At 39.7% G+C, this 60948-nt stretch overlaps 1 protein-coding gene across 3 annotated transcripts; it reads left to right on the plus strand.

Annotated features, from left to right (window-relative positions):
- The first annotated feature begins 23444 nt into the window (after positions 1-23444).
- Positions 23445-60737, plus strand: LOC145481141 (uncharacterized). 3 transcript variants are annotated; one of them, XM_081459542.1, is made up of 13 exons: positions 23445-26121; positions 26204-26276; positions 26744-26905; positions 27941-27990; positions 29023-29076; positions 29903-29968; positions 31873-31947; positions 34507-34668; positions 35375-35452; positions 36043-36110; positions 41627-41737; positions 51436-55804; positions 56157-60737. In XM_081459542.1, exons 6-12 carry the CDS (start codon positions 29905-29907, stop codon positions 55780-55782), a joined length of 4905 nt encoding a protein of 1634 aa, XP_081315668.1. In that variant the 5' UTR covers positions 23445-26121; positions 26204-26276; positions 26744-26905; positions 27941-27990; positions 29023-29076; positions 29903-29904; the 3' UTR covers positions 55783-55804; positions 56157-60737. The 3 variants fall into 3 exon arrangements, with proteins under 3 accessions (XP_081315668.1, XP_081315667.1, XP_081315669.1); XM_081459541.1 differs by lacking the exons at positions 23445-26121; positions 26204-26276 and having other exon boundaries at positions 26285-26905; XM_081459543.1 differs by lacking the exons at positions 23445-26121; positions 26204-26276; positions 26744-26905; positions 27941-27990 and having other exon boundaries at positions 28493-29076.
- The last annotated feature ends 211 nt before the right edge of the window (positions 60738-60948 follow it).

The following is a 60948-nucleotide window of genomic DNA, read 5'->3' on the forward strand; positions in this document are numbered from 1 at the left end:
ATTAAATGCAGGCTGTGAGGGGATATTGGGGATATTTAGGGGGGTGGTTGAGGAGAACACTTGATTATATATCCGGGAGGTATTGTTTTAAGAGAGATTAAGAGAGATGTGTGAAGTGCCGCGGTATATTGGCCGCCCAACCATCCGGGTGGTGTAGCACTTATAAAGCGAAAGAACAAAAGGCTTCGCTGTGAGCCAGTAAGAAAGCACTGACGTCATATCCAAACTGGACAAACAAGTTTCTGACACCGGCTGGATTTGATTATTCAAAATGGCGGACATACCGTAGGTTAACGAAAGGTTATAATATGCTAATTTGCCAAACATTCTTTATATGCACGCTTATGTTCTGTAACGGCTTTTTAATTTGTGCTATACATACAGTATATTAAAATACGCGTTCACCTTGTGTATCTTGAGTTACAGTACTCAGATTAAGACTTGATTGATGACGTTCGTTTAAGGTTCTTTCTGCCATATAATATTACACGTTGTAGCGAAAGGGTAGTTCAAATTCGTCGACAACGTCTACCGTCTACGAATGCATACGAGCGAAAACAACCTCCGGTGTCTCGCCGCCTAAAGCATCACAATTTTCAATGTTATTCCACCAGATATCATTGCCCCAGCAACATTTAGATTTGAGGTCAATTAAGTAGCGAGATCCCCGAGAACTGCAAGCTATGGAAAGAGAAATACTGTGATAATTACTTGGTTTGGAGGGGGGAAGCCCCGAGTTTCAACCCGCCATGTTCCTGAGGACATTATTGAAGACGATGGCCTTTAAGTGTTCAAAGCCTACACTAAAGAAGAAGATGCAAACGATTGCCGTGTAGTAAGGGGAAAGATGAAAGGGTATTGCATCGGCGAAGTCAGACGTAAACGAGATTTTTTCAGGAGGAGGGAAAAACTTCCCACCGAAACGCTAGACAACTTAATGGCTGAATTGAAAGGAACCTTGGCAAAGAGCTGCAATTTGTGTGATTTTTTTACGGTTTTACCCGATACTCTCATCTGCGTTCGACTGGTCGTGGAATAAAACATGAGCAAAGCACAATGCAGCCACTTAGGATGACAGACCCCACGTTAAACAAATGTATCGGCTGTGTAAAATTGAATTTGTCCAGGATGCCTATGGCTCTAAAACCTCGCTCAGGCTAAATATGTAATGACAGCGTTCAATTCCACATGGAAATACGAAAAATTAGCAGTTCGACTCATCGTTCGCGTTCGCTGTCATTTTACGTTGTTGTTGTTTCGCCGAGGACGGCTATGAAATGTACAAAGGTTTACTGAACACACTTGTACAGCCTTTGTTTTGCTCATTAAACCTTTTGTTTGATGGTGCTCATTGCCGTCGTGGTTTGCTCCAGACTCCGTCCACACTACGCCGGAGGAATTTAAAAACGCATACAGCTTTATGTCTAAGGTTAGGCCGACGGTTTAGAGTAATTTCGCCACGAAAACGAAGCTTTTCGAAAACGCTCCTCAAACCGGAGGAATTGGAAAACGCCGGCTTCGAGTTTTCGTGTGGACGGAAAACATTTAAAAACGGACCTTTTCGAACACGACAGGATCAGGAGAACCACGTGATTTCCCTGGCCGAGATTTCCTCAAACAAAAATATAAAACGACCGGTGATTGTTGCGTTTTTAAATTCCTCCGGTGTAGTGTGGACGACCGGGCCTAAGCTTCGTAGGCTCCTTATGAAGTCAATAATCAGACGGCGTTCTTCAATGAGTCCATAAACAAGCACCGTAAACAAAATAACTATTTAGGAGTGGAACTCTTTAAAGACCTCGATCAAGTTTAACAGTCGTTGTATGTTACTAGCATTATCACGAAGGCTGAACCGGTGGCTAAATAAAGTTTTACTTACTTTTACCGTCGGATTTATCAGAAGGAGCCTGGAACACATTTAAGAAAATCTCGTTTTATTCATTAGTAAGAGACCATCTGGGTGGGATTCACCTTCCCAAAAGGAAATTCATGACATCCAGATCTTGGGTATACAATTTACTATCGAATACCAGGGTATGTCATTCGCATACCTAAAAGGAAATTCGTTACATCCAGATCTAAGGTGTACAACGACAAACCGCTCGTTTTGTTCAACGGCATTTTTATTATCAAATACCAGGGTATGTGATCAGTCTCTTGAATGAGCTAATAATGAAAACGTATCTCATTAAATCGGTTCTGCACCCATTTCTCATTAAATCAGTTGTTATCAGTTCATGTGGAACCAAGTGGGCTATTCCCCTGATACATACTACTTCCGCGACCGTCGCTACATGTAGCATGCAATATTCGTTAGATTTAGAACAATTACGATTACAGAAAATGGATATCGGAGGATGTGTTCTAGTGACGGTTAACTTATTTCTTCTGTAATCTTTGGAGATCAGGTGCTTTTCCCTTGTCTACTCTCAAAGGGTTCACACGTGTTTTAACGCGCTTCGCTATTTTGTATTTTAGTCGATTTTCAATTCGTTAAAAATGTCTCTTGCAAACGAGAATTCATCATCAATTGCATCTTTCGCTAGTCGACTCAACCACTTGGACATGAAGGATCAATTCAAGTGGTATGGGGATTGTAGAGATTTGATTTGTCTGGTCAAGCAAAACATTACTCGAGTTTACGGAAGATGGCGAAATCTCAGAAGATCTAGACCATAAAATGCTTTTATTCAAGGTGCGTGATATCATAGTGAAGTGGTATTCTTCAACTCATACCGTCCAAACTCAAGGGTTTGGTTACGCTTTCTTGCGAGAAAAACTAGGCAACCTCTTTGCATCGAAGGAAAACCTGCTTGCTCTTCAACCGAACTGTGACACTCAACAATGTCCGCTCGCGGCCTTAAACTAGTCAATTGCGGTGGATTGCTCATTCAACTCTTCGCAGAACCTGCAGTCTGTAACCCAGACTTTGTCAAGACCTTCCACATGCGAGGGTTGTTCAATGGTTAAGAGCAATCTACAGAAAGTTGACTAACAACTTAATGAACTTCAGCATCTTGTTCACTCAAAGGTAAATATGCAAATAACCAACAGTTTGTCACCTAGTCAAGAACGCCTACTTCAAGCAAATATTGCTCTTCAAAATGACGTCAAGAAATTAAAAGAGCAGCTCGAATATGAACGTTTATCGAATGCAAGAGCATCTAACACAGTTAAGACCCCTAGAACGGGACAGGACAGCCTTGTTGCAGGCATAAAACTATTAAATGATAACCAAATTCGGCCAACACCTACAAACACCGCGTCACCTCAGGTCGATAAATCGTCACCTCTTCATCGTGATGATAACACGGGTTGGTTAACTGTTGGCGAGCGGCGAGTAGAAGCTAAATCAACTTTTATTTTGCGCGATTCGACAATTAAATATGTCGACACCAGAAGAATGAAATCTAAAGGGAAAAATGTGTTTCGCAAATGCTTCCCTGGTAGTTCCACGGAAGACATGAAGCATTATATGGTTCCAAGTTTGGCGAAATATCCAGATCAAGTGGTAATCCACATCGGAACAAACGACCTTAATCATGATCCTCGCTCAGTAGCAAACAACATCATCGAACTAGCAAATGAAGCTGAAGGCCCAGCTAAAAGACGCAAGCTTTTCGTTTCCAACATCATTTGTCGTCGTGATCAGTCCACACTCAACAACAAAGTGAGACAATTAAACAACTTGTCGAGCTCGTCGTGTCGTCAATATTCTTGGTCTTTCATCGATAATTCAAACATTTTAGAAAACCATCTTAATAACGATGGTATTCACTTAAACAGGAAGGGTACAGCTCTGTTAGCTAAAAAGATTTTCTTTGCAATCCGTAATATCTCTAATTAGGATATTTTGGGGACTGAGTCTGCAAGCCCAAATGAGTTTTCTTCCAAATCCAATACAATGACATCAGGTTACTCTCTTCCCATTAAAAGAGGACTTAAATTTACTTCTCACAACATTGTGAGTCTTCCTAAGCATCTTGAAGAGCTTCAATCAAATTTAAGTAACCAATTAGTTGATTTCCTCGCTCTAAGGGCTAACACCTCAAAGGATGAATTATTTTCTATTGATGGGCATGATTTATTAAGAAAGGATAGAAACCGTCAGGGCGGTGGTGTTGCCATTTACATTATAAGTCTGCGATTAATTGTCTTATTCGTCAAGATTTATATTTAGAAGGTATTGAGGGTATCTGTCTTGAAATTCGCAGACCATGTAGCAAGCCGTTTGTTATGTTAGCATGCTGCAGGCCTCTTAATTCTGACTCTTCCTTCTTTGTTACAATTGATGAGACTATAGGTAAAATAGACTCTGTGGAAAAAGAAATAATCCTTGTTGGCGAACTAAATTGCAACTACCTTTCAAGTAATCAAAATAATGATAATAACTGCATTACTCTTAGGTCCATTACCGAGACATATCAATTGTCTCAACTTATCAAAACACCGACACGGGTATCTAATTCAAGAGCATCACTAATCGATGTTGTATTTACCTAACCGGCCCAGCAAAATTACCTGCTCTGGGGTTCTCCACTCTAGTTTCAGAGACCATTATCCTATTTATGCAGTACGCAAAATATCAATTACGGCCGGCAAATCTCATAAATACATTTCATACAGGGATTAATGGAAATTTGGTACTCTCAAATTCCGTAATGATTTAGCCAAGCTCCCTTGGGAAGCTCTGAAACATTACGATGATCCTGAAAATTTGTGGAATACCTGGAAAAATATGTTTCTTTATGTAGCTGACCAACACGTTCCCCCGAAAAACAAAGAGAGTTCGCCAGAAGGCTTCTCCTTGGCTCACTCGTAACATCACGGCACTAATACGTCAAGAGAGACAGAGCTAAATGAAACGCTCAAGACGTAATGATTCCAACGCTAAATTCTCTGAAAACTCCAGTAATCCTAAAGAAATTTGGAAAACAATTAATTCAATTACAGGTAGATCACAAAAGGACTCTATTATCAACGAAATTAATGTCGGTGGAACACATTGTATCAACAATCAAGACGAAATTGCTGATTTGCTAAATTAATACTTCACGAATATCGGGCCTCATCTAGCCTCAAACTTCCAAGCACCACCGAGGCTTTTAATCTTTTGATAACCCCAGTTTCATCCGTTTTTCAATTAACCTATATTAATCCGAGTGTTGTGCTGAATCTCATCAAAAACTTTGTCCCTAATAAATCTGCCGGTCTCGATCGCATCCCAAACAAATTACTCAAGGTGGCAGCGGATATCAGATTGCCCAACCTTCGTAATTCTATCGCAAGTGATTATATTCCTAGTGATTGGAAAATTGCGAAGGTTTTTCCACTCCACAAGGGCAACAATAAAACAAATCTTAACAATTATCGTCCAATTTCCAATCTATCAACTATTTCTAAAACTATGCAAAGGCTTGTTTACAACCAACTCTGTTTATACAGTTTCGTATAACAAATTGATCAATTAATATCAATTAGGCTTTCGATCGTTACATTCGACTGCCACAACTTCGCTTGACGCTACCAATCAATGGTACTTCAACATCGATAATGGCCTTGTCATATCAATTGTTTTTCTGGACTTAGCTAAAGCTCTTGACACCATTGATCATAATATTAATTCTTCCAATAATTTTCCTCCGAAAAAAAAAAGTGGTGACCCGTACGGGAGACCGGGAGATTCTCCAGGCACAACTGAGAGTAGAGAACTTTGGATTCCACGAAATACCCAGAGAACAAGATCAAATCGTGAGGTACTACATGGTGAACGTCCTCATGTTTGAAATCAACGATGTACAATACAGTACCGATTTGTATTTCGAGCGTACATTTGGTTTACCTTTTGTATCTCGGTTTACTCAGATTTTTTTTCGATTTCATTTCCAAGACATAATCCGAAATCTATATCATTTTTGCCATCAGTTGGATTTTAATAAATAGAGCGTGTAAATAAGCCAAAAATAAAAGTAAATATAGTGCTTAATTTCTCAGCGAGCTCTTGTGTGGCCTCTCCATCCTCTCCCCTTCACTCCTCTTTGTTTATACCTTTTTCTCTTCACCCCATCTCCCTTAATTCAACTGTGTTTGATGCCTCATCCAATGTTTACTTGCAATCCCCTTTCTCTATCTCTTCTTCGTCCTGGCGTCCACTCCTTCTAAGCAAAAGCAACTAAAACTATACCAAAAACAACAACGACTTTATTTACTTGATACGTTTCGATACAATAATGTTAATTCTTTGGCCGAGTCCAGCTCTTTCAGTATATAATCCTTTTCTCCTTTCCCTTAACCTCTTTCGCGGGATCCTCTGCGTCAGGCGGTATCAGAAAAGGGTGTGGCCTGATAATGAAACTAAATTGCCTCAATTTAAAACTGGCGGACCCAAAATCAATGTTTTGTAAATACACTACCGAGCCAGCTTGTTCACTGGGGAGAAACGTCGGGTTTTTTTATGGAAGGTATATGAACTTAACTGCAGGCGAGTTCCACGAACTTGAAACAACAAGAACGCCACAAAAATATTCCCCGATACTGACTGAACACTAAGCTAGTTTTATAATGTATAGCTATTAATAAAATTATGTAATGGCGCTTTCAAGCTCTATTCTCGGCAAAACCTCTGATGCGACAAAGCTATGAATTTATTTTAGCTTTTCAGGTCGGTGTCCTGAAATTGGCCGCCGACCGTGATGGAAAAACATTTCTTCTGAACGGCAAGCTTTTAATTTTGTGAAATCCTCTGAACAAGCAAAACACCGAATTTTATTCCTGAGCGTTCAATTGTGTTGGTCTACATCGCAAGGTCGGAACCGCTTAGGGAAATAATTTAAAAACTAATGGTAAAGAGATAAGAAAACGGTTTTTCTTAAATCCCGTTTTCCTTGCGAAAAAAAATTACTGATTCAAATGATCGATTATTATCGCAGCACCTGGGCCTTCCAGTTAACCGAACATTTTGAAAGGATCAATTCATTTTGAAAATGTTCCGGTGCAAGCTAAAGCATAATGCAGTGTCATTTGCATTTAATCTGCACCAAATATTTGAGGTAAATTGACAACGTACTTTGTTTGCGAGTTGTCTTCATCAAGCTTTAAGGACGGTGCTTACTTTTGTTAGTGCGCACACGTTCCGCGCATCACGCAAGGCATGGTTTAAGCGCCACGCGCGCGCTGGGTTGACATGACGCAATTAACTACGCTACCAAGTACACTCCTAAATTGAAAGCAAAATTTTCCTGCTCTGACCAAATCAAGTTTAATGAACCTGTACTTAAACCAGGAACACCAGAACAGCAGCATATCGCTAACCACTAGCTGTTAACGTCTTCCAGCTGAAAAACTAGGTGTATCTGTCGAAAATTATACTGAAATCCAACTGTAAGCATGTACCTGCAGATGGCGTAGTGCGCGCGCAAAACAATTGCGAGATACGCAAGTGTTTTACTTACTGGGGAGGTGACAGGAAAAAATGTAACAGGCACAGTAAAAAGTTTAAAAAAGGATCAATAACTTTAAAAAACGCGTGGTTACCGCTATATTTTATGTTATGAAATGGAAGTGGCAAGTCTATTCAGCAGGTGATTAGTTTCTGGTTGTGAGCGAAAGATATTTAGACTGTATTTTAGCTGAAACAGAGGAAGGCTGTCAGAGACGCTAAAGGTGCTGTTGCAATGATTTTGTTATTAAAAACATACCAAAAATGGTTTTTATATTACCATTTACCATGTAGTTTTCAGATCTTTATAAATGTGTTTGCTTTTCTGTATGTAAAGGCGAATTCTAAAGAAAGCTGTGAAGAAATATCCTCTCCCTCTATTTTCAGAAAAATGCTGTTGTCAGCATTTTTGTTGAGATTCAAGGCTAATTATCTCGAAAAAATGCGTGGCTACCCTCTTTTATCTTTATGGATTCCGATAGCCCTTGCAAAGATCTACTTTTTCCGCAAGGTCCGAACCTGGCGCAAAAACCTTTGTATTTAGTAGGCACCGTCCTTAAAACATATATCAGTTTCGTTACTGTCTCTCTTTAAACAGGAATACGATAAAACAAAATCATGGCTATTCACGTGCACGGCGGAGGAATCCAATAAACCAACAACCTGATTGTTGTATACCATGATAAATAACTTCACTTCTTGCCCATTAAGGAAGTCATCCTCAATTGTTTGGGATATATTCAATACTCTTAAAATGACTGTTTAACACATGAGTAATGATTTCAATAAAGCTGCATGGCTATTTTTTTTCATAAAGCGAACGCAACAAAATAAATTTCGAGTTTAGACCGCGCACCCAAATGAAGGAAAATTTTGCTTTTGGTCTTTTATACATGGAGATAAATTTACTACACCAGCTATAATCCTGCCTTAAACGTCACCTTGCACTTGAATTAAATTTTAGAACCACTTTAGATTGCATTGTCGTCTCAAATTGTTTGTAGTATAAATATTGCTCTCTTTCAGACCTCCATATCTCAACGCCTTCCCATAGATATCTTGAGGGCCAGGGATGAAGCTAAATATTTTAAATTTGAATTGTTTCGTGCGGCTGAAAATATGGGCAAAATGTAGCGTTTTAGTTCGACCAATTTAAAATCAAATTTATGGCCATTTCATGAACATCCACTAAAACACAAAAGCTATTTCTCTGTCTTGACCAAACTTAAAATCAATAAGAAATATCTAGCATCGATTGTTTTAAAGTGTAAGGAATGGGATCAGTGTTTTTTGGGTGGCTAAATGTCCTGAGTGTTTTCAAATAAAATCAATCTGCAATCTGTAGTCTGTACAACAGTTGTTCAGCTCAATGTAGTTCAATGTTTGTGCTAAACTGGCGTTTGTTTCCAACCAGGGATCACCCGAGCATTTTCTGCTAAGACTGCGATTTTGCTCATTAAGACAACGATTTAAGTCTAGAACTGTTGGATTGACCTGGAAAAAAGGCTTCTCAAACTCGTAATTGTCTTGTAAGCCGTCAGCCACTTTTAACCATCTAGCTCTTGAATCGTAAGGTTCTACACGTATGTAAACAGTACTCCAGCACACGTCGAAAAAATATTGAAGTCCCCAAACATTTATGGCCTTTTTGAGAACTTTATTGATTGCTCTCACTACCCATGTTAGAATAATGTGTATTGGTTTTGCCTATTGCAGATATTTGCCATCAATTAAAGGCTATTCACGACACTACAAAACATACCACTCACTTACGATGAAGCCACGGACAGATATCAAATTGCCCAGTTGAAATGAATATCTGTGCTTTTGGACTGATAGTTGTACAACATGATCCAGTGGATTTCATTTTTACATGGCCTTTCTTGTTGTAGAAGTACTAAACTAAAGTTGACTAATTGAATATGCATAGGTTAGTGTCAAATGGCCACTTTTGCAGGGGGTCCCCCTAACTTGATAAGAATAAAATATTCACTCAGCAAACCTAAGATTTGCGCCAAGTTTGAGCAAAATCGGTGACTTGAGCTGTATCACCCCCTGCCTGGTTTTCTCATGGACACACTCTTAACAGTCTTAATAAATTATAATTTAGAAGTTGATCTTTTAACTTAAATGAGAGAGACTGTGTGATTAGAAGGTCCGAGTCAGTCAGTCGATAATATTAAATAAAAACTAAACCAGAAAGGGCCGATGGAATATGAGGCAAGCTTTAAAATGAAGTCACAATATTAATAGTGCTTTAAAAGTAAATAGTGCTTTCGAGTCATTCCCGATGCTTTCAAATGATAGCGGACTCCACCGACGCCAATAATCTGGAACAGAACACACGCGAAGAAAGACTTGCGCAGGAAAAAAACGTGCGCGGACAAAACCGGGGAATGCCGATAAATCAAGTAATCCCGCAATGATGAACGAATTACACAACATGAACCTTCCTCTGCTTCTCCCCCGGAACCAAGTTCAGATCTACGAACTGAACTTAAAGATACCAAAGTGCCTACGAATGGATGTTGAACGCGGCGAGCAGACGTAAATGTCTTGTTAATCAACCTCCCCTTGCTTCTCTTAAAATAAGGACAGCAACAACTTTGTGTGGCTGAAAATGGGGAAGTTAATATTTTAGCCCCATGAACCCCTGGAGTGTCAAGAAAACAAAACCTACAGCCCAAGGAGATGTAGACAGTGGATGGAGAGAAGGGAGTAGGCCTTCACTCAGGGCCACTGTAAACATTCCATGGTAGAGAGGAGGGAGTGGGCCTCCTCTCTGACTGGAGGGAGTGGGCCTCCACTAACCTAACTCCAGGGGGTAAAATTGGAGGGAGTTGGCGTCCGAAAATCGAGTCTATGGGGGCAAGAGTGTGACGAGAGGAGCACTTCATCCCCATTCCTGTGTTTATTTGACCAACCTTAACAGAACGTGCAAAGAACGGTAACAATATAAAAAAGTATAAATTGTGAATTATGATCTCAAGTATGTATTACTGGACTGGCAGACTGTTCTAATCGACATAAACAAACCTAAGCGAGGTACTTAGTTTCTATAGTTCGTTCAGATAAGTAACATACTTAAGTGTTTCTGAGAATCGTAAAGATCCTTCAATAGATTGACATGTCTAAACCACCTCAAATGTGGTATGTAATTGCTCTAAAAGTTATAAATGTTCGTTTTGGTAATTTTAATTCAAGTGTACACAAAGAAACCTCAAAAGAGGTACTTATTCTAAGAGTCCCATTGCTTATCTTAACAATTAACGCATCTATTAAATACAACTAAAAGTGGTGCTTGAACCCTCAAGATTTACATGTTATGCCAGGAGTTTTTATTAATCGTGTACATTACAACTTATGCTGTGTTTACATTTGAGCTTTTACCAAGGTAAACAGTTACTAAGGTCCAGTTGCTTAACCCTGGTACATTCGTCTAGTGTTTATACCGGCTCAAATAACTCAAGTTTACCTGTCAACATTCCCGTGCGCTGCATTATCAACGTCATGAAATCGAACTTGGACGAGGATCCCACCGCAGCGGAACAGGAGCAAATTGAGGTGCCACCATTTTGATAGGCGAGGACCTCATTCCATAATATCGCGGCGAAAATTCAGCTGCTTGATCATACCCATAGTATGCACGGTTATACGCGCAGAAACGTGGATACGTTGTAACTGCAGCCTCCTCCCTGGTAGCAAAGTATATCGACAATAATTACAAAACAAAGGATCGAAGTTTGTCTAGTGAAAGTTGTAAATATTACTGAGAATGAAAAATACAATGCTTTCTTTTTCGTGACGGATTGTTCGCCGCAAGAAGATCGATCCAATCTTTCCACGTTATCTGCCATGATAGCCTAGTCAAAACTGGAAAAGAAACGCTTTCCTTTGTCGACAATCGCACAATCTGCTCACCGCGGGAAGTGAAATATTATGCCGCCACAAGCGGATATATCTGTCATCTTGGCCTTGGTTACCACCTGTAACCATGCCTGATCACAGGGTACTTACAACTTTTACCTCGCTTAAATTTCTTTTGTCTTTTGCGGCATTTACCAAAGTATCAGTTGGCGTTTACACACGGAAAATGTTTACCTAGGTAAGTCAACTCTGGTACCTCGGTAAACCGTTCAAGTCTAAACACAGCATTAGGTGTCAAACTGATGTCGCCCTACAATTTAAGTTGTATTATAAAATATCCTAGATGATTGGAAAAGCCCTTAGGCAAACTATATTACTACGAAGACCTATTAGCGGGCAAGTGCTTTGGGTGGGTGGGAGGGAATAAAAAATATTCTGGACAAAATGTCGCACTGTAGTCTATCTCGTGTGAGAGCAAAAGACACTGGCCAAATTTAGCAAGCACGTATCAAGATGCTAAAGTTCACTCTGATTGGCTGGTTTTCAGGATTCTCACGTGAGGTCATCCAAGGTCGATGAACGGATGATTAGCAAAGCACATAGCTCAAAATAGAAACAAGAGTTGTTGATTAACCGAAATTTATTTGAAATGTTCAACAAATAGTGATTTTACCCAATGAAAGCCATCAAAATAAACTCTGAGCTTGCATCGAGATGCATATCCGGGCGTAAAGAAGCGTTTGATTAATCAATCTAAAACAGATCTTAAGAAATAACAACTCAGATGATCGGGAATACTTGTCTAAGTATGTCGTTGGCAGTGGGAGCCACGTGCAGTATTATCATGCTCGGCAATTAAAATTATTGTGAAGAAAATATCGCACAATTACACAGCCGAGGGCAAAAAAAAAAAGCACGAGGAGAAACTTAGTACATGGAGCTGAGATAGATTGTCAGTGCTTTAGGTCACCATGTACGGCTACCAATGGCTTGGCCAATGGCTTGGCCAATGGCTCGTACACGCAACGAATCGTAAAAGTCCGTAAGTAACGACCTCCGAAAGAAGTAAGCCCACACCCCATCCCCTGAAAATAGAGGAACTAAGGTTCAAAAGCATAATTATTTTTCCAATCAATAACCTGAATAGCGTACGATAAACTGCTGACGATTCAACTAGGGAAGGTATAGCTTAATCCGGGAGGCGTCATGAAGCGCCCTGGTAAAACAAACACCGCAAAATTTTCATCAAGTAACAATAAGGTACTAACAGGAACTTTTCTTCAAATTGAAATTACTAAAATTGACAACTTTGCATCATTTTTAACAGGAACGCATAAAAACAACGTTTAATCATATTGAAATTAAAAACTCGACCAAAGCAATTGAATATTTATAAAGCAGACTAACGTAGCAGTACATCATGAAAAGTAAAAATAGTTTAAGGTATCTTACATCACGGTCTACATATAAAGTGCCCACCAATGTGCCAGAAGCCTGCGAATGCAGACGTATTTTCGGCTGTCACTTTGTTCTGTCCAAAATAACGTCTGCGAACCCGAGCCAGAAAACGATTTCTGTGACGCAATGACTTTTGTTTCTCCTTGGCCAATCAGATTCCATAATAGAATGAAACTCGAGTGCTCCTCACAGCAAAAACCTCGCGCAGTAGTTCGGGGCTACTTGAGCTAAACTGTGATTGGCTTAAAATTCCTACGTCACAGAAATAGTTTCCTGCCTCGGGTTCGCAGACGTTATTTTTCGGCGGAACCAAGTGACACCCGGAAATACCTCTGCGTTCGCAGGCTAATGTACCAGTGCATAAATTTGAACCGGAACGAAGAATTTCTAAACGATTTATAAGAACTCAGTGTTTTTACGAATTACACCCAGAGTCTTAGAGAAATACAGCCCTGTTCTCATAGCATTAAAAAAAAAACACAGGAAGAGATACTTACAGTAGAATTCAATTCCGTCCCCTCATGGGGTAAGAGATTCTAGGCCATATCAACTTTCTTTTCTCTCGTAAGTTCTCGCGCGTTTAGAGATGCGCCACCCTAGCGTTTTAGGAACAGGGTCCCAACCAATACTAACCTAACTTTTTAAAGATGCTACTTTTAGCCTTACCCCAAATCTACACACGTGTATTTCACTTGTGGAAAGCTATCGATTTGCACAGTGTTTGGGTTGAAGATTCTCGCCCATATCAACTCTCTATTCTCTCGTAAGTTTTCGCACGTTTAGAGATGTGCCACACTCGCGTTTTAGGTGCAGGGATCCCAAGCAATGCCTACCTAACTTTTTAAACATGCTACTTTTAGCCCTCCCCCAAATCTGCACACGTGTATTTCACTAGTGGAAGTATATCGCTTTGCACAGTGCTTGGGCAAGAGATTCTCGCCCATATCAACTTTCTTTTCTCTCGTAAATTCTCGCACGTTTAGAGATGCGCCACACTCGCGTTTTAGGTGCAGGATTCCGAAACAATGCTTACTTAGCTTTTTAAAGATCCTACTTTTGCCCCTCCCAAAAATCTACACAGGTGTATTTCACTTGTAAAAAACAATCGATTTGCACAATGCTTGGGTTAGAGATTCTCACCCATATCAACTTTCTTTTCTCTCTTAAGTTCTCGCGCGTTAAGAGATGCGCCACACTCGCGTTTTAGGTGCGGGATCTCAACCAATGATTCCCTGACTTTTAAGATGCTACTTTCAGCCCTCCCCCAAATCTACACACGTGTATTTCACTTGCGGAAAACTATCGATTTGCACAGTGTTTGGGTACCAGATTCTCGCCCATGTCAACTTTCTTTTCTCTCGTAAGCTCTCGCGCGTTTAGAGATGCGCCACCCTAGCGTTTTAGGAGCAGGGTCCTAGCCAATGCTTACCTAACTTTTTTAAAGATGCTACTTTTAGCCCTCCCTCAAATCTACACAGATGTATTTCACTTGTGGAAGTCTGTCGCTTTGGCCAATACTTGGGATGGAGATTCTCGCCCATTTATATTTTTTTTCTCTTGCGTGTTTTCGTGCGTTTAGAGATGCGCCACATTCCCAATTTTGGTGTCGTGATCTCACTATGCCTACTGGACTTGTTTTTTGGCCCTTTCCCAAATCTACACACGTATTTCACTTGTGGAAGTCTGTCGCTTTGGACTATGCCTGGGTCAAAGATTCTCGTCCATTAATATCTTCTTTTTACTCCCGTGTTTTCGCGCGTTTAGCGATGCGGCACACTCGCGTTTTGGGTGTGGGGATCCCAAACTATGCTTACAGGGCTCTTTGAAAATGCTAGTTTTGGTCCTCCATTAAATCTAAACAAAGGTAATTCACTTGTGGAAGTCTATCGATTTGGACAGTGCTTAAGTTGGATATTCTCGCCCAAAACAAGTTTCTCTTCCCTCATAAGTTCTCGCGCGTTTAGAGATGCTCCACACTCGCAGTTTTAGGTACGGGGATCCCAACAAGTGCCTACCTAACTTTTAAAGATGCCACCTTTAGCCCTCCCCAAAATCTACACACGTGTATTTCACTTGTGGAAAAATATTGATTTGCACAGTGTTTGGGTTAAAGATTCTCGCCCATATCAACTTTCTGTTCTCTCGTAAGTTCTTGGGCGTTTAGAGAAGCGTCACACTCGCGTTTTAGGTGCAGGGATCCCAACTAATGCTTACCTAACTTTTAAAAGATGCTACTTTTTGTCCTCCTCCAAATATACACACGTGTATTTCACTTCTAGAAAACTATCGATTTGCAGAGTGTTTGGGCTGGAGATTCTTGCCCATATCAGCTTTCTTTGCTCTCGTAAGTTCTCGTGCAATTAGAGATGCGCCAGAATCGCGTTTTAGTGGCGAAGACCCCAACCAATGTTACCTAACTTTTTAAAGATGCTACTTTTAGCCCTACCCCAAATCTACACACGAGTATTTCACTTGTGGAAGTCTATCGATTTGGACAGTGCTTGGGTAAGATATTTTCGCCCATATCAACTTTCTTTTATCTCGTAAGTTCTCGCACGTTGAGAAATGCGCAACATTCGCATTTAGGTCCAGGGGACCCAACCAATGCTTACTTAACCTTTTAAAGATGCTACTTTTAGCCCTCCCCCAAATCTACACACTTGCATTTCACTTCTGTAAAACTATCGATTTGCAAAGTGTTTGGGTTGGAGATTCTCGCCCGTATCAACTTTTGTTTTCTCTCTTAAGTTCTTGCGCGTTTAGAGATGCACCACACTCGCATGTTAGGGGCGGGGATCCCAACCATTCCTTACCTAACATTTTAAAGATGCTACTTTTAGCCCTCCCCAAAATCTACACACGTGTATTTCACTTGTGGTAGTCTATTCATTTGGATAGTGCTTGGGTGAGATATTCTCGCCCATATCAACTTTCTTTTCTCTTGTAAGTTCCCGAGCGTTTAGAGATGCGCCACACTCGCGTTTTAGGTGCAGGGATCCCAAGCAATGCCTACCTCACTTTTTAAACACGTTACTTTAAGCCCTCCCCCAAATCTACGCACGTGTATTTCACTTGTGTAAGTCTACCGATTTCGACAGTGCCTGGGTAAGAGATTCTCGCCCATATCAATTTTCTTTTCTCTCGTAAGTTCTCGCACGTTTAGAGACGTGCCACACTCGCGTTTTAGGTGCAGGGATACCAAGCAATGCCTACCTAACTTTTTCAACATGCTACTTTAAGCCTTCTGCCAAATCTACATACGTGTATTTTACTAGTGGAAAACAATCGATTTGGACAGTGCTTGGCTAAGAGATTGTCGCCCATATCAACTTTCTTTTCTTTCGAAAGTTCTCGGACAGTTAGAGATGCGCCACACTCGCGTTTTAGGTGCATTGATCCCAACCAGTCCTTACCTAACTTTCTAAAGATGCTGCTTTTAGCCCTCCCCCAAATCTACACACGTGTATTTCACTTGTGTAGGTCTACCGATTTCGACAGTGCCTGGGTAAGAGATTCTCGCCCATATCAACTTTCTTTTCTCTCGTAAGTTGTCGCACGTTTAGAGATGCGCCACACTCGCGTTTTAGGTGCAGAGATCCCAAGCAATGCCTACCTAACTTTTTCAACATGCTACTTTAAGCCCTCGGCCAAATCTACACACGTGTATTTTACTAGTGGAAAACTATCGATTTGGACAGTGCTTGTGTAAGAGATTTTCGCCCATATCAAGTTTCTTTTCTCTCGAAAGTTATTGCACAGTTAGAGATGCACCACACTCGCGTTTTTAGTGCAGGGATCCCAACCAATGCTTACCTAACTTTTTAGAGATGCTGCTTTTAGCCCTCCCCCAAATCTACACACGTGTATTTCACTTGTAGAATGCTACCGATTTGGACAGTGCTTGGGTAAGAGATTCTCGCCCAAATCAACTTTCTATTTTCTCGTAAGTTCTCGCGCGTTTAGAGATGCGTCACGCTCGCGTTTTAGGTACGGGGATCTCAACCAATGCTTGCCTAACTTTTCAAAGATGCTACTTTTAGCCCTCCTCCAAATCTACACACGTGTATTTCAATTGTGGAAAACTATCGCTTTGCACAGTGTTTGGGTTAAAGATTCCCGCCCATATCAACTTTTTCTGCTCTCGTAAGTTCTCGCGCGTTTAGAGATGCGCCACACTCGCGTTTTAGGTGCGGGGATCCCAACCACTGCTTACCAAACTTTTCAAACATGCTACTTTTAGCCCTCCCCCAAATCTACACTCGTGTGTTTCACTTGTGGAAGTTGGTCGCTTTGGACAATGCTTGGGTTAAAGATTCTAGCCAATTTATATCTTTTTTTTACTCGCGTGTTTTCGAGCTTTCAGCGATGCGGCACACTCGCGTTTTTTGTGTTAGGATCACAAACTATGTTTACGGGGCTATTTAAAAATGCTAGTTTTGGCCTTCCTCCAGATCTACACAAGTGTATTTCACTTGTGGAAGTCTATCGATTAGGACATTGCTTGGGTTAGATATTTTTCCCATGTAAATTTTCTTTTCTCCCGCGTGTTCTCGCACGTTAAACGAGGCGGCACACTCGCTTTTAGATGTGGGGATCCCAAACTTTGCTTACCTCGCTTTTTCAAGTTTCTAGCCTTAACCCTTTTCCAAATCTCCAACGTCTATTTCACTTGTGGAAGTCTATCGATTTGAACAGTGCCTGGGCGGATATTTTTAACGATGTCAATTTTATTTTCCTTTGTCTTTTCTCGCGCGTTTAGCTATGCGGCACACTCGAACTTTTGGTGTCGGGATCTTAAGCTATGCTCACTGGGCTTTTTAAAGATGCTAGTTTTGGCCCTCTCTTAAATTTACACGTGGGTATCTTTTACTTGTGGGAGTCTTTCGATTTGGACAGTGCTTGAGTAAGAGATTTTCGCCCATATCAAATTTCTTTTCTCTCGAAAGTTCTCGCGCGTTTAGAGATGCGCCACACTCGCGTTGTTGGTGTGGGGATCCCAAAGTATGCTTACGGGGTTCTTTAAAATGCTAGATTTGGCCCTCACCCAAATCTACACACGTGTATTTCACTTGTGGAAGTCTGTCGCTTTGGACAATGCCTTTGTTAAAGATTCTCGCCCCTTTATATCTTTTTTTCACTTGCGCGTTTTCTCGAATCAGTTTAGAATCCCTGGCACTTGGAAATATCGCCCAGGTTTTTGGAAATCGACCCAAAGTTGGTCAAAATTACGCTGCGCGTAGCCCGGTCTCGACGACTTCGCGTAGCCCGGTCGCGACGACTTTCTAGTCACTAAGTAGCTATATTTCGGCCAGACTGCTCATAACCAAGCGTTCAAACATTTTTCCTCTGTCCAATTCAGTGGCAAGCAAAGTCTTCTCGAATTATTTTAGAGTCCCTGGGACTCGGAAATATCGCCCAAAATCCTAAAAATTGACCCAAAGTTTGTTAAAATAACGATGCGCGTAGCCCGGTCTCGGCGACTTTCTAGACACTAAGTAACTATATTTTAGCCAGACTGCTCATAACCAAGCGTTCAAAAATTTTTCCTTTATCCAATTCACTGAAGGGCAAAAATTTTGCGAATTAGTTTAGAGTCCCTGGGACTCGGAAATATCGCCCAAGTTCCTGGAAATCGACCCAAAGCTGGTCAAAATCACGCTGCGCGTAGCCCGGTCTCGGCGACTTTGAGCACTGTCCAAATCGATAGACTTCAACAAATGAAATACACCTGCGTAGATTTGGGGGAGGGCTAAGAGTAGCATGTTTAAAAAGTTAGGTAAGCATTGGTGGGGATCACCGCACCTAAAACGCGAGTGTGGAACATCTCTAAACGCCCGAGAACTTACAAGAAAAAGGAAAGTTGATTTGGGCGACAATCTCCAACCTAAGCACTGTCAAAATAGCTTCTTTACAAAGTTCAGTAAATTAGTTTAAAATCCCGACACAAAAACCGCGAGTGTGGTGCATCTCTAAACGCGCGAGAACTTACTAGCGAAAAGAAAGTTGATATAGGCGAGAATCTCTCACCCAAGTACTGCCCAAATCAAAAGACTTCCACAAGTAAAACGCCCTTGTGTAGATTTGGGGGAGGGCTAGAAGTAGCATCTTTAAAAAGTTAGGTAAGCATTGGTTGGGATCCCCGCACCTAAAGCGCGAGTGACGCGCATCTCTAAATGCGCGAGAACTTACGAGAGAAAAGAAAGTTGATATGGGCGAGAATCTCTCACCCAAGTACTGTCCAAATCGATAGACTTCCAGAAGTAAAATACACGTGTGTAGATTTACGGAGGGCCAAAATTAGCATCTTTAAAAAGTGAGGTAAGCATTGGTTAGGATCCCTGCACCTAAACCGCGAATGTGGCGCATCTCTAAAGGCGCGAGAACTTACGAGAGAAAAGAAAGTTGATATGGGGCCAGAATCTCTAACCCAAACACTGTCCAAAATAAATAGACTTCTACAAGTCAAATACAGGTGTGGAGATTCGAGAAAGGGCCCAATCTACCATCTTGTAGAACTCCAGTAAGCACAGTTTGAGATGCCGACACCGAAATTGCGAATGTGGCGCATCTCTAAACGCGCGAAAACACGCGAGAGAAAAAAATATCAATGGGTGAGAATCTCCAACCCAAGCATTGTCCAAATCGACAGACTACCACAAGTGAAATACACGTGTGTAGATTTGAGAAAGGGCTAAATCTAGCGTCTTTAAAAACTCCAGTAAGTATAGTTTGAGATCCCACAAGCAAAACCGCGAGTGGGGCGCATCTCTAAACGCGCGAGAACTTACTAGAGAAAAGAAAGTTGCTATGGGCGAGAATCTCTCACCCAAGCACTGTCCAAATCGATAGACTTCCACAAGTATAATTCACGTGTGTAGATTTGAGGGAGGGCTAAAAGTAGCATCTTTAAAAAGTTAGGTGAGCATTGGTTGGGATTCCCGCACCTAAAACGCGAGTGTGGCGCATCTCTCAACGCGCGAGAACTTACGAGAGAAAAGAAAGTTCATATGGGCGAGAATCTCTAACCCAAACACTGTCCAAATCGATAGACTTCCACAAATTAAATACACGTGTGTAGGTTTGGAAGAGGGCTAAAAGTTGCATCTTTAAAAAGTTAGGTAAGAACTGGTTGGGATTCCCGCACCTAAAACGCCAGAGCTTATGAGAGAAAAGAATGTTGATATGGGCGAGAATCTCCAACCTAAGCACTGTTCAAATCGATAGACTTTAGCAAGTGAAATACGATTGTGTAGATTTGGTAGAGGGCCAAAACTAGCATTTTTAAAGAGCGTTGTAGGCATGGTTTGGAATCACCACACCAAAAACGCGAGTTTGCCGCATTACTAAACGCGCGAAAACACGCGAGTGAAAAAAAGATATAAATGGGCAAAAATCTTTAACCCAGGCATTGTCCAAAGTGACAGACTTCCACAAGTGATATGCACGTGGGTAGATTTGAGAAAGGGCCAAATCTAGCATCTTTAAAAAGTCAGTAAGCATAGTTTAAGATCCCGACACCAAAACCGCGAGTGTGGTGCATCTCTAAACGCGCGAGAACTTACTAGCGAAAAGAAAGTTGATATAGGCGAGAATCTCTCACCCAAGTACTGTCCAAATCAATAGACTTCCACAAGTGAAACACACGTGTGTAGATTCTGGGGGAGGGCTAAAAGTAGCATCTTTAAAAAGTTAGGTAAGCATCGGTTGGGATCCCAGCACCTAAAACGCGAGTGTGGCGTATCTCTAAACGCGCGAGAACTTACGAGAGAAAAGAAAGTTGATAGGGGCGAGAATCTGTCGCCCCATGAGGGGACGCAAATTACTTCCACTGTAAGTATCTCTTCCCGGTGTTCTTTTTTTTTTTTTTTTTTTTTTTTGTAAATTCTATGAGAACAAGGCTGTCTCCCTTTAAGGCTGTGGGTGTAACTCGTAAAAACACTGAGTTCTTATAAATGGTTTAGAAATTTTTCGCTCCAGTTCAAATTTATGTTGCTGGCACATGGGTGGGCACTTTATATGTAGACCGTGACGTAAGATACCTTAAACTATTGTTACTGTTCATGATGCACTGCTACGTTAGTCTGCTATATAAATATTTAACTGCTCTGGTCAAGTTTTTAATTTCAATATGATTAAACGTTCTTTTAATGCGTTCCTGTTAAAAATAATACAAAGTTGCCAATTTTAGTAATTTCAATTTGAAGAAACCAGGGCGCTTCATGACGCCTCCTGGAATACTTTCCCTAGTTGAATCGTCATCAGTTTATCGTACGTTATTCGGGTTATTGATTGGAAAAATAATTATACTTTTGAACCTTAGTTCCTCTATTTTCAGGGGAACGGGGGTGCGCTTACTTCTTTCGGAGGTCGTTACTCAGTACGGACTTTTAAGATTCGTTGCGTGTACGAGCCATTGGCCAAGTGATTGGCCAAGCCATTGGTAGCCGTGCATGGTCACCTAAAGCACTGACAATCTATCTCAGCTCCATGTACTAAGTTCTCCTCGCGCTGTTTTTTTAACCGCGCGGCCATGGGCCGAGCGCGGTTCATGGTTTACCCGTGGTTTTTTTTTTTTAACCGCGCGGCCATGGGCCGAGCGCGGTTCATGGTTTACCCGTGGTTTTTTTTTTTTCGCAGTTTTGTCTGCGACCAGACCCACGCTTCCACTCGGCCAAATTTTGAGTCACGCAACCTGTGATGTTTACTCGCCAAAAGCTGTTGAAACATTAATAAATCTCATCTCCGATACTGACTTTCGCGGGAAAAAATTAAAAACCCAGCGCTCGTCAAAAATTATATTTTTTCAGCAGAAATTTAGCTCGGAACATATACATATTTATATTCCTTTGAATCGTCGATGAAATGACCTTTTCCGGATATTTTTTCCCTCGGGGTGAACCGAAACCTCCGATTACAAAATCACGCCGAACCCACACGTTGCAAAAAAATCTCTTCAAAACCCTGACTTCGAAGCGATATAACACTTCAGCGTTAATAGCTACCACACATCGGCAGAAGGTAAATCTATTCCTTAACAATCCAGCCTTATCGTGTTAAAATTTCAGCGAAATCGAACAAAACCAGAATTATTTAGAATTTTTTTGTGACCTCACTCCCCAGACTTGACCTAACAAAGGAACCAACGGTCACCCATAGCAACCGAAAAACACCAACATAACAAAGCCGAACGTTTCGGCCAAAAATCTCCAGAATTATCGCCTGAGAGCTTAAACTTGAATGGGAACATCTTTTTCGAACTTTTTTCAACTCATTTAGACGAAAGACTGGCCTCGGCGGGCTACAACAAAGACCAAGAGAAAAACAGAACAAGACAGCAGAACAAGCCGATAACATTTCATCGCACGGCTTTCGGCACGAAAACGAAAATACAGCTTACTTCTGGATAAATTCATTCTTAGAAGCCAGCAACCGGCCCCAAATTACTTTCTGTATCCTTACAAATGTCCTGATTTCCATCTCCGAAAGATTTTGCCCCAATTTTGAGCAAATACCGAGCAAATAAACATTTCGTCGACGGTGACCGCCATTACGATGGCTTGCATACTAAATTAGCTAACTTGACAAAATTCTCCCGAGGGGGGATATGACAAATTTGGTGAGAATCAAAAGTAACACCAATTTTCTGTCACGTTTTCAATCTGTGGTCACTGAAGTGACCAAAATCGATACATCGGTCGGGATAGGGTTTTTTTTATATGACTTGTGTGACTACTTTGCTAGCCCTTTACTCGTGGAAAACACCAATCAAATTTAATCATGACTTTTAAGAAAGAAAGCTGTTGTTAACAGTGTTATTATTGTGTCGTTCATATCGTTAATGCCCATACATATCCCGAAGAAAGTTCTAGATGAAGACCATTACGTCATCGGAGATTTGTCAACGGCTACCACTGATGGTGCAATAATACAGTTTGTGTTGATCAAGTGATGTGATGTCTACAGTAAGAAAAGAATCATCAATGACTGCTTTGGAATGTGCACTGCGTTCCGACGGTAGTGCTAAGCGAACCGTTTCATTTTTAAAGCGCGGTTATAAGATCTAAGAGATCTTCTTGTTCGACTTCTGTGCGAGCAGACCCAAGCTTCCACTCGGCCAAATTTTGAGTCACGCAACCTGTGATGTTTACTCGCCAAAAGCTGTTGAAACATTAATAAATCTCACCTTTCGCGGGAAAAAATTAAAAACCCAGCGCTCGTCAAAAATTATATTTTTTCAGCAGAAATTTAGCTCGGAACATATACATATTTATATTCCTTTGAATCGTCGATGAAATGACCTTTTCCGGATATTTTTTCCCTCGGGGTGAACCGAAACCTCCGATTACAAAATCACGCCGAACCCACACGTTGCAAAAAAATCTCTTCAAAACCCTGACTTCGAAGCGATATAACACTTCAGCGTTAATAGCTACCACACATCGGCAGACGGTAAATCTATTCCTTAACAATCCAGCTTTATCGTGTTAAAATTTCAGCGAAATCGAACAAAACCAGAATTATTTAGAATTTTTTTGTGACCTCACTCCCCAGACTTGACCTAACAAAGGAACCAACGGTCGCCCATAGCAACCGAAAAACACCAACATAACAAAGCCGACATTTCAGCCAAAATACTCCAGAATTATCGCCTGAGAGCTTAAACTTAAATGGGAACATCTTTTTCGAACTTTTTTCAACTCATTTAGACGAAAGACTGGCCTCGGCGGGCTACAAAAAAAAGACCAAGAGAAAAACAGAACAAGACAGCAGAACAAGCCGATAATATTTCATCGCATGGCTTTCGGCACGAAAGCGAAAATACAGCTTACTTCTGGATAAATTCAGCCTTAGAAGCCAGCAACCGGTCCCAAATTACTTTCTGTATCCTTACAAATGTCGTGACTTGCATCTCCGAAAGATTTTGCCCCAATTTTGAGCAAATAAACATTTCGTCGACGGTGACCGCCATTACGGTGGCTTGCATACTAAATTAGCTAAGTTAACAAAATTCTCCCGAGGGGGGATATGACAAATTTGGTGAGAATCAAAAGTAACGCCAATTTTCTGTCACGTTTTCAATCTGTGGTCACTGAAGTGACCAAAATCGATACATCGGTCGGGATAGGGTTTTTTTTATGACTTGTGTGACTACTTTGCTAGCCCTTTACTCGTGGAAAACACCAATCAAATTTAATCATGGCTTTTAAGAAAGAAAGCTGTTGTTAATAGTGTTATTATTGTGTCGTTCATATCGTTAATGCCCATACATATCCCGAAGAAAGTTCTAGATGAAGACCATTACGTCATCGGAGATTTGTCAACGGCTACCACTGATGGTGCAATAATACAGTTTGTGTTGATCAAGTGATGTGATGTCTACAGTAAGAAAAGAATCATCAATGACTGCTTTGGAATGTGCACTGCGTTCCGACGGTAGTGCTAAGCGAACCGTTTCATTTTTAAAGCGCGGTTATAAGATCTAAGAGATCTTCTTGTTCGACTTCTGTGCGAGCAGACCCAAGCTTCCACTCGGCCAAATTTTGAGTCACGCAACCTGTGATGTTTACTCGCCAAAAGCTGTTGAAACATTAATAAATCTCACCTTTCGCGGGAAAAAATTAAAAACCCAGCGCTCGTCAAAAATTATATTTTTTCAGCAGAAATTTAGCTCGGAACATATACATATTTATATTCCTTTGAATCGTCGATGAAATGACCTTTTCCGGATATTTTTTCCCTCGGGGTGAACCGAAACCTCCGATTACAAAATCACGCCGAACCCACACGTTGCAAAAAAATCTCTTCAAAACCCTGACTTCGAAGCGATATAACACTTCAGCGTTAATAGCTACCACACATCGGCAGACGGTAAATCTATTCCTTAACAATCCAGCTTTATCGTGTTAAAATTTCAGCGAAATCGAACAAAACCAGAATTATTTAGAATTTTTTTGTGACCTCACTCCCCAGACTTGACCTAACAAAGGAACCAACGGTCGCCCATAGCAACCGAAAAACACGAACATAACAAAGCCGACATTTCAGCCAAAATACTCCAGAATTATCGCCTGAGAGCTTAAACTTGAATGGGAACATCTTTTTCGAACTTTTTTCAACTCATTTAGACGAAAGACTGGCCTCGGCGGGCTACAAAAAAAAGACCAAGAGAAAAACAGAACAAGACAGCAGAACAAGCCGATAATATTTCATCGCATGGCTTTCGGCACGAAAGCGAAAATACAGCTTACTTCTGGATAAATTCAGCCTTAGAAGCCAGCAACCGGTCCCAAATTACTTTCTGTATCCTTACAAATGTCGTGACTTGCATCTCCGAAAGATTTTGCCCCAATTTTGAGCAAATAAACATTTCGTCGACGGTGACCGCCATTACGGTGGCTTGCATACTAAATTAGCTAAGTTAACAAAATTCTCCCGAGGGGGGATATGACAAATTTGGTGAGAATCAAAAGTAACGCCAATTTTCTGTCACGTTTTCGATCTGTGGTCACTGAAGTGACCAAAATCGATACATCGGTCGGGATAGGGTTTTTTTTATGACTTGTGTGACTACTTTGCTAGCCCTTTACTCGTGGAAAACACCAATCAAATTTAATCATGGCTTTTAAGAAAGAAAGCTGTTGTTAATAGTGTTATTATTGTGTCGTTCATATCGTTAATGCCCATACATATCCCGAAGAAAGTTCTAGATGAAGACCATTACGTCATCGGAGATTTGTCAACGGCTACCACTGATGGTGCAATAATACAGTTTGTGTTGATCAAGTGATGTGATGTCTACAGTAAGAAAAGAATCATCAATGACTGCTTTGGAATGTGCACTGCGTTCCGACGGTAGTGCTAAGCGAACCGTTTCATTTTTAAAGCGCGGTTATAAGATCTAACAGATCTTCTTGTTTTTTTTTTTTGACCTCGGCTGTGTAATTGCGCGATATTTTCTACACAATAACTTCAATTGCCGAGCATGATAATACTGCACGTGGCTCCCACTGCCAATGACATACTCAGACAAGTATTCCAGATCATCTGGGTTTTATTCCTTAAGATCTGTTTTAGATTGATTAATCAAACGCTCCTTTACGCCCGGACAAGCATCTCGATGCAAGCTCAGAGTTTATTGTGATGGCTTTCATTGGGTAAACAAGACATTTACGTCTGCTCGCCGCGCTCAACATCCATTCGTAGGCACTTTGGTATCGTTAAGTTCAGTTCGTAGATCTGAACTTGGTTCAGGGGGAGAAGCAGAGGAAGGTCCATGTTGTGTAATTCGTTCATCATTGCGGGATTACTGATTTGTACTTAAAACGTTTGGTTTCGCTTTCAGTCATTTTTTATACACGGTAAGGGCCTAGTCGATTCAGAAACTCAGACTTTTCCAATGTTTCTCAACCACTCGTGTATGCTGTAATCTATTCTTCATAGGCTAGCAAGTCATCTCAGATCATCTCAATCATAGTTTTCTGGCTGATCAGCTGAGGTGAAGGTCTGAGCCGAGGTACGTATTCGATACAGAATCGATGCATAATCTTTGTTGACGCATTTTGAATCCATATGCATTGTCTTTATTGTAGATCTGATTTCTCGTGAGGAGTAAAGCATTAAAATTTTGCTCAATATTTAAAAATGCTGATGTTGTATGTGTTTTTCTCAACGTTACTCAGTCATTTCTATAAAATATCCAGAAATTGAGGCACTGACCACTTGATATCACTACAGTTGATTAAAGGTCATTCAACTTCCCGTATCAAACGTGCTTTCCGGCCTCAACTTTATACCCTAATATTCAATTGTTTAGTATTCACTTTTAACTGTGTGTGTTTCAAAGGGGAAGGAGGCAAGTTAGGTGATTTTAGTGGACCTATGTCATCTCTGACTTTTAGCGGTGTTAATGTGTGTTTTGTTGATGACGTTACTCGCTGGTGACAGAAAATTGCTCATTGTCACGATATTAATCCTTAAAAGCAATCAAGTGTGAAAAAGAAATGTCTGAACGAGAACAGTAACCTGTGATAGACTTCCGCTGTTGGAGGGGTTTTTGTGATATTCGCGAAGTAGCTGGCGAAGAAACTGTGTTTACAGCTCTTCTGAGCAGGATGGGGTGCTGAGGTGAAGGTCTGAGCTGAGGTACGTATTAGATACATAATAGATGCATAGTCTTTGTTGACGCATTTTGAATACATATGCATTGTCTGTATCTTAGATCTGGTTTCTCGTGGGGAATGAAGTATTCAAATTTTGCTTAACATTTCAAAATGCTGCTGTTGTGTGTGGTTTTTTCTCAACGTTACTCAGTCATATGTATAAAATATCCAGAAATTGCGACGCTGATCACTTGATATCACTGAAGTTTATTGAAGGTCATTCAACTTCCCGTATCAAACGTGCTTTCCGGCCTCAACTTTATAGCCGATGATTCAATTGTTTCGTAGTCATTTTTCGAAGGGCGACTGTGTGTTTTTCAAAGGGGAAGGAGGCAAGTTAGGTGATTTTAGTCGAGCTATGTCGTATCAGCCGACTTTTAGCGGTGTTAATGTGTACTTTGTTGATGACTTTACTCGCTGGTGACTGAGAATTGCTCATTGTTACGACATAAATCCTTGAAACTAATCAAGAGTGAAAAAGAAAATGTCTGAACGAGAGCAGTAACCTGTGATAGACTTCCGCTGTTGTAGGGGTTTTTGTGATATTCGCGAAGTAGCTGGCGAAGAAACTGTGTTTACAGCTCTTCTGAGCAGGGTGGGGTAAGGGAGAGCATCAGGAGAACTAGACAGGATGTGTCATGGATTGACATAGCTGATAGTCATTTGGTGTTTAATTGCTTGCGCAATAAAGTTGTATTCGTAATCAAAGATGAAAAACTAACACAAAATACCAAGTAATCAAGTAATTAGTCATTATACAGGCGAATTTTCGAATCCTTTCTTTTACACTGTTTATCACGTGTACAAGCCAGATTAATACTATGAGGTCACGAGCCAGATGCGCTGATCTTTCATGGAATGAGGGAAAAACCCCTATTTGATTATTTGTAATTCAACTTTTGGTTTTGCTTTCAGTCATTTTCTATACACGGTACGGGCCTAGTGGATTCAGAAACTCAGACTTTTCCAATGTTTCTCTACGACTCGTCTAGTAATTGCTGTAATCTGTTCTCCATAGGCGAGGAAGTCACATGAAACCAATCAGCTGAGGTGAAGGTCTGAGCTGAGGTACGTATTAGATACATAATAGATGTATAATCTTTGTTGACGCATTTTGAATACATATGCATTGTCTGTATCTTAGATCTGGTTTCTCGTGGGGAATGAAGTATTCAAATTTTGCTTAATATTTCAAAATGCTGCTGTTGTGTGTTGTTTTTTCTCAACGTTACTCAGTCAGATGTATAAAATATCCAGAAATTGCGACACTAATCACTTGATATCACTGAAGTTTATTGAAGGTCATTCAACTTCCCGTATCAAACGTGCTTTCCGGCCTCAACTTTATAGCCGATGATTCAATTGTTTCGTAGTCATTTTTCGAAGGGCGACTGTGTGTTTTTCAAAGGGGAAGGAGGCAAGTTAGGTGATTTTAGTCGAGCTATGTCGTATCAGCCGACTTTTAGCGGTGTTAATGTGTACTTTGTTGATGACTTTACTCGCTGGTGACTGAGAATTGCTCATTGTTACGACATAAATCCTTGAAACTAATCAAGAGTAAAAAAGAAAATGTCTGAACGAGAGCAGTAACCTGTGATAGACTTCCGCTGTTGTAGGGGCTTTCGTGATATTCGCGAAGTAGCCTGCGAGGAAACTGTCTCTACAGCTCTTCTGAGCAGGGTGGGGAAAGGAGAACAAGGGGAACTAGACAGGATGTGTCACGGATTGACATAGCTTATAGTCATTTAGTGTTTAAACACTTGTGCATAAAGTTGTATTCGTAATCAAAGATGAAAAACTAACAAAAAATACCAGGTGATCAAGTAAGTAACATACAGGCGACTTGTCGAATCCTTTCTCATACACTATTCATCACGTGTACACGCCACCTTAGGTCACGAGCCAGATGTGCTGATCTTTCATGGAATGAGAGAAAAACCCCTATTTGATTATTTGTATTAAACTTTTGGTTTCACATTCAGTCGTTTTACAATGCGTGGTAACGTAAGTTTTGCAGAAGTTTCGAAGATTCCGAAACTCAAGCTCCTTCAGTGTTTCTCAAGGACCCGTGCAGTAATTGCTGTGACTTTTTCTCCATAGGCTAGCGAGTCATCTGAATTATAGTTTTCTGTTTAGCCCAGCTGAAGGCCTGAGGTAGTTATTCTATATGATTATTGCTTAGCTCTCTGATTTGAACCCTCTGTCGGGATAAAACAAATATACAACGGACGACAGCGAAAGTGCAGAATTGCAGTCTCCTTCGCCGGTATTAAGAATGCATATGCAAAACGTTTAGTCAACCATTTTTTCTGAATTTGTGGGGGGGGGGGGCGCTGGTGCAAACTTTCTGCGTGTTCGAAGAAATACGTTTTGACTTCTTTCTTTAATCTTACCTCTTTTACGCCTGATTGTCCATGCCGATGTAAATGTTATGAATCAAGGTAAAAGTAACTTCTATTTCGGTTTTGTGTTTAAAAACGGCCAGCTTAGTTCAGTAACTCTTACTTGTGACTTCTATGCAAGTCAGGCAACCGTTACATTCAAAACTTGGCCTTTCTGCCAAAGGCTAAATACAATTATTTGACGGCTCTAATGAAAACTTTCATCGTTCTCTTATAGAACGTTCTGTCACGTGTACTACGGTCATCCTTTCGTATGGTCACGAGGCACATCGATGTTTTAAATACTAGGTGCACCGCCTATCGCCTGACCTATTTTTACTATTGTAGAAATCAGCGCTCTAGAATTGTTTCCTTTGTCCACGCTCTTAAGAAGTAAATAAAAAACTTTGTAATTGACTTAGTCTGGCGGGCTGCTGCCATGGAAGTTAATCGAAACGGGATTGTTTGACTTTAAGCAAGTTCAAGACAGTCATGTTCATAAATGGTGTTTGGTAGTGAGGTTTAGAAAAAGACTAATATGGCTAGATTCGATAATGTGAACAAAAAGAATAGGAATATTTTTTTCTTTTGTATTTTAGTCATGGCGGAAAGTGAAATCAAGTCACGTGAAGCAAAGGTGAATTTTGATGAAGATGTTTTAGCAGGTAAGAAGGCAAAGCTGGAAATACCTTTGTAAGAAATGGAGTATTTATCATCAATTTCAGTGTGCGGCTGGTGTAAACGTATCAAATATTTTAAAGCAAACTAACTGGTTTTAAAGTAGTCGTGGAATTTGAAGCGCAATGTTATCTTTTATTATATGGCTTTCGCTTGTGGTCGATATAACGCGCGTTCTGATTGGCTAACAACGAGATCTGAACGGTCATTATGCAGCCGTAATGCCCACGGGCCGATTACGGATTATGCAAATTAGGAAGAGCGCGGCTCTGAAAATTCAAGCGCATTGAAACGATGAAAGCCGATTAAAAACAGTAAGAGAAAGTAAATTTAATCCGAGTTGCTAAAAGTTTAGAGAATTTTCCTTAACAAAATTATATGGAAGTCGTTTTTGACTAACCAGCCGGAACCTTGGCGGGAACTGGTGAAAAACAATCGAAGTTTACCGAGTCTGGTAAAGCTAAAATCGCTAAGTGAAAAACACCATCGGCAGATCTGTCATGCATCCTGAGCAGAACACCACTAAGAAACTTATAAGTCATCATCTTAGTCACAACAATTACTGAAATATTGAACTCCGCAACAGTTCTTATCAAATAGATTCCCTCGCTTTAACACAAGCAAGTGTAAATCAGCTTCCAGGATCATCAAATATAAACAATCGGGCGGTTTCTGTCGGTAGCACTGTTTCTGATAACTGCAGGTAGTTTTAGACGTTCACAAGGCTTGAAAAGTTCATCCATAAATCCCAGAATCAAGAAGGCGAAGATATGTTGTCCAAAGCGATGCGGAGATCGAGTTATTCTGAGCAGTACATTCTGAAGCATTAGTATTTTCTATCACCGAAAGACCCTTGGTTTGGACTATTTTGAAGCACTTTCTGTCTTTTCTATATGCGTTGACGTTTCGCCACAAAAGTCGGAAAACTCCCCCATCAAGTTGTGGCACCACGGTACTAAAATACCTTGTTCAGGCTGTGACAATCATTTTTCCCCGTAAAGAAATGTGTTTTTCACAGAATACGTAAAGGTCACTGACTGTGTAGTTTTGCCCTGGGTTTGAGACGATGAATGAATCGGTAAACGCGCGCATCGCCGGGTGTAAATTGACGACTTCCGCTCGAATAATTTTTTTCTTTTCTTTATTAAATTCATGAGCCATATAATAAACAACTTAATAACCGAGGATGAGGTCGTTACGGGAAAATCTCAAACCTCGGCCTACCGTATTGACCTCGCTATCGCTCGGTCAATACGGCAAGGCCTCAGTTTGAGATTTTCCCGTAACGACCTCATCCTCGGTTATTAAGTAGTTAGTATTGAACAAGGTCTACAATGCAGACTATGGAAATCTAATATCATCCCCTGGTAATTTATGAGGCTTGGATGCCCTTAATACCTCGAAACGGTAAAAAAGAAAAATTGCTTAAGATGTAATAAGACAAAACAAGACAAAAGACAGACCCAAGACCTTTTTTTTTACTGCACTATTTTGCTGTTTTGCAACGTTATTTGTTACTAATTGTCATTAATGTTTATTGTGTTTTCAGTTATTGCTGGCAGTTATGAAATAGAGCAGCTTTCAATTGAGTATCGTTATGAAACCTAAACCAAAGTAATCACCTTAGCCAATCACAGACAATCCGGTGAACCAATCAAAACTAAGTAAAAACATGTAACTGAAGCGAAGCCCGGGAAAACGTGCGCGAGCGAATAAGGATTGGATTTGGTTTCTCTTCTGACTGGCTGTGAAAGTGGCACAAGTTTTTTCAGCCAATCGTATAGCGTATAGTTATGCAAAACCAATTATTTTTCAACACTCAAATGAAAACCGCTCTATAAAAGAGTTTTTGAATAAAAAAGTGAAGTTTCTTTTCCCGACGTATTATCAGTCATAGCCCAAGGCCCAGCTCCAGGCCCAGGCCCTTCTGATGGAAAACTTGATTTTGATGATGATACTCTAAGAGGTAAGAAAATGAATGCCGATTAGTTTATTATATAATACACTATTAATTTTACACCAAATCGAACCTGTTTAGTTAGTTTTCGTGGGAGTTTGAGCCATTCGCCATTTCCACATCCCCCTTAATACACTTTGTTTGCCCCCCAAAATTTTGCATAAGTATTGTCTTCAGTTTCTCTTGGGACGACTGTAACACCCAGGAGAAATGGGAAGCAAAGGTTATGGAGAAATTTGGGGGGCAAACAAGGTGTATTATGGGAGATGCGGAAATGGCCAATGGCCAACGACCCAAGCTCCGCGGTCAGCGGTTGGATCGCCGGGGAAACCCGTGGATAACAAAAAATAATAATATTTTTTTGATTAGTTATTGACGAGATCAAACGGGCTGCCATATCGCCGAAGCTGAAGCGTACCAAAAGGGTACAATTGCTGGTTTTCAGTGTCACGCCATTCAGAATACATCAAAATAAAAATCAAAACCGTTCAGTAGATAAAGTCCAGAATCTGGGAAATGAAAGAAAGTAAATATTCAAAGACTCTATCCAAGATTCTAGTCACAGCAATTTTTCTTATGCAAGATATGCGGAGAAATTTTTTACCCAAATTTATAGAGATTTGTATGGAGACGTCATGCTGGTGCCCATCCGTATGGGCACCAACATGGCGGCCGGAAACCAACAGAAACATCTGTCACTGAGTTTTGCTACAAAAGCGTGAATTTGTCCCTCGAGGAACTCTAAAACATTAAAATAATACTTTTTCTAAGACATGAACTGTTCAGATAGCCAAATTCCCCGAAATAAGTCACTTTTTTAACCATCATGAACACTCTCTAAGTAGTCATGTAAATGCCGCGTCACGCAAAAGCTTAGAAATTCAAGCGTAGTGTATCACAAAACCAAAAACCCATTCGGAGCGAAAATTTGTATGAATATTAGTTTTCAGCTGCTCTTATAAATCGTTAAAGTAAAATCTCAGGAAGATCAATAGTTTTGTAGTTTGAATTTTAGTGACGTCACATGAAAGTGGTACTATGAAGAAAATCGCATCCTTCCTATTTAAGCCATTTTTAAAACTTAGACAAGTAGTCTTTGCGAGAGGAAAAACCCTGTTTACTATTTTCAAATATCTCTTTTCGTTCCAGAGACATTCAAGTTTTTGAGATATGCAAATTGGCTAAGTGATGACGTCATAAATTCAACCATATTTTGATCAAATGTGCTGAACAAAGATATCTCAGCTAGGTTGAATCAGTAACGTTTGATTCTTGGCAGTACGATTCTACTACAGGTGCTCCACAATATGAACCTAACATATTTGTTACCATGGCAACATACTGGTTCCAGACCTCCCCGATATTGAAGGCTATTCTGGCCACCTTTAGCGTTCTGTATTATATTTGCCAATGGTGCCTGATCAATATGATCTAGCAGGCATATAAATATCTTAGGTGGAGTTCATGGCCTTGTTTAACGTTTTTCGAGCTAAAATCACTAAAATATTGAAATTAGGTTGGAGGGGACTGGAAAAGAGTGGGTTTCCATGGGAACTGAATTTATTACAGTCATAGCTGTGTTGCATGTAGAACTAATAGCTTAGCAAGTTTCAATGGGTTTTGCTGCAAATTGACCGAGATAGCTCTACTTATATACTTAATGTAATATTTGGTTGAGTGTATGACGTCATCAGTCCTCTCATTTGCAAGTTCACCCATTTTCGAACTTAAATATCACCAGAACCAATGCAGATATCTGCATACAGTAAACGGTGTTTATAATCTTTCGTAGAATTTTATGATTAACCTAAAAATTCAAGGGGTAAAAATTTGATCAAAGTACCACTTATACTGTATTTTAATTTGGCCCAAAAGCTGGGCACATCAGGTCGTTAATCAGTGATTTGATATCTTGTTTTTCTTCATAAAAAAAAATAAATCATTAACCACTTGGCTTACATGTAAAGCTTCTCCGAGATACAAACAACTGTTCACGTTGACCACTTTTATCTTCCACTTCGTAGTAGTGTAACGAGACTGGGGTGGACTAAAGGCTGGTTTACACTAGCGCATTGCCATAACAAAGCCGATATACGCAGATGCAGCAATATGATGATAATTAGCGCCTTTTCCCAAACAAAAGTCGCTAATTATCAACATGTTACTGCATCTGCGTATGTCGGGTTATGCTTAGGCGCTACTGTAAACAAGCCTTAAAGTGTTTTTTGATAACACACTTACAGAATGATATTTAGTTAAAAATGGTAACTACTGCAATAAAGTCACAACTCACAGACTGTTTCACAGAAAAGAACTGAAAAGACTTAAATGGCATTTTATTCAGACGTGTTTTTCAGGGTTAATTTAGGCTCGGATATAAAATCTAGTAATACATAATGTTAGCTGCTCATACCTGTGTTCACCCCTCGTTCACCTAACTCCTTGCGCGAGAGTGGCGCATAAGGCCTGTCTCACTCTGCAAGAAAATGGACAATGTAAGGGAAACAAATTAAACAATGCTTAGCCGTACAAAATAAGTTATTAATCAAATCTGCTTTGCTTTTTCAGCGATAGCAGAAGTCTATCAGGAAGAAGGTGACAAAGAATTCACAAGAAAAGAAGTTTGTAACGCGATATACTTCTACACAGAAGGAATTCATGTGAACTGTAAGGATTTCCAGCTGAATGCCAAGCTGTACAGCAACAGGGCAACAGCTTATTACCATCTCGGTAAGATTTTGATCTTGCCATTTTCAAATTTATCCAACAATCAAAAGAAGTTGTTGCTTTCTTTGCGTTCAGCCTTTCAAGATTATAATAGAAACTATCATTTGAACAGATTATATTGGGAAACTAACTTTCCGGGGAAAACTATCAGTCCATAGAAATAAAAACTTAATTGTCAAGTCAAGAGAGATGCTAAGTGATGCTGCTGCATAAAAAATATGTTAATTGCATTTCGAATGTCCCTACTATCAATCTAAGACGACCTTTGAAAAATGTTGCAATTCAGCTCGCTTCACGCGATGGTAATCCAAAACCTTATTGGTCTGTTGTTTAGCTTGTCTTATTTTATTCCCCTCAGATCTAATTTACTTGGTTGTGTTGGCGAAGAATCGTTCAAGTTTTACTCTTTCTCAGTATTAAACCTGATTAAAACGCAACAGTTTTATTCCTACTGCCCGGTCGTTTGTTCCCATCACCCGATGACTCCCCATAATGTGCCCCCAAGGAGGTTTGAGTTATCGGTAGTCATCCGTATTTCAAGGATCGGAACAGATCCGTTGCGTGCCACTAAGTTGAGAGGGGTCTGAGCATTGAAAGAAGACACGCACATTGCATATCTCTACAATCTCGTGACCTCTTATCGCTTTTTCTTTTTCGCTACTTCTTCGTCTTCTGTGCATGAAATGTCTTTTTCAATTCTACTACTCAGGGAATTTCCACGAGGCCCTTAATGATGCAACGGCTGCCGTCAATTTGGAACCAACTTTGATTAAGGCCATAGAAACAGGTAAAATCCTTAACTCAACTGATTTATAACATGAATTTTACAATAACTGCAGAACTTATCGCGCGCTCGTTGGCTAATTTTCTTTGTCAAGATGCAAACAGACGCCTGAACTTATAACTTATGCGATGTTGACGCGAGGAGCAAGAGCGGCTGAGCGGAATTTGACAATTTATTATTGTAAAAGAACAAATTGACGCCAGTTTTTCATGCGTCTGTCTTGTCATTGACAATAAATTTCGTCATAACATTGTCAAAGTAGCCAGTCTGCGGATCCACTCGGCTATCACCTCGTGGATCCACAGCTATTTTGACAATGTTATGACGAAATTCATGATCAATAACAGGACAGACGCATGAAAAACGTGCTTCAATTTGCTAAGTCGACAGCTATCGTATCGAACTCTTCAAATGCAAATGACATTAATATCTTTTCAACGAGATTCCCTCGCATGAACCTTCATTTGAAGCTATTTCGACTCTAATACCAAATGACGAATATGGCTTTTAACAGGAATAAATCAGGTCTTGGATGTTTCCACCTGCGCATTGTAGATAGTATTTTTGACCTGATATTAAATTATTTATTGTAGGTGCAAGTGCTTTTGAGCACCTAGAGTGTTATGGAGACGCCATATCATGGTGTGAGAGGGGATTGGCAGTATCCTTTATAACATCAATTATTCGTGTTCTTTGCCAGCTGTAAAAGGAACTATTATGTTACCTACAGCGATTTTAGGGAATGTTGTTAAGGGGTAAATTAGAAAAAGTTGTGTTCTGTCTGCCGTATATGTAAATGCCGCTAAAATCCCGTCAAGAAGCCCTCTAGCTGTGGTTATGGTAGCTTCAGGCTATTTACAAAAGTCACAATGATTTCAAAGTAAATTGTAATTGCAAAAATCTAAGGAGGCTTCTATCAAATCCCTTCTCCATTGTACAATCTTGGGAGTTTGAGTTGTTACTTCAAGGGGCTACTTGATTGAAATTCTCATCAGGAGAAACGAGTAGCCATCTCCGACTTAAAGGAAGAATAGTTTTAGGAAATAATATAGAGTTTGAAAGCCAATTTTTATACGCTCAGTTGCTTGGCAACTCATAGAACAACTTAAACATTAAAGTGTGTAATTGTAACAAAAAGTAAAATGTTGCTCTCTCCAATATTATTCATCTACACACTATTTCTAGGCAGCCTTTTTTTTTCAGATCAACAGAGCCGCCATTTTTCTAAAGGTTTACCAAGATGATTTTGCTGTGATTTTTTTCTCGCACTGACTCTCACGTGAAGTCAAATCCCTATGTACTGCAACGTGCCAAATTCTCATTCAAATTCCCTACAAAAAATAGCCTTTGATTCTTGCAGTCACGAAATAAGTCACTCATTGGATAACTATGCCGTGTACAGCATTCTTCGCCTGTTAGGTGTGCTGGTTTACATTAATTTCTACCCGCCCACATTACTTACCAATTTTAGTTTATTAAATAGCAATGGATAGATTAGTGTTTCGTGAAGATATCTATGTTGTTTACTGGCTGGGAGATCCGTATAGTGAATCAAAGCCCCTATGCCTGGGCCGTCTCGTGTCACTTGTGCGAAGAAATCCACTGCCAAACCAAACAAGTGTAGTGCAAGCGTAACACTAGATCAACTAGACAGGATACATTTTAACCTCCGTTAATTTTACGGATAAAATTTGACAAGGGTCGATTCGACCCTTATTGTTAAAAGTAGCGCATTTAGGGGAGGGGGACGGGAGGCCGGCCCCCAGCCACCCCCCCCCCCCCCACCTTGTTTTGGTTAAAAAAAGAATCGCAGAAGGACGAAAACCCGGCAGGGCAAGCAAGAAAAACAAAAACCAGCCCCCCCCCCCCGCTTTAGCTCAAGGTCTGGATCCGCCACTGCTGTTAATTAACTTTTGTAAGTTATACCTGTTTTCTTCCTCTCGGAATGTATAGATTATGCAATAGTTTTAAATCGGCTCATTGCAATCCCTAGATTTTCCATGTCTTCCATTTCAGGAACGTTCACGCGGCTCTGTGTTTAAGACAATTCAAGCTTAAATCTGTTGTTTGTTGTTATATTTCATGGATGGAAATGATACTAATATCAGAAGAATCGAAAACCAGTCAACGAGAATAAGTTCCGGATCAGAATTCGCGGATTGCTTCAAAGTTTAGACTGTGTACATCCGGATGTACACGGGCTACTCCCATGCTAAGCCTGAAATGTAAAATAAGAGATACACAAACGTTACACTTTCGGAAGCATTACGAAGCCAATTCGGTCTGACCTGATGCCCTGATCTGACCATGGTGGTATATATACAGGGAGATATTGATCACAAACCTAACAATTAATTTTTTGTCAGTTAAACCGGTCTGCTAATTCGCAGAAAATGCACCTTAGAAGTTAGTTCTTTAATCCACTGATTGTCATCTTTAGATTTTTTTTTGCGCGACTGAAATCCGTCACTTCAGCATTTTCAGCCTCTTATTTGTTGTCAAATTTGATTTAAGCGCATGTTAGTTGCGTGAACCGAGGACTCCGACACTAACAAAATAAAACGCTAAAAACGGCCTGTCAAAAATAGCTACAAACGTTTGAGTAGTCTCCACGCCCTCCATCCCAGTCCCCGCGAAAAATCAATAAGGAAAGTGTCTTAAATCTGTACAGCGTGGTTGAAACTCGTATTTCCAAAATCAGTAAGCGAATCTTTGCTGACGTCATTGTTTACATTTTTCGTCATTAACATACGACTTTCCGCATAGAAGGCATCATGCTAGACACGATTTTGCTAGAGAAACTTTAAGAGCTTGTGAAACTTAGTAAGTGGGGAAATTTTTGGCTCTTTGGGTGTAATATTCGAGGAGAAATTGACTGTCAAAAACATCAAAATTTCTGTGTGGCAAAAGCGCTAATGAGCCCATACATTCTTTGTAAAATTTTGAGCTTTTACGTGTAAACCCTCGTCGCACAAAAAGTATTCAAAACATCGCGTATTCAACGCATTCCTTGGGACAGTTAATCCTGCTGTGCCCTTTCAATATTAACTATTAATGTCTTTGTAGCTCCATCAGAAACTGTATCGCTTATGGTAATGAGGCAAATATTGTAAACAAAGATTCTCCTGTAGCACCAAACGTCGTCAATTGACCAATTGTCCGCGTGACTAAAGTCACGTGGACACGAGGATATGGAGGCGAGCGAGGTCTTGAAAATGTTTAAATTTTGCGCAAAGTTTGAAGTTGTACTGCGAAAACAATTTCTGTCAGTTGTTGGGAATCACTTGAAATCAGGCTTTTACACCGTAAATTAAATAGTAGAAAGCGAGAAAATTCATTAAGTGCATTGAACAGAAACTCTCTCAAATACACCAACGATCAGAGAGGTAGCCTCGACTGAAATTGACCCGTTTCTTAGTGAAAATAGTAGGTCAAGAAAAACACAAGATGATGCACCATCACAGTGCCGACCTACAAACAACAAAACAACTCTCACAAACAAAGCACTTGTTTGAATTTACTTACGGTGACTTTCCTCGCCACTTTTAAGTGAATAGAGATAACATTGCAGCGGCAGATCCAGACCTTGAGCTAAGGGGAACCCAGGTTTTGTTTTGATTGCCTTGCCGGCTTTTCTTCTTTCTGTGATTTCTTCTTTTTTTACCCAAAATAAGGGGGGCCCGGGCCCTAGATCCGCCACTGCCTTGTGTTGATAAATCGTCGATGGAAGTGTACAAAAGGGCAAAGGTTGACGATTACAGTTAGTTTACTCACGAAAATTGATCAACACGACGATAACACCCGATATGAAGACGTTACCGAGACCAAAGTTAGAGATAGGAAAATCCGGACCACGCTAAAAAATCAATCAGATTGTAGGATTCGTTACCGTGCCCTCTTGATATAAATAATACTAGTAATAATCATGGATTAGCTGAGTGCGTTCGAGTCAATACAGTTAAAACCTTTGGATACTGTCTTCAGAATAAATATTACTCTTGAAACCCGATTTATTTTTGTCGATTTTCATGACAAACACATATTTTGAATAATAGTGTTCACTTCTACACCAAAAGAACACTTAATTGTAATACTTACACAAATTCATGATAAATGAGGTGTTTGGCACACTGTTCATAAACTGGTATGTAAATCTAGCACACACACAAGATCAGGTTTCAAGTCGACGTCGCTTATTTAAAGTTGAATAAATAAAGGGCTAAAATATTGAAAAAAATATGAACAAAAAGAACTCGACCTGATGTGTAAAACTGATAAGAAAACAAGAAATTATATTACTTCATTGCCGTGCGACAAAATGCCCAACAGAAGCCGAGAAAACTGAATAGGGGAAATAAGTTTTAACTCATTGACTTCAGAGGACAAAACGAAAAGTTTCCATTATTGCATTATATATAACGGCCAACATTTGAGAAAACAAAGGAAAATAGAAGCGAAAGACACGAGTAAAACCAATTTGAAAACAAGAAATGAAATAATTTCTTCGTCGCGTGACGAAACATTACAGTGCTGCGCATGAAAGATGAAAGTTGTAAATCAAAAACGCGACAAAAACAAGCCAATTTTTCAGATCAATCGTATTTCAACCGTCTTAAATTAGTGGCCACTTAGTTCTTTTCTCAGCAGTTCTGTGATAGCTGTATAAGACTCCAAGAAATATATTTGAATGAAACCGAATAAACTACGCAAACCGCGTGGAGGTCGCCGTAAATTAAATATGCAGCAATCCAGCGTGCAATAAGTTTCTGTTCACTTTTAAATCCTAAATTCCTAAATTCATAAATACACGGAACCAATTGAAAAGAAATGCAAAAGCAAGCTCAATAACAATGAATTTTTATTCACCCGAGGTGAAGAAACCTATGTAAAAGCAAAAGATGTTCAAAATTTTTGCTAACGCGCTTCACTGCACAGCAGCATGACTGAATTAATTATTCACACTAAAGCGAAAGCTTGAGTTTTTGCCGACGACGTCTCCGACTGTTGCATTCATTTTATCGGCCGTGGCGTTTGCAATCGTTCCAAAAGTTAAATTCAACTTCGAAGTAATATATATGGGTTATTGAACAAGTGTGAGGTCAAGATAGCTGGATATTGGCCAACTTCTTTTTTGCGTGTTTATGGACTGAGACGGAGTCGAGGTCCATAACCTCGCAAAAAAAAAAGAACGAGGTCAATATCCAGTTATCTTGACCGAACAAGCTTGGTCAATAAAGAATTTACTATATGGCTTTTAGGGAAATTTTTCTTGCGGGACACGGCGGGTAGTCCCGAGCGGGCAAGATAGCTCCATCTTGCCCGCTCGGGTAGCCAATCACAGCGCAGGATTTCATTCATCTTGCCCGCTCACAGAGCTGGCCATACAATAATGTATATTACTATTTTTGTTTTCTAAAGTCCGGGAAACTGCTTTAACTCCGCGATCGATATTCAGAACTTAACTTACTTGAAAACGTGCAACCGATCGTTATGGTTTGAGGACTCTGTACTCGTTGATCTTCCATTCTGAGGCCACCTGAACATTGATTTGTATTTTTCCTTTCTATTTTAAATCTCAAAGCAATAATTTCTCCATGTTATGAATGAGAACAAGACCTTTGATTTGTAGATTTGACACGCAACTCGCCATTACCAGTTCCCGGCGGCCAAAAAAGTCTCACATGAGATCGAGGCCATTTGTGCCACGCAGCCAGCCAACCAGCCAGGCAGGCAGCCACTCCAAGATGACGTTCAAACCCTGAAATCATATGGCATCGACCGCGATCGATAACCGCGGGACATTTTAAATCCCCTGGGAATACTATGCGTTCTCGTTCGTCGAACGCAATAAATAATATGAACATAAATAGAAGTTATTAAACGAATTTCTTAATATACATGACAACTGTCTCCATTGGACGCGAAAATATGCTCGGATATTTGTCCACGGACATTATCTACTCCGAGAAGCTATTATATAATGTCCTTTGACAAATATCCGAGCATATTGTCGCGCCAAATGTAGGCTATTGTGTTTGTTATCCTTCAAATGTTTTTCGTAATACGCGCAGTCTTGAAAATTGGGGAACATCACTCGGATATTCCCCAAGCTGGGGGAATATTCAGTCACTTGACCCGCTACATTTTAATTATGTCATGTGCCTTAACCATAAACAGATTGACAAGACTAACAAGACATTACTAGATTTACGAGCCAGGTGTGTTGAAGATCGAGTTAAATTACAAGAAGCAAAGAGCAATCCCGAAACTCTCTCCGTGAAGGGCCAGGTAAGTAATGCTAGAGGAAGATATATTCTCGGCTTTAAAGGGGAGATTAAGTAATGCCGGACTTGATATATGTTGTACAAGAAACCTCTTGTACGGAAACGTGCAATGAGATATACTTCTATTACTCATTATAAAATAACTGAGATACTACGCACGCTCTGATTGGTCAATAGAGTTGCTAAACCTATGTTCTATTGTACCGGTAAACAGCGGTTTTCGATCTATGGCAGCTCTAGGCGGGAACCATAGCCTCCAGCATAAGTAAATATATTCTGAATAAATTTCGGAGACAGCGTTTCTGTTACTAACCTTTATTCCATTCGCAAAACTTTGGAAAGTTATCGTTTAAAATTGCGTTGAATCACTTCGCAGCACATGAAGTTTGGACTATTTGCACACTTTTCGTACAGCCTTTTACTTTCGTGATGACCGAGTCCACCGATTCCTTTGAGTTAATTAATATGCTATTTGCCTTTCACCGATGACCTTTTCCTTTCGTTTCTTAAAACTTTCTTAGCGTGAAATGTTTTCGTCGCTTTGCTCTGCGGATTTCGTATCCGGGGCGGAGTCTGTGCTTTCATTCTTTCAGTCGCTGTGATTGGTTTGTCGCGTCATGTCACGAATTTGATTACAATAAGAAACTTGATCACGAAAGTACAATAAATTTTCTCCTCATTGACAGACTTTTTCCACAGTTATTTCATAAAGGCAATAGACCACTCTGTCTTTGGGTTCACCGGCGCAATAAACCCCTTGGGACGTTGGAGGAACACTCGAAAAGCCGTTCAGCGAATGATTTACAAACTTTTCTCGTGTTCTCCCAACATCCCGCGTAGCTTATTGCGCCAGTAAACCAATAGAAAGAGTGGTCGATTGCTTAATTTGAAGCAGAGAGCTAGCACGAGCTGTTAACGTAACAATGACTCGAGCAAAGATAATTTACAGTTCGAGAATTAAAATACATGTAAGACGAAATAGAAAACAACATCCTTTTGTTTGTATCCGTTTTCTCTATATATACAAGCATTCTGTCACTAATGCTGTTCTCTTTATTGACTACGCTACTTAATATCTATTTTGTTTTAGTAGAATTCTACTATTATACTAATGCAGATGCTGCAATCTGATTGGCTGAGTTACTCATATACTATTGTGGACGTTTTTCCGAAGTTTTTGAACTTTTGATTTCGTTGAAACGTAAAGTTCAATAATGCGTAGAAAAATCATTAGAAACCGTTATTTGCGTTTATTTCAGTCGAAATTCTACTAAAAAAATTAGATTATTCGCTCTCGATTTCTATGAGGCGATAGTTGACGAGGCCGAAGGCCTCGTCAACTATTACCTCATAAAAAATCTCGAGCTCATAATCTAATTGTAGAGTGCGAGTACTCTTGTAGCCCGCGGTTGTTAACAAAATGGCGGCCGCTTCTTTATCTTTTCGAAGTGTCCGTGAAAAGAACATAGATAAAGTTTTTAACAACTTGTAGATTTATACTCAAACAATTAGATTATTCGCTCTCGATTTGTATGCGTGATAGCTGAGTGGAGCTGAGCCCTCGTCATCTAGCAAGTGATAGAAATCTCGAGCTCATGATGTGATTGTCAAATGGAAACGCAAAAAGGAGAACTTATGCTTGTCCTTACATCAAATGAAAACGCGCTGCTGAAAGCATAAGCATACGAATAAACATCGTCCTCAATGTTTTTTTTTCTTTTTTTTTTTATTTCCCAACACTTTTTTTTATTACATTATCTTACATTACATTACGTACAAAAATTACCTACTACTTACAATGTCAACATAACTTACAATTTAACGATAATAACAAAACTTACATTACTAACATTATTTACGATTTTAATAACTTACATTACAATAATATCTTACATTACAATTTGTTAATATCTTTCATGTAACTGAGGGGTTAGCTACAATAGGAGGCTTTCTCACATATTAATTTGTGACTTAGATTTGTGTTTCTCAATTTTAATTTTGTTTGTCAACATCGCCAAGAAAGCATCAAAATAAAACTCTTCTTCTTTTCTTGAGGCAGTATATGAATAATATTTGGCTATAATAATGCAGAGGTTTAAACCAAGACGACGAGCGAAGTTATCTGTTACGCCATATATTATTTCATTTTTATCGAGAGTGATCCTATCCCCGTTTTTGGAGCTCCACCAATTAGTAAAGAGAGACCAAAAATGCTGAGCTTCAGAACAGGTAACAAAAAGGTGGGTTAACGTTTGTCTTTCTCCACAGAGGTGACATTTATCATGTTCCTTTAATGAATCTCTAAAAAGTGTCGAATTTGTGGGTGGAATGTAATGAATTATTTTGTATTGGAAAATGGCGAGTCTAGTGTCTTTTGTAACATTAAAGGAAAGGCTATAAATAAGTTGTATTGTATGTTCTTTTAGACTGGTTTCTTTCATCCTTCGTTCAGCTGTAGGCGTAACGAATTTACTCTTAACAAAGAATTTAGTTGCTGATCTGCAAGAGAGTTTATCTAAAGATATCTTATCCTTCTCAGAACGTTTTTCCAAGGGTTCAGTAACATTTCCTTTGAGAATATTGATCCATTTTTGGGGGACTGCGTGGCATAGACCGAAATAGTTTAAGAAGTTTGTGTTAATTTTGAACTTGCTACGGAATTCCTCAAAAGTTAGGAATCTGTTGCCTTGAAAAAAGTCTTCAACTTTAGTTAATCCAGCATCGTGCCATTTTTTGTAATAAATGGAATATCCTTCTATCTTTATGTGATGATTGTTCCAAACTATTTCATTCAGTACCTGCTTTTTGGTATTAGAAGTACTGCAGTTAATTTTTTGCCAGGCGCACAGAGCTTCTTTGTAGAAATCAATCGGTATATCAACTTTAAGTAGCTTTAAGTCAAAATTACACTGCAGAAGAAACAGACCACCAGCTGGTTGTAGATAGGAAAGAGGGATATGACTGCAACTTGCGGTTCCATTGCTGTCACTTAATCTTCTTACCCAAGAAACTTTAAGCGCTTCATTGGTTATTTGAAAATCCGGCATGTCTAGCCCTCCCTGCTCTTTCGGCCCTATCATTGTTCTGTATTTAATTTTAGCTTTCTTATTCCATACAAATTGCGTAATTGCTTGATTTACCATGGCGATGAATTTTGTTGGAAAAGTTAGGACAGATGTATTATAAACGAGTTTGGAAATCGCTAAGGATTTTAGAATCGTTATGCGACCATAAAGTGTAAGGTTTCTAGGATACCACAAGTTAAGCAGGCTTTTCATTTTGATTAGTTTCTGTTCAAAATTCTTATTGTAAACAATTTCATCATTGTACGAGAAATTAATTCCCAGTGCGAGTATAGAGTTAGCTGGCCAAGCAATTCCCAGGGTTTTTGCGGTGTTTTTGGGGCTTGCGCCTAACCACATTCCTTCAGTTTTACTTTTATTTATTTCTAGGCCAGAACATTCTTGAAAGTTTGACAAAAGTTTGAATAAATTTGTTGCAGATTTCGTGTCAGAAACAAAGGCAGTCATATCATCAGCGTACTGGGACAATTTAAATTCTTTGTCATGAATTTTTATTCCTTTGATGGTGTTGTCATTTCTAATGGCGTTAGCTAAAATTTCTGCGCATAGAACAAAGAGAGAGCCTGAGAGCGGACAACCTTGACGGACACCCCTTTCGAGTTTGAAAAACTCAGATGCGAATCCATTGTTGATAAAACAGCTGGAGCAATCGGTGTAAAAAATTCTAATCCACTTTTGAATGCATGGGCCAAAGTTAAAACCTTGCAGCGCGCTGAAGAGGAAGTTCCAATCCACCGTATCGAATGCTTTTTTAAAATCAATAAAAATGGCCAAACCAGGTATACTTTCTAGTTCTGTTACCTTCATGATGTCTGTAATTAGCCTTATATTTTGACCGATGTACCGGCCTTTGACATATCCGGTTTGGTCTTCATTGACAATGATTAGAAGAACACTTGAAATCCTGTGTGCTATAACTTTGGTAGCGATTTTGTAATCAACATTGAGTAAGCTTAAGGGTCTCCAGTTTTCAAGGAATGACTGACTTGTCTTTCCTTTTTTTTTGGTATCACCTTGATAATACCCTGTTTTTGCGTTATGTACAGTTGTCCGTGTTCATATGCGTAGTTGAGACTTTGTACCATTTCTTCTCCTAGCAAAGACCAGAACCGCAAATAAAATTCTACAGAAAGGCCATCTGTTCCTGGGGTTTTATTTTTGGAACACTGTTTTAATATGAGAAAGCACTCCTCGTTGAGAAGCGGACGCTCAAGTTCCTCTTGTTGAGTTGCATCGAGTTTAGCAATATTTGAATTTTCAAAGAATAGTTCATAATTCGAGTCGTTACCGTGCGCCGCAGTATATAGGTTTTTATAGAATATTTTTCCTTGTTCTAAGATTGTTTTAGGATCGTTGATCTCCTTATCGTCGTTTGTTTTAAGCTTTGAAATGTGAGATTTACAATGTTGTCTTTTTTCCATATTCAGAAAATAGTTAGTGTTTTTTTTCGCCATTTTCATGCCAACGTGTCCTGCTTCTTATTATAGCGCCTTTTGTTCTGTATTCAGCTATCGCATTATATTCTGCTCTGAGACAGTAAAATTTTGATATGTTTTCTTTTGTTCTGTCAGTCTTAAGCTGGTTCATCAAATGATCAATTTGTTGTTGGAGGTGCTTTTCGGTATTGCGGCGTTCCCTGTTTTTTCGTTTTGTATATTGAACACAGAAACCTCTCACCTCCATTTTAATCATGTCCCAGTATAAGCCTTTGTGATCCAAATAATCGTGTTTTCTCTTGAACTCCGGTATCTTACTCGATAGATCCTGTACAAACCTTTCATCACTTAAAAGAGAGTTATTTATCTTCCAAAAACCTGGACCTCGTTGAACATACTCTTTTGACTGCAGGTGAAGAGTTATTGCAGAATGATCTGATATTGTTGAGGTGACGATTCCGGAATCTGTCGCAAGCGCTGACAATTCTTTTGAAACCAGCCAATCACTTTCAACGAGTTATTGCGCCATGTGTATTGTGATGTTCTGGGGTGTTGTGATCTCCACACATCTTGGAGGTCAAAATTCGTGCACAAGTTTTTGATTTTGCTAATTACTGTCTTTTTTCTCTCAGTTGAAGTTCTGCCAATTTTATCCAAAGGTGCTAGAGCGCAATTGAAATCGCCTCCTAGAACAATTTGCATATCAGCGTGCCTCCTGAGACTGTCACTGAGCTTTGAGAAGAATGTGATTTGATTGTTACTGTCATTTGGGCTGTAAATGTTACAAACCAAAAATGTAGACTCAAATATGGAAGCTTCTAGTAGTAAATATCTCCCGTTTTTGTCAGCTTCAGAGCTCCCTATGCGTACATCCAGTTTGGGGTTAAAGAGAATTACAACACCTTTTGAATGATTTGTTCCGTGACTGTAAATGATGTTCCCTCCCCATTCAGATTTCCATATCGCTTCAACAGTTTGTGTTGAGTAAGTTTCTTGTAGGAATATTACGTCAAATTTATAATTATGAAGCCACCTAAACAACTGTCGTCTTTTTCGTGCATGGTTTAAACCTCTGGCATTAAGTGAGCAAAAAGATGCTTTAAAAGGGGTTGTCATATTCAAATCTTAATAAATTGGTTTGAATAAAATTGGAGAATTTTTGCGGTGATGACAAAGCCACCGGTGTAACTAGCATTAGAATTTGGGTATATAAATTATTATAAAATCTTCTGTAGTTGGCTGTAAGACGGAATCTTTTAAACGTAATTGGGTACTCGTTCTTGATATGTAAACGAAAATCGATACTGAAAAATAAAACCAACCTAACCACAAATAAATGAAAAGGTGCCAGCATAAATTTATCAAATTTGTACAGTTAACGCCGCGAAAATTTAGGAAATTCTAGGGCAAAGCAATCAACGACGGCAAAGTTAGAATCTGGCACTTTTGACTACTTTACTAACAATTAGCAAAGGAGGCAAGGGAGTCTCAAGTATGCATATGACCTAAATGTAAAGAACTCCCTTGAAAATGTGACAACTTACCGTGCAAGATGGATTCCCGAAGCTGTCTTGTGATTTAAATAAGATCAGATAGCGATTTTACGAAGACAAAACTTTTGAATAGAAAGGAAACTTCTCAGTTTCAGGTCCACGATAAATTTGACCATTAATTACAAGTCTGTCCACGTTGAACGAGGCTGAAGCCTTTTCCCTCGTGGCCTTTCTTAGCACTGGTAGTAGCGCCTTCCTCATTTCATCTATTTCCTTGGGATAGTCATCTGCGACGCCGATCTTTAACTCAGGGTCGATATTCTTCACGTGCTTAAATATACGGCCCTTATCTTTGTAAAAATTCAGCTTGGCTATAAAAGGTCTTGGTCTATTCGTTGGTGTCCTTGCTGAGCGTTTAGTTGGCATGCGGTGTACTCTTTCGAATTTTAAATTCGCCACGTCTTCCTTCGGCATTTTGAGCTCGTTGACAAGAAGAAGTTTTACGACCCTCTCTGTTTCGTACGGGTTACTTTCAGCTTCTGCTTCTCGCACTCCAAAGAATTTAATGTTACTTCGTCTTGACTGAGCTTCAATTTTAATGTTGCGTATGGTCTGCATCTGGAGATCTTGCTGGACATATTGCAACATGTCTCTGGAGTTATTTAGTTCGCTCTCATTTCATTCTGGTTGTTTCGCAAATCGTTTACTTCGTCTGTCGCCAATTGTAATGATTTCTTTAGCTCTGTATTTTCTTCCTTTAGCTTCGCTAACTGGGTCTTAAGGTCTTCAATTAGAGGACAAAGAGTCAAGAGCTTGACAAGCTTCTGATTAATTTCTTCAAAGCGAACAGCGCTTGTCTGGTCGTCGTCTTGGTCAACTTGGTCGCCATGTTGACCGCAAATCATGTCAGAATCGTTAGTTTCTTCGTCCGTTTTGGAGCTGCTTCCTCTTTGACGTTTCCTACTTCTTCCTTCTTTGGCCTCATTAGGTTTTCCACTATCTTCAGGCATTTCAATGATTAGCTTCGGGAACGTGGTCACTTGTTACTCCGCCGTTTCGAGGAGCAACGAAAAACACGTCCGACCACTAGCACGTTATGCTAATCTCCCGTCCGCAATCTTTTTTTACTGTATTGAGGAGATAGAGAATGGAAACTACGGCAGTTATCAATTCCGCGATACGTACGTGCTCATCTTTACGTCAATTTGCCAGCGATAACGTGTATGAAGATGTATGAAGATCTTCGGAAACGCTCCTCTCCGCATCACATTTTCACCTCTCTTCACGCTGTTCCGAAATGCGACAAGGCATGGTTTCTACTGGGAGCGACCATTGCTAATCAAACTAATTCAACACTTACAATGTTGGACAATTTAAATTAAAAATTGAGACCACCCCTTGCCCCCATTTTATTGATACAAAAAATAGTGCGCTTCGGGTTAAGGGCCAGTTCATCAGTGATTAGGGGAGAGGGGTGGTTTTATATTTTTATTTTATCTCGTAACGAGTACATGTATATGTTATCTTACCTTGTGTTTACTATTTACAACTTTTTCACTCTTTATGTAACTATATTGTTAAACTATACAAAGGCCGCATTCAGCAAAACGAAGGCATTTTGACTTCTCTCCTCTATGTTAAGGAAGTAAAACATTAAGATTATTAATATTATAACCAGCCACTCTTATCCAGAAGAAGGGTATATTGATTGGCAGCGCCCTGGAATAATTGTCAGCATAATTATATTTTTGTAATTCTAACATTAGACTTCAAACAAAGTCATCGCAATCCAAGGGCAAAATTAATATACTTTGGTTTTTTTATGGATTTATTTTATTATGTTTGCTTACACTTTAAGATACTTTTGCTGCTACTTTACACTAAAACAATAACAAAAGCTACGTACACTACTTACAATGCAACAGAGCTATAAACACGACTTGCAGTACAAGACAGCTTCTTCACCCTACTTACTTTTAACAATTATTTTAAGGAGCTTTACATTCGTAACGGCAATACATGTATTTTTCAAATTGCAAATTACCCTTATCTTTAAAATGGCATGCCCTTTTATCAATCTAATGCCTTTTAAAAGCATTAACAGGACAAAATGCGAAGAAACATCATAAAAGAATACCAGAAACTTGATTTTCTATTCTTAACTTGCAATTTACTTTTGTAGTAAATTCAATCCAGTCAAGATTCCTCTCATTTACCCTAATAATGTAGATAATGTAGATAATGTAGATAATATTTAGCATATAATAAACATAGATTAAATTTTCTAACATTGTTATTACCCTTCCCACACACCATACCAAGCAATAATACGTAGTTTGCCGGGAATATTGAGTTGTTATGCATCTCATTGAACTAGTTCAACAGCCGATTGTGAAAAGAAGTTGTTGTACTACAGTTTTGAAATGTTTGAAGAACTGAGTCAGGCTCACCACAGTAGAAACATCTATTATTGTCTGTAATTCCATAGAGACGAAGCTCTTTCTTCGTAACGACAATGCGATCAATTAGTTTAAAGTAAAATTCTCTCAGTTGATTCTCTCTACAAATAGCCTTCACTCTATTAAAGATTTGGTTCCATGGCAAAGCCGTCGGAGCAAAGTTGCGGTCCCATTTTATTGGACCAGTGGCCTGAGGCTTCCGTTCATTGAGAAAAAGCCAATAATAGTCTTTACAGCTAAGTTTCAAGAAGTTGATGGTTAAGACCGAGGATAATTGAAATAACGTGCTGCCGAATAAAAAGTTGACATTAGGCTTAGCACGCTCCTTGGCGTTTTTCCGTAAGACGCTCGGGAACGCAGAGATTACTTGCAAATAGTTGAAAAAATTACAATTAATTCCATAACGCTGTTGGAACAGTTCAATTGGTAAAAAACTACCGTGGGCGTCAATTACATCATGCAGCGTAAAGACACCCATTTCAACGGAATTGTGGTAAAAAAACGGTCCTCCCGTTAATGAGGATCTCTTTATTATTAAAGAGAATCATCTCTTGTTCATCCTGAGAGTTTTAAAGACTTGTTAAGTCCAGGAAAGAAAACAAGATATCCTTGTAGAAGGATGGCATGTCTGAATCCTTTAGAAATTTCTTATCATAGTTGGAGCATAAGAGAAAATAAAAAAAACCCCATATTTTATCAAATAAAATTTTGGAATTGCTGACCAAGTATCATCTTCTTCGTCATCAGTTAAACGTCCACGTTAAGCGCAGGGACTTAATTTCAACCGCAAACCACCATCGCCATAATCCTGATATAAAACTTCTCTGTTGTTTTTATCTGGTTTGTTTTTCCATAAGAATTGGAAAGGTAGCGATTGGGTTAGAGATGCATATTTGTTTGGAGTGTCATCCATCGAAGCTGAGTAAACAATTTGAGACACTCCCAAACAGAGAACGTTTACGCAAACGCCAAGCTGCAACTTTTGTCTTAAGATTATCCACTTTCTTAGTAAAGTTCTTCCGTTCATTGCCCATACTTTCACACGAAATAAAGATTCCCAAGACTTTCACCGGTTCATTGGTTCAGGCTAGACCTGTTTAACCACCAAAGCATTGTTTTAAAACGGTATCGATACTTTCAGCTATATAAATCCCGAATTTAGCACTTTGTACACTTTTTGGCTAAATATTCATGCTTTCGTCATTAAATGACATAAGTTTTTGTCTCATAGAAAAATACCACCACTTTACCAAATACTACCAAAGATATGAAAGCTAACACAGAAGAAGAAACCTGTTACATCAACGTTCCCAAAGAAGTTGGAGACAGGGCTGGAGAAGGACGCTCCTATGGTAATCTTGGCAACGCCTTTTACCATCTGGGAGATTTCAAAACAGCCATCGAGTACCATGAACGTCGTCTAAGAATTGCCAAAGAAGTAGGAGACAGTGCTGGAGAAGGAAGCTCGTATGCTAATCTTGGCAATGCTTATCAAAGTCTGGGAGATTTCAAAAAAGCCATCGAGTACCATGAACGTCATCTAAAAATTGCCAAAGAAGTGGGAGACAGGGCTGGAGAAGGAAGCTCGTATGCTAATCTTGGCAATGCTTATCACAGTCTGGGAGATTTCGAAAAAGCCATCGAGTACCATGAACGTCATCTAAAAATTGCCAAAGAAGTGGGAGACAGGGCTGGAGAAGGAAGCTCGTATGCTAATCTTGGCAATGCTTATCAAAGACAGGGAGATTTCAAAAAAGCCATCGAGTACCATGAACGTCATCTAAAAATTGCCAAAGAAGTGGGAGACAGGGCTGGAGAAGGAAGGTCGTATGCTAATCTTGGCAATGCGTATCAAAGTCTTGGAGATTTCAAAAAAGCCATCGAGTACCATGAACGTCATCTAAAAATTGCCAAAGAAGTGGGAGACAGGGCTGGAGAAGGACGCTCCTATGGTAATCTTGGCAATGCTTATCAAAGACAGGGAGATTTCAAAAAAGCCATCGAGTACCATGAACTAGATCTAAAAATTGCCAAAGAAGTGGGAGACAGGGCTGGAGAAGGAAGCTCGTATGCTAATCTTGGCAATGCTTATCACAGTCTGGGAGATTTCGAAAAAGCCATCGAGTACCATGAACTAGATCTAAAAATTGCCAAAGAAGTGGGAGACAGGGCTGGAGAAGGAAGCTCGTATGGTAATCTTGGCAATGCTTCTCGCCGTCTGGGAGATTTCAAAAAAGCCATCGAGTACCATGAACGTCATCTAAAAATTGCCAAAGAAGTGGGAGACAGGGCTGGAGAAGGAAGGTCGTATGCTAATCTTGGCAATGCGTATCAAAGTCTTGGAGATTTCAAAAAAGCCATCGAGTACCATGAACGTCATCTAAAAATTGCCAAAGAAGTGGGAGACAGGGCTGGAGAAGGACGCTCCTATGGTAATCTTGGCAATGCTTATCAAAGACAGGGAGATTTCAAAAAAGCCATCGAGTACCATGAACGTCATCTAAAAATTGCCAAAGAAGTGGGAGACAGGGCTGGAGAAGGAAGCTCGTATGCTAATCTTGGCAATGCTTATCAAAGTCTGGGAGATTTCAAAAAAGCCATCGAGTACCATGAACGTCATCTAAAAATTGCCAAAGAAGTGGGAGACAGGGCTGGAGAAGGAAGCTCGTATGCTAATCTTGGCAATGCTTATCACAGTCTGGGAGATTTCAAAAAAGCCATCGAGTACCATGAACGTCATCTAAAAATTGCCAAAGAAGTGGGAGACAGGGCTGCAGAAGGAAGGTCGTATGCTAATCTTGGCAATGCGTATCAAAGTCTGGGAGATTTCAAAAAAGCCATCGAGTACCATGAACTAGATCTAAAAATTGCCAAAGAAGTGGGAGACAGGGCTGGAGAAGGACGCTCCTATGGTAATCTTGGCAATGCTTATCAAAGACAGGGAGATTTCAAAAAAGCCATCGAGTACCATGAACGTCATCTAAAAATTGCCAAAGAAGTGGGAGACAGGGCTGGAGAAGGAAGCTCGTATGCTAATCTTGGCAATGCTTCTCGCCGTCTGGGAGATTTCAAAAAAGCCATCGAGTACCACGAACGTCATCTAAAAATTGCCAAAGAAGTGGGAGACAGGGCTGGAGAAGGAAGGTCGTATGCTAATCTTGGCAATGCGTATCAAAGTCTTGGAGATTTCAAAAAAGCCATCGAGTACCATGAACTAGATCTAAAAATTGCCAAAGAAGTGGGAGACAGGGCTGGAGAAGGAAGCTCGTATGCTAATCTTGGCAATGCTTATCACAGTCTGGGAGATTTCGAAAAAGCCATCGAGTACCATGAATGTCATCTAAAAATTGCCAAAGAAGTGGGAGACAGGGCTGGAGAAGGAAGCTCGTATGCTAATCTTGGCAATGCTTATCACAGTCTGGGAGATTTCGAAAAAGCCATCGAGTACCATGAATGTCATCTAAAAATTGCCAAAGAAGTGGGAGACAGGGCTGCAGAAGGAAGGTCGTATGCTAATCTTGGCAATGCGTATCAAAGTCTGGGAGATTTCAAAAAAGCCATCGAGTACCATGAACTAGATCTAAAAATTGCCAAAGAAGTGGGAGACAGGGCTGGAGAAGGACGCTCCTATGGTAATCTTGGCAATGCTTATCAAAGTCTGGGAGATTTCAAAAAAGCCATCGAGTACCATGAACGTCATCTAAAAATTGCCAAAGAAGTGGGAGACAGGGCTGGAGAAGGAAGGTCGTATGGTAATCTCGGCAATGCTTATCACAGTCTGGGAGATTTCAAAAAAGCCATCGAGTACCATGAACTAGATCTAAAAATTGCCAAAGAAGTGGGAGACAGGGCTGCAGAAGGAAGGTCGTATGCTAATCTTGGCAATGCTTCTCGCCGTCTGGGAGATTTCAAAAAAGCCATCGAGTACCATGAACTAGATCTAAAAATTGCCAAAGAAATGGGAGACAGGGCTGGAGAAGGAGGCTCGTATGGTAATCTTGGCAATGCTTATCAAAGTCTGGGAGATTTCAAAAAAGCCATCGAGTACCATGAACGTCATCTCAAAATATCCAAAGAGGTGGGAGACAGAGCTGGAGAAGCAAGTTCCTATGGTAATCTTGGTATTTGCTTTGAATCTCAATGTTCTCTGAAGAAAGCCCTTGATTGTTATCATTCTAGCGTCCGATTGTTCAATGATCTTAGGCAGAATCTGCAAGGTAAAGATGAGTGGACAATTAGCTACCGCAATGTTCATAATGTGGTTTATACCAGATTATGGCGCCTGATTTTAAAACAAGGTGACGTAGTTGAGGCTTTGTTTGCTGCTGAGCGAGGACGTGCACAAGCTCTAAGAGATCTTATGAATTCAAAGTACGAAACTAAAACACCACATAATGGAGAAAAAATGACTTGCGACACATTAAATTGCCTCCCTTCAGATACAGTCTTTATGGCAGTTCACGAAAGAGAAATAATTTTCTGGATTATTCAAAATGGAAAAGATGTTCAATTAAGAAGAAAACAAATCAGTGATAATAATTCGAAGGAAAATGCGAGCAGAGTGTTGAAGTCTTTAATTCACAATGCTCGTGAGAAAATTGGTGTCAGTAGTGGTGTGAGATGCGAAGATCGTTCATTGGATAGGAAAAGCGGGGGATACCTGTTAAAGAAGAGGGATCAAATCATATCCCAACCAACACACTCAGATACCAATCCTTTAAGAACACTGTATGACGTTATCATTAGCCCCATCAAAGACTTGATTAATGGCAATGAACTGATATTTGTTCCCGAAGGTCCATTATGCTTGGCTCCTTATGCTGCATTCATGGATTCTAATTCAAAGTACTTAAGCGAGTCTTTCAGAATCCGGGTCATTCCGTCATTGAATAGTTTGAAACTGATCAGAGATTGTTTACCAGATTACCACAAGAAGTCTGGGGCGCTGCTTGTGGGTGATCCATGCTTAGAGCAAGTTCGTTATCATGGGTTAAGGCTAGAACAGCTTTCATTTGCAAAGAAGGAAGTACTGGTGATTGGGGAAATACTCAACACTATTCCCCTCACTGGAAAAGAGGCAACAAAAGCTCAAGTGTTGGGAAAACTCTCCTCAGTTGCTTTGGTGCACATTGCAGCACATGGTAGAATGGAAACAGGAGAAATTGCTTTGGCACCAAACCCTACGCTAGCATCCCATATCCTTGTTGAAGAAGACTTCCTGCTAAGAATGAGTGATGTGATGAGAGTTCAAATGCGAGCAGAACTGGTTGTGCTAAGTTGTTGCCATAGTGGCCATGGTGAGATTAAGGCTGAGGGTGTGGTTGGCATTGCACGAGCCTTCTTGGGTGCCGGTGCTCGTTCTGTTCTTGTGTCCCTGTGGGCAATTGACGACGAAGCCACTCTGGAGTTCATGAAAAGTTTCTACCTTCACCTAGCGGAAGGAAGAAGTTGCAGTGAATCTCTGAACCGCGCCATGAGGTGCCTGAGAGAGTCTGAGAAATTTAGCGAAGTGAAGCACTGGGCTCCATTTGTACTCATCGGTGATGATGTTACCTTGGACTTTGTTAAAGGCGATTAGATGAACTTCAATATATCTAAAGGTAATTAAGTGTTTGTTAAATGTCGAGATGATACAATCGGAAATTAAGTAATATTATTGAAGTTTCGACTTGGTGTAGTTTCCTTTGTCACGCACAAATCACAATACTTTGGCACTTCTTGAAAATCTGAGATGACCGAATTAATTTACACGATACGTAAAACGTGTTTCAAAAGTGCAAACTTATTATGTAAAATACTACAATACTTGCGTTGCACGTTTGTGGTTGCCATGACGCTCTTCTTTGTTCCCGCAAGGAAATGAAATTATCAATAGCTTCAGAGAAGGTTAATAAAGTGATCAAAGGTTCCAATCAATAGGAGCTAACAGTGTTGCTTTGTCTTACCTTTTAGGTCTTTCAGTGCGTCTATCAATACTGATGGGAGGACTCTTTTGACTTGTTATTACGAGACTACTAAATACTATTAGCATTTTTAGTGTACATAGCTAAGTGGCCAACATTGAGTTTGCAGGAAAATGCTTTTCTTCTGATTATACAGCATCTGAGTCGTATCATTGTGTATCGTAAAGGCTTTTGCAAACTTAATTTTAAAATGAATCCCGCAATATTCGAGTCTACCATTTTATCTTACAGACTTGAACATATTAGTTTATAGGACGGTTTTGAGAATCTTAGAAGTTATCACAAATTAATAGTAAATTCAGGAAATAACAACATTTTAGTCATTTCAGAAAATAAGAGTATTCAAATTAAATATTCAAAAGTGAAAAGAATAAGTATTTCTTAGAAAACGCCTAGAAGCGAATGTTTTCGGAATTTAGTGATTGTAACATGGTTACATTGTCATGTGTCGTGTAACGTATTTTGTGTACGTTGTTTGAATTTCTATTGATATCATTTTGTGTTTTACTCTCATGCAATGATTGTGGAACTACTGAAGATAAGTAACAGTTCTAAAAGGGCCTCACGTTTTCGTACCTTATAATAAAGTTAGAAAATGCAAGCTAAATAAACGGAAAAAATTGTTTAGCGTTCAGCAATTTTACTTCCTCTGTTATAACAGGTACTTTCCAAAGAAATATTTGCCGTTAAAATTACCACCAGTTACAGGCAGTTCATCAGGACTACAAGTGGTGGTATCACACATTGCTACAACACAAGTTCCTTTAGCGCTGGGTGCACCTTCAGCTGCGTATTCTTTATATTCCTCTTTGGTCTAACATCCACAATTAAATTCAAAACCGTCCTCTGTCTGGAAACTTTCCACTCCACGCACCCATTTTTCTTCCCCGCAATCCTCGGAAACGATGTTTTTGTCACAACTTTCTTGAGTATTCTGTGCACTCTCCCCTTCTCCAAAGCAATCCAGGCAGTAAATGTGGGCTTCGTGTCGACCTGCCAATGGAAAAAGTAAAGAGATGCGCGCTCATTGCAATGATGCATTAATATGTATCAGCCATATGTAATAGGAATACATGCCGCCCATGCCTATGAGAAGGATGAAAGGGAAAATATATTCTTTGGAAATCTTATATGATCGACTTTTAATGCGGTCTACACACAGAAAGTCAAAAAATAAATAAATGAACAAATAAATTTGTTCTACCTCCCAACTAAAATACGTTTTCTGATTTGAGGTGAACGAATCACGTGTCATGGGTCAAAACTCACTAACTCCCTACAGAAACAACAACTTGAATTTCCGACTTGCACGTGATCAGGGCGTACGCCTTGAAACCACGGTAAATTTGTGTGGCGTCAAGCATAATGTTTTTTGCAGTCTGGTTTTATCTTGAGTCTGAAAGTTTAATAAAACACTTAATGACTGGCCCCAACGGAAACAATGAGTTTAATTGAGGGTCCAGGGATAACAAAGCTGTTTCCCCAAGGGTCACTCATTGAATGCTTAAAATAAATAGATAAATAGAAAAAAAAATAGGTCATAATAGCATGCTGGCTCTAAATCTACTTTAGCACCACCCGGACACCAAATACACTCGAACACACAAATGTCTTACGCTATAATGGCTTATAATCTAAGAATATTCACAAGAATATTTTTAGCCTAAAATCGGCAGAAAAGTAAGAATATTCAGCCTGGGCCGAAAAAATAATATTCTTATAACAAAAAGAGCGTAAATAAGCAACTATACTAACCTTTAATAGCCGGGACAAGTCCAAATTTATGGCTGACCAACCCAAAAACCATCCAATGCGGAATTTTCATCATGTTGCTGCCTGGCAACCGAAAGGACACAGAAACTATTCCACGATTTATGACTCAAGAGCGTGGACAATTATAAGATTGTATCGACTAGATAGACGATGATGCGTCTCCGAGGCGTTAGCGAGTCCAATAATTGTCCCACGTCTATAAAAAAGGTTGATCGAATCTATTTGCCATTCGCTTAAGGAAACAATATGGCAGACGATGCTCCTCTAACGATATTCTCTGCGCCACTAAATTATTTCTTATTCTGTCCCCCAAGCCCGTGTTAATAAAATATTGAAAGAATAAACTAAGCGTTATCTTCAGTATTAGAAAAAGCAGTGAGGAGGACCGTTTTGGAGGCGGAAATTCAAGAGAACTAGTATTTTCGAGCCGGCCTTGAACGAAGATTTAAAACACGGACATAAGTCAAATGAGGTAGAAAACCAAAAAACTTGTAAAAGTAATTACGATTGGGTGGACCTCAATGTGAAAGGGCCAGGAAGCAGCTCTCGTAAGTTTTGACATAAATGGCGTGATAGCCTTTGAGAGAATAATAAAACAAACAACAGAAACAATGCCTCTAGCCCTGAAGCAATAACAGCTGCTGCAATAATGAAAGAATGGCAGCTTACGAGAGCTACTACGTACACTTCTGATGCGAAAAGGACGGCTTGAGATACGTCTCTTAAATGATACAAGTTTGTTTTCGTTCTTTAACTGTTCGTAAGGAACAGCGGTTCAGATGTATATCTGTTTTGGTTGATTTTTCTTGCCCTTCAATAAGCTTATGAGTGGATGGGTCAGGCCAAAATATCTTCTAAACAAGAGCACTACTGCCGAGCCAAGAGAAAACATTGCTAGAAATGATCTCGTTGTGGTACCAAATGAATGCTTCCGTCATTTTTTTGGCCGTTACTTCGCACGGCCATTCAACTTCAGGCATTGTGCTTTAAATTTTTTTTCACCACATGAGTAAAAGTGAGTTCCCGTCATTATACCTCAACTGAAAAGGAAATTTTGATTAAAATTCACTCTTTGACAGAAAGAGTAAGTTAAATGGAACAAAGCTAAACCTAAATGAACTGGATAAAGCTGTTATGGGAAGATTCCTAATTTAATTAAGAAATTATCGCAGCCTGAATTACCGTTAGTATTGTGTTTCTTCAGCTCTTTTGATGGCTGGCCTCTGCGATAAGCTAAATTGTCGTTGCAGCTTGCCTGACTATGGCTTATGTATCGGTACATTGCCATGCTGATGATGAATGTTTTCCATAAAAAGTGCAACTACCAATAACAAAGGGTGTTAAAGAACCAGTTCCAGGCAATAAACAAGATACAACGATATAACAGTATTCTATCTAAGTTTTTAAAGTCTTTTTTGTCCCTCAATTCCCAAAACCGTAAAATATCAATATCGAGTCTTCAGGCATAACTATATTTTATACCACGCCATAGAAAATACAGTGACCAGCACAATGAATGCGACCTACGCGCTGCGGACGATACGAAGGGTGAGTGTAATACCGTCGAGTATTTTCTATGGCATGGTATAAAGCTTGAAATATGCATGGAGAGACACTTGTCAAGTAAGGTTTTGAGAGGTTTAAAATACGTTTGATGTACAGCTATTTCAATTTACGTTGTCGGATAAAAGCGTCAAGCCTACACGACCGAATGGTGGTCTGGGTATCCACTTGAATTTTGCAGATCAGTTAGAGGAAACCTACAAATTTGCACGTGAAATATTAGCAAGGATGCATTAGATTTTCCAGTCCTGACCAAAATGGGACATAGGTATTCAACAGATCAGTTATATACATTTGTGCAGGCCTATTAAGCACCTCATATGTCAATAGTAGAAACTTAAGAGTAAATGCCTATAAAAATGGACTTAAATCGCCTATCAATGGCACAAGTCGAAATATTGATTTCGCTTGTATTTTGTCCATAGAAAGGTCCTAGTAAGAATAGAAACGGACCATAGTTAGTTTCTGCTAATACAGTTTTCTTTGGTAGAAATACACCAAAAACGATTTCGACCCGATTGGGCTCAAAATCTACTTCCGGTTTTGCTGAATTTTCCGAATATTTGATTGCTTCACGCTCCGCGGAACAGCTACTTGAGAATCTTTCAATGGATTTTATATTCAGTTCAGGTCTTCGTGGTATGACTGAGCGAAAAATAAAATAAATCAAAGTTAGTTTTGAGCCCGAAAAGAGATCAAACTGACACGCAAAATTTTACAGTGTGTCGCAAGAGAATTATTGCATGAAAACATCGCCATATTTTTCTATGGGCTATAACTTTAAATATCATAAAAACACTTTCTACGGGTTAAATATACACCCACCTGTTAGGCTATCAAAAAACATCTCTGGGCAAATGATTTCAAGTCGCCCGCCTTGGCCTGTGTTTCTCATAGATTTTGCCCAAAATCCGGCGTTGGAATGTAAACAATTGCGTGACGCGGATAGCCACTCTCGAGTAAAATATTCGTTTCCAGCAATCCGATGAAAGCAATTTTTGAAACGTTGTGTAGATAAAATAATGGAAAATGTTTTTTTTTTGTTTTCTTTTTTTGTTTAACTTAGTATAAGTATGTATGTTTTTTCATTTGCATTGCAACACCCACGACATCCCTGATAAAGAACGTTTCTACAGTACTCCGGGAAATGATTTTAATACTTATTTATTTTATTGAATCACTGATAACTTACAATATAGTAGCAGTTTTAGAGATACACTTAACCAATCCTCTATGGTTTATGGCAGCTGAATCATTGACTGACAAATAAAGTCAAGTGGAAATACCATAATTTCTATAAACTACTAACTGCGTGATGGCATCTCCGCTCTTCTAGCTGTGTAGAAAATTTGTACCTACACAATATGCTCAAACTCAGCTAGAAAACCCGGAATTTCTTGAATTGAATTAGCCCAGGAAGAAACTGCGTTTAAGTTTCGATCATA

This window comes from Orbicella franksi, chromosome 3, assembly GCF_964199315.1.
Source record: "Orbicella franksi chromosome 3, jaOrbFran1.1, whole genome shotgun sequence".
NCBI classification, from domain to species: domain Eukaryota; kingdom Metazoa; phylum Cnidaria; class Anthozoa; order Scleractinia; family Merulinidae; genus Orbicella; species Orbicella franksi.

Bases quoted from the DNA above. Each gene is read 5' to 3' on its own strand.
- LOC145481141 (XM_081459542.1), top strand. From the start codon at position 29,905: ATGGCGGAAAGTGAAATCAAGTCACGTGAAGCAAAGGTGAATTTTGAT. The intron at 34,669-35,374 runs GTAAGATTTTGA...TCTACTACTCAG, and splicing joins AACAGCTTATTACCATCTCG to GGAATTTCCACGAGGCCCTT. The intron at 36,111-41,626 runs GTATCCTTTATA...AACCATAAACAG, and splicing joins GGTGTGAGAGGGGATTGGCA to ATTGACAAGACTAACAAGAC.